The sequence below is a fragment of the Paramormyrops kingsleyae genome, chromosome 14, assembly GCF_048594095.1.
Source record: "Paramormyrops kingsleyae isolate MSU_618 chromosome 14, PKINGS_0.4, whole genome shotgun sequence".
In the NCBI taxonomy this organism is placed as follows: Eukaryota; Metazoa; Chordata; class Actinopteri; order Osteoglossiformes; family Mormyridae; genus Paramormyrops; species Paramormyrops kingsleyae.
In genome coordinates, this window is record NC_132810.1 from 21777749 (window position 1) to 21848710 (window position 70962).

Genomic DNA, 70962 nt, shown 5'->3' on the forward strand with positions numbered 1-70962 from the left:
AGTGATGGGGGGGGGGGGGGGGTGTGTGTGAAATGACCCGTGTTTTTTCATTGTGTCTTTTGATTTAAAGTAACACTGTGGGACACTTGTCAACGGTCATTGCTGTCCTAGTGTTGAAAGTGAGCTACAATGAAAGAATGTCCTTTAGTTTAGTCATTAGTCGGTTGGGTCTAATTTCTAAAAATATACACTTAGCTTGGACTGAGAATGTTGACAGACCTTTGTGACAATATGGACTGCAGTTTCATAACCAGTAGCTTGTGCATAACAATTTTCTCTGGCCTAACAAAAGAGCCTTAAAATAATTATTTTTAGTTATTAGCAATTGCATTGAAATAGTTGGGTCTGACAAAAAAATCAATTACTTAATAGAAGGTTTAATGTAATCAGGAATATAGTAGTGTAGATTCACTATCTAGCTAGCTAATAAAGATGCTGAAATGTAACAACAAAAGGTTGCAAACCAAAATGTAAAATGTTAGTGCAATGTTTCCCTCTGTTGTTTCAAACAGCACAGTTCTGTCTTTCCTAGTACAGCCACTGATGGGAATAGGATAGGAAATAACTATGAAGTAGTTATGGGCTGCGAAGGAAAACTTTGGAATGTTTCAACATAATCAAAAGAACAACTTAAGAATTTGAAACTCAGAATGGTGAGGCCAGGTAGCTATAATGGTTCCTAATTGGAAATCAATAAGAAAGCCAGCTGTAGTACAATGTCCTCCACAATAGATTGGAGATATGGATCAACATATTATATTGATAGTAAAATATGAAGATGTAATTAAAACCAAATATCAGTACCCATAAAACCAGCCATATAAACTGTATAACAGGGGTCTCCAACTCCGGTCCTGGAGAGCTACTATCCAGTAGGTTTTCTGTCTCACTTGGCTTCTGATGAGCCACACCTGGTCCTGGTATTTACCTGAGAACTTGGTTCATCAGAAGCCAGGTAGGATAGAAAACATACTGGATAGTAGCTCTCAAGGACCGGAGTTGGAGACCCCTGCTGTATAAATATATGGAACGCAGGACCTAAATTCTTCCATTTTTTAAAACCACAGTATTAATATCCTAAAACTGCATATTGGTTCATAAAGCAGGATTTGCCTCTTAATGTGCTACATCCATTTTCCTTATCCACTTATCCAAGGTCATGGTGAACCTATCCCAGGAAATCGAAGCCACAAGGCAGGGCTCTGGAATTAAAGCCAGTCCATCACTGTGCAAATTAGGATCAACAACCAACAAAATCACGTTGCAAGACTGTGATTTTTATCATTGTCACAAACAGAGGGTCCTGGCTCCATTTCCAACTTTTAACTTTCAGTTGAATCCCTATTGATTTACTGAATATATTAACTGGAGGTTGAACTTGAGCGAACTCTTATGGAAAATATTAGGAGCATGTAAATTACAACCCGCGTTATTTATGTTTCTTACGGAAATAACGTGCTACTCGGCGTGCATTCCTACCACAGTAAACAGGAACAGCATGTTAGCAGACCAAATTGTGGTAGAGATCTAGAAATCCCACTGGCCCGTTCTCAAAATCTTGGGCACGTTTGATGTAGCCCGTGTAACTATTTCCTACTTTTTGGTATAGTGGTAAAACGTCAATTGAAAATGTAGCCTATTTAATTTAAAGGTGCAGAAATACTGCGAAGACGAAAGTATTCAAAAAAAAAAAAAATCTACCGAATGCATTGTGGGCAAATACTGAATAACAATATTCACTACATATCCCAAATGTACCACATAAGTAGCATATGGCTTTGCAAGGTAAATATTTAATAATTTCAGGTGCTAGTCAGATTTGAGACTAATCAGACAAAAATGCAACATCTCCAGGCATTCGATCGTTCTGAAATGTAACGTGAATATCACCAAGCTAAATGTTTTAGGCGCAGCCTTATCTTAATAGCTGCCAAGGTGAGATTTTCGGGGGTAGCCTGTCTTGGATCATTACGGCGGGAAGCGCGCACTCCCCTCGGCGCTGGGATCAATCAAAGGTTGCGCGCATGTTTCAATGCACGGGGGAGCATGGCGTAGCCCTCACACATGTAAACGTAAATGACGCTGTGTATTGCACTGCCTAATGTAACCTCCTTTTCGGAGATAAGCGGGGCATTCGGGAGAATGTGGCAGGCCGGCTGCGTCACGCCTGAAAACTGGGGGAACCTCCTACCATTTAATTCACTGTTACGTTGGCCATTCTTTCTGTTGTGTCGTGTGTTCAAAAAGTTACTCGAGAAGCGCGTTTACTTAAAAGTGCTTTATTGATTGTGATTGCCTTGACTGCTTTTTTAACGCTTGTATTTGTACCTAACTTTCCTTATGGATAAATAAAGTATCTCTATCTATCTATTGCACCAGGTTTGTTTTATTTTTAACAGGATTTCACAATTGTTTACATTTCCTGAAACTATTCATACCTTTCTCAAAACTGTAATTTAAAAACCCCTGATTGGTCTGTCGAAATGGGTTCAAACCCATTGTTCCTTACTAAAGCATTAATTTTAATTTCTTTTGCATTAGGTAAAGCATAATTATCTGGTTTCCCATATTGCTTATTCAGTACAGGATCGCACTCAGCATGAAGTTTATGTCAGGAAGTTTAGGGTACAGGTTAGGGGTCCATTATAAAAATGTAAAAATGTTAAAATGTAAATGTATTAATGTATCCAGTTTGATTATCATCCCTGAACGTATCAATACCCACAATATAGAATGGGCTCATCCATTAATGTTAAGATACAGGCCAAGGTCTGTTAAGTGGGTTATCCTTGAAAACCTACAGCAAAGTGAAGTATTGTACATGATGTCAATAGTACAGAACAGTAATTTATTTTTCTTGAATTTCAAAACAGATTGGTTAATTTGAAATTGGTCTGGCTTCCCCAACACAAACTAGGCATTATGGATTAACAATGTTAACTGTAACTGGTTTAAACATTGTGTCTCTGTGAACAACTCACGCTTGGAGTTCTGACACTTGAGCCCAACACGTGACCTATCATAAGAAAAGCAGAATCAGAGGGGACATTTGATAAGGGGGCATTTTAACTCAGTTAGACCCACATAGTCATACATGTCTGTAATACCCACTGTAAATGCTTTTGACTAAAAAAGTTTTTACAGAAATAATGAATCATTGTGAGTTTCACTAATTTTAAGAAGTCTGTTGGTGCATCTTGTGTGTTTATATGATCACTTAAGACAAACTTAAAAAACACAACACAGATTTTGTATTTTATTTGTATACAAGGCATTTACATGTGATTCAATGAGAAAATGTCCTCTCAATTTAAGATCATATTAAATAATACGACAAAAGAAGCCCTTCCCTTCTAAAATTCATAGGATCAGTTCCCACACAGCAGATGTAGAAATTCAGTCTGGTTCTTCATAGTAGTTTCCAGGCTGTCATTACAACACGATTTTCTAAACACCACCTCCAAATAATCCTCTGTTCTTATGGAAAAATCACTTTGACTTGTTTAAGACCTCTACAGTCTTTTTCCCATAATGGTAGTAACTGTAACCAGATGCCGCAGTTGTCAGTGCAGTTATAAACCTGTAAATGGAACAACAAAGAGAAATAAATCTCAACACCTCTGGATATATAACTCACTGCCTGAGCAATTACTGCTGTCATGCCCGATCGTCCGATCCTCCTGTGTGCCACGCCCCCCTCATTAACCTCGTGTGAAATCCCGATGTCATCAGCTGTTTCTCGTTATTTCCAAATAGTCATGTGTATTTAAGTCCGCGTTCAAGTATGTTTCCCCAGTCCTGTCATTGAAGTTTGTACTGCGTCTTTGTGCCTCACCTGCAAATAAACCCTGTGTTCTGGATTTCCGTCTGCCTGACCCGGATTCCCTGCTCCCTGCTTGCTTGTCGGACACACGGTCATTACAACTGCCCTGCATTGTAACTCCATCTGTGTACCTAGTACAGGGTTCTGGATTCTAAGAACTACTTTTAGCATACAAACACACACTAAGGAAAACTCATGAGACACCGATTCACCTAATCTGGACTGCAGGCTGAAATGCATGCAAATATGGGCAGAAACTCCATATATACAGAAGCTGAGACGGGAATGAAACCCACCACACTGTTATGGGTGAAGTTACAGCACAAGCTACTAGGACAATGCACAGCCCACACTACCTGACGCTTTTAAAATCAACACCTGAGTCAATATACCATTGGAATTTATATTATGAAAACAGAAAAATGCCACTTTAAGCTTCCTTAAAAATACTGATTTAGAAACTACAGAGTACATAAAACACTCAACTCAAGATTTCCTGCATTTCGGATCATCAGAGGACTTGAATATTCAAGTGTGCAATTGTGGACATGCTTACCAGAGGGTCTGAAGAAACACACTGTCCGTGTACTGGAATACCGGGGCAGCCAGTGATGCCGCCACAAGTATAAGCTGGATTGCAGTGTTCACCTTTAAAATCACACAAAAAATCCCTTTAAGAGCTTAATAGTTAAATTCAGGATCAGGACCCATATTCAAAGCAGTGTAAGTACTTATCAACTCCCAATAACGCAATTCAGTCCTACTTTTACACTTAAGAATAAAGGACATTGACAACTTTCCTTCAGACCTAAGTGTCCGCTCATAATTTATTTCAAGAGGTCTCCTAAAATGTTACACAGCATGTGACAGCCAGGAAAAAACAATCACAGTCCATCCAGCATCAAATTTGGTTGATGCTGGATGGTATTTAGTTTTACCGTGGTTCACCATGAAACTGGTAACTTTCATCCCTAGATCACCTACCAAAAGTAGAACAATTGACTTGCCTGCATGTACCTCCTACAGATTTTGGGACCCATATTAAGACTAATTTATATCTCACAATCAGCATTAGAATGTATCTAATAAAGACTTTTAAATTAACTATTATATCAAAAGTGGAACAAGTTGAAAACCCAATGGTATTTTATTGTAGTAAATCAGTGGAAAATGTTATAATGGAACAGAAAAGGCACAGTGCAAAAAATGTGCAAGGTACCTTGCTGATGGACGTTGGTTTAAGCTGAGCTGTAGCATAGCAGGGATTGAAGAATTTGCTGAGCGTCCGCTGTGGGTGAACAGAGAAGAAAGGAGGTGGTTAACCTTCTCATTGGTACAGAAACACCAAAGTCTGTGCTGGAAGCCAAAATGGCACAGAGTTCATGCTTGTATCTACGTAGATATCACCACTACCAGATCTCCAGGTTAAGTGTAATCGGACAGACATGTCACTGCACACATTCAGGCGACCAGTGTACTTGCCGGAGGGGGAATCGTTTTGTAGCGAACATAGAAAACCGCAGCAATCAAGACCACATCTCTGGAGATCACCAACACCGTAAGAGGAGCTGAGAGAGACAAAGCTCACTATTAAAAACACAACTTAGTGAGAGAGACAATGACTCACAGAAATCCAGCACAGGTACTGGGGCAAACATTTGGAGACTCTCCTTATAGTGAAATCCTCAGTATTCAAAACATACTTAAAACTTTACTAAGAACATAAAGACAGTCAAATAATTCAGGATTGGCAGGCCACTATCTAATGACATTACATTTGCTGGCAATGTGATTGCATAAGTGAGTAATGCTGCAAATATTTATTAAAATAAAACATAAGAAAACACACTAGCAAGATTGAGTGTATTGGGGTTTGTTAATGAGGTTAAGATTAGCCACTAGTACAGGGAAAGTTGCAGATAAAGACTTCAACAATTTCACAATTCCAGGGATATGAAATTTGATGCCAAAATGCCAACACTCCAGTCCACTGCAACTATGTCCTGCTGATTTTGCTTACCTGGGATAAGACTGGCATAAGTCAAACTTATATATAGCACACTGATGAGTATTTTATCAGCCAATGGGTCGAGAGCACTCCCCAGAGCTGATTTCTGATTGGCCCAGTTGCGAGCAATGTACCCATCCAGCTGTAAACAGAATCCATTTAAAATATGATCAATTTAATATACAAGTACTTTAATTTACAATTTAAATACATACATAAAAAAATAAGGCCATGAAGACTGATTGGTGGTATGCAAGTGGTTAGATGTAATATTCATTAAATAAGTCTGTTCAGGATCGTAAAAATAGTCACCCTATCCAGGATAATTAGCTGGAAGACGGATCTTAAAATTAACCAAGTGCCAATACTATTTTACATTTTTAATCATTGAATAAATTAAAAATAACCTACCAAATCTGTTGCTCCAGCTAAAACAAAGAGGCCAAGAGAGAGATGAAACCACTGTTCCACAATCAAGTATCCCAGGACTGGGGCCAGAGCAATTCTGGCCATGCACAGGAAATTTGGTATGGTCCATGGATTTTCATACTAAAACAGTTAAACAGTTTCTCATGTTACTATCAAAAATGACCAATCTCAGAATATATTTAGAAAATATCCATTTACTTTTCCTTAATTGGTTATTGAATCATATAATAAAAAAAAAACATTGCTCACCACTGCTAGTTAAGCTAAGCAAGTTCATATTAATGTCCAGTAACAAAGTTACCATACACTGATGTTTAATTTTAAAGAGACGGGACTTAAACGTATTTTTTTTAAAGTTAATATGGAGTTCTGTCCAGGACGCTTACCAGTTCTTTAAAATTTGACAACCCTTCTTTTGATGGCTTTGTAAAGTCACGCTCCTTTGACGTATCCCTTTGTAAAGAGCCTTCATCGCCCTGAGGTTTGGGCTTTGCAGAGTTACTGTACCCCCTGTAACCCTGAAGTACGAATGAACTTCCGGTTATGCTGAAATGGGAGACGCTCTGCATAAGGGGCTTAGGGTTTAACATGGAGATTGCCGAACTGTTTACAGCTGGACTGTAAGGATGTGTCCTTTTCTGTATCTGACAGCTTCCCTGGTTTGTTAGTTGGGCACCCAATGAAAAAGCAGGCATTTGTCGACCACCCCAAGGTTCAGGAAAGGCAGTTCTATAAGTTGATACATGACCATGTAGTTTATCCGACGGAAAATGCCCCAGCCTGGGCCACTCCCCCAAAGAAGAAAGCGTCACTTTCACTCTCTGGAGAAATTTCTTCTCGCTCCAGAGACACTTCTGTGACATTTTATGTCCCCAAGATGTTAATGCATTCCTCCAAACGCACGAGCTCGGAGCAGCCCTCGTCTGACCAGCTGCGATACAACTCTTTGCAAAGCTCAACACTTGCCGTTTCGCACAAGTTACTAAGATATTTCTATAAACCGCCAGGAACATCTCAGATTGAAAAATCACTCAGTAAGCATTCGGAATTAACTAAAAATACAGCCTTCGACTTCCCCAAAACGTCCAGCGATCGGGAACATTTGTCTTATTTTATATCACATTTCTTCTTTCCAAGTCCGAAACACACAGCTCCACTTTACATGTGCCACCGTGCCGTATTCCGGTTTGACAGTAACTTTACGACAGGATAAAAGGCAGGCGTTTCTATTGGTTACAAGGTCCAAGCTTCGAGCCATGTGTAGCTTTTATCTCCGTTAATATTTAACCAGTTTCCACTTCGCCCCGAAGTCCTTTTAAATGCTGGTATGTTTTACGATATGTGGTGGATGAAACGGAATTCGCCATTTTGATGTTGAATATGAAATAGAAACATTTTTTTGTTCCTCTTAAGACAAATGTTTTAGTGAAGTTGTAAAGCAAGCGAAAATATACTGAATCTGATGAAACAGCACACTCAGCATCTGGCAGCGGTCCGATAGCGGGTTCTTGCTTTTGGTGACGTAGCACGGGGCGTTCAGACAGGAAGTCACGTGTGATATGGTTAAATTTTTCTACTAGTGTTATTTGCAACCGATGCTGCTTATTAGCTGATATTTTAATCTAAAAGTGTAAAATGGCATTATTAGGAATAACGCAAGCATCTTTATCAACAGTATCATAAATGATTTTGTTAAACACCCGATCATCCCAGAAAGCACAGGGCAAAGGTCATATTTTAATCAAACCCAGCATTCAGTTTATTTTATAATCTTTTTTTTTAGTCAAAGTAACAATATAATATGTAGCAAACAAATGTAACTTCACAGTAAATTAAAAAAATACATATACATTAAATTCAGGCATGCTATTTTGTATCTTAACCACAGTGTCAACAAAGAGAACCTTTACAATGTCAATAGTATATGTTACATTTTTATAGTTGAAATACCATAAAAACAGAACAATCATTTGAATCATTCTTATTCAAACTGTCTGGAGCTGGTACGTCTTCGGTCCCTTTTTCAGGAGGTAGCCCTGTTCGTTCAGGCCACTGATAAAACCTTCAAAATCAGCTACCTGAAATATAAACAACTTAAATGCACAACCTACTGCAACAGAGTCTGAACTACATCTTGGCTTATTTCATGTCAAATTCACTTGTATGTCAAATATCAAAGAAATGCTTCTGGTTTAGGACACATCTGCACTGAGAGTGTAGTCATTCGGTATATTAATGATATTACATAGTACACATAACAAACCCGAGAGTGCCAGTCTGTGATCCCACCTGTATGTTTAACTCCATGGCTAGTTGCCGCAGCTGCTGGTATTCAAACACTGTTTTGTAAGTGCGCTCGGCGATCCTGTTCAGAGCAGCCACAAATTTCTTCTTCTGGGACCTGTTGCTCATTCCAGATCCCAGCTGAGAACGATCGAAATCGATTCTACCGAATTCATCCGAATAGGTGTCCAGTAAGCTGAGAGATTAGACAGAAAATTAGTGCTATTATCAAAACAGAAAGGCCGTTATGTGACATAAATGTGAATTTAAGTGTAGAGTTATGACTTTAAATAGGCATTACCTAAAACAGTGTCTTTATTTAAAAATACTTATGAATTTGAGCAACACTGATTTTTAATATCTAGAAATGATAGGACAACGGAGGTACTAAATGTCATGGCATCATCGTGTAAAATCTGTGCTATACAAAGTGACAGTTTATGTTAATCCTACCTTGGTCGCAAAAACCCTATATGAGAAGTAATATTAAATTGTGTGTACAGTAAATAAACTTCAATATTAACTATGCATTCAGTTTATCGCTGATTCAGTCCCTACCTGTGCTTCATTATCTCCACAACATCTTCTGCATCACTTTTAGTGGCTACCTCTCGCAGTTCTAGTCTTGCTCTGGCCTACACGACGGGCAGAACAAATGCGTTACATTTAAAAAATATATATATTTAAGCAAATAAGTACAAAATATAAAAATAAAAAGCACAATATGTGTTTCGAGAAACAGTAATAGTGATCAGAAACATGACGTTATGAAGAAAAAAAAGCATCTTTTACATCATATCAAAAGATAACAGCTCTCAGTTTCACTATAGTACAGGGTTATTCAAATCACGGTCCTCGAGGTCTGAGCACTACCCGTCAGTCAGGTGTGAAGCCTCTGACCAATCAGAATCAGTAATTATTAAACTAACTACCTGGGAGAACTGAAAACAAGGCCTGGATTTGGAATCGAAGTCCAGATTTGAAGAACCCTGCTATAGTAGGTATCTGGACACAGCAGCAACCAAACTGTAGTCAAGCTGGTCTCTTCTATCTAGTTTTGTTACTTCTTTACTTAAGAATCCAAGCACCAGTGTCTTTACCCCACATCCTCTACCTCTGTCAGCCGTATGAGCGATTCCAACTGCCGCGTGGTGATGGGTGTGCTGTCTGCAGACTGGTTCTGTCTGCGCAACTCAAGGTAGAAGTCTTGAAGTACCTGCGCAGCTTCCGCAGACAGCTTGGGGTGAACGTAGTGCCTAGCATACCCAATGTACTTCCTCAGGAGCTGGTGAGGGATTAGGTCCAAACTCTCTCTGGGACCAACCTATGATTAAAGTGTTACAGGAAATCAGATAAATATCCATCTGGTTTCCTTGACAAAATTTTCAGTAAAGGATCACTGTGAGCCCAAGGTCTACCCTTCGAGGTAGAAGGCAGGGGGAACCCGGAATGGGGTGCCAGTCCATCACATGCAGGGACACACACAGTAACACATCATGAGCAATTCAGAGACACTGGTTCGCCTAATCACATGTTTGTAGACTGTGTGAGCAACCAGGTGTAGCAGGAAACCTACATGACATGAGGAGAACGTCCCATCTTGTGGAGGTGTGAAGTGACAGAGCGACCTACTACTGCACCATGCCATACTTCCGATAAATATGTCGACTTTAATTAAAATCATACAATTAGCTTCAAGAAATCCCATTCATACCAATCTGGCAAAATTAATGAATAAGCAAACATGCAAAAGTGATTAATCATAGTTATTAATACCCACAAATTGACTGAAATTAAAGCTAATTTAACATATGAAATTCTAAATAAATATACAAATCCCATGTGCTTGAAAGCCTGTGAAAAATCTCTACCTTTAGACTTTCTGATATGGGTTTGTCTCCGACCGCCTCCAGTATGGAAATTTCGGACTCTCGCGTGTCAGTGTGGCTGACTGTGGCACCAGCTCGGACCACAGTTTTCCCCGAGCGCATGGCAATCACGTGGTCCGAGACCATGTGGTCATAGTCCTCATTGGGGGTATCGAGTAGGATGAAGACCAGGTCAAACCTTGACAGAAGGGCACTCCCCATCCTGAGGAAAAGAAAAAATAATAAAATACAGTGTTGCCATCTAAAAATCAGAAAATAGGACATGCTACATCAGACATGATTATGACAATTCAACTTTTACAATCCCAACAAAAATATTTTGATAATTGTTTTAAGGTTGAGATGATTTTAGATTTGATTGCTGGGTTTAACACATCGGAGTGAGCGGGATTCCATTCCACAAGAACATCAGTGTGCATCAAGGGGCTTTTCCTCCAAAGCAGTAAAATCTGTAAATGTGCAGGAAAAGATTCCCTGCTAACATTACTGCAACAATAAAGCATGTGCTCTCACTGAACACTGCTGCAGCCAATCGCAGAGTGGCACCGAGCCCTCAAAGGGGCGGGGCATACTTTAGGTTCTCCGAGACGGTCTTTCCCTTGTTGTAGTGGCCCCCCACCGGGTTGGCCGCCGCGACGATGGAGGTGCGAGCCGGGAGGGAGCACACGATGCCGGCCTTGGCCAGGCTGATACTCTGCTGCTCCATGGCCTCAAGCAAGGCTTGGTGTTGACTGCCCATCTTGTCAAACTCGTCTATGCAGCAGATTCCTGCGTGAGACACGGCCGACAGTTACAGACTGGGAAGCAGGTGTTTTTTTTTTTTTTTTTTTTTTTTAAATACTCCCTCCACCACCACCCCTCTGCGGAGGACTGCTTTATTTATTTTTATTTACTTCCTCAAGAGAAGGAGAGGGAGGGAGAGAGAGAGAAAAAAAGAAAAAAAAAAACAGATAATCTGCTTCAATGTCTGCTGAAGAGAGAAAATAACAACCAACATCTGTACGAATCACAACGAACATCAAACGTTAAATGTTGTTGAACAGCACACACAACCAGCATTACAACACATGCCCAGAAGCAACAGCCGATGAAGACAGCGTGCATCCGTGAGCACCTGTCCGCACACCTGTGTGTGTCAGCGCGCTGGTGTTCATAAGGTTTCTCCATGTAAATGTCTAGTAGTGTGTGTGGGGAGCCACAGCCCCGCCCCCCCAGGACATGAAGTCGACACAGAGGAGACCCGGGCTCCAGACATCCAGAGGCCCCCCAGGGCACGGGAACCCCAGGAGGACCACTGCAGGGACAATTGCAGCCCCCACCCAGAAAAGGGCAGAGGAGCGCTCCGGAGGGGGGCCATCCGGCAGCCACATCACAGGAGCTCCAGGGGGCCGTGGCAGCGAGCACGCAGGCCCCGCCGGCAGCTGGCCACACCAGGGCAGACCGGGCCCCGGGCCCAGAGATCCAAGGGCCCCCCCACCCCCCAGGAGGGGTCCGACAGAGCCGGGAGGGCCAGGCCCCGCCAGGCAACCATCGAGAGTGAGACAGCACACACCAGAGCATCCAGCCCAAGACATCGAGAATCACCAACGCATCTGACGCGGGGGCCTCATCCACCGGCAGGGAGGCGGGGGGGAATAGAGACCGAGATATTATTTCAGGTGGAGTCTAAGACCCAACCTGACACATACGTATAGACAAAGAGGCGCACACATGAACAAATATTCGCCCATTTGCCCAACCTGGAGACACACAGAAATGAACGCTGTACACACACTCACACTCCCCATATATACTCTATACTCCAGGCACCACCGCCCCCAGAGGGCCAATCCGCCACCAGACCCCACAGCAGCCGAGCAGCCCACCAGCCGGACGACCGGACGGCCAGACTGGGAAGCAGGTGCTAACGCATGGAGTAAACTGCCGATTAAGGGGGACAACTGGTGACATTTTACTGAATTTCAGGCAAAAAAAAAAAAATCACATCACATCTTTAAATTCTCATTCTTGCATTAGAATATAGACCAGTTAATACTGATGGTATCTCATGCTGCGTCATATGTTTTAAAATTACTACACACTGAATATTGAACTGAAGCTTGACATAAAAAAAATTAAATCGCAAATCAAATCGCAATTTCTGTCAGAAAAATCGCGATTCGATATTTTCCCCAAATCGTGCAGCCCTGCGCCGTCCTCAATTTCAAATTTGCTCGCCATCTCGTGTTCGGTCAAAACCAAAAACTGACGTAAGACATACGACGTGAATACACAGTGACATCTGACGTCAAACTCACGTTGTGAAATCAAATGTAACATTACACCAGTTTTTCTGTTAAAGTATTGTGAAGAACTCCTAAACTAGCGATTCATTTTCCATCAGCCAGTTTAAATCGTCATACATTCTTTAACCGATTAGCGATTCATCGTTACATGCTTACCTGTAAGTAGTTATAAATGCTTATAGTATAAGCTTGGTCTAATGAAACATAACAGTTTAGATTAACAACCAATAAAAGCCAAATCGACAAAAAGATGGTTATGAGACGGAACTGAAAGACGTTATGGGTTGGTTGGTTAGTAGTTATGCTATAAATACCTTGGTCACTGAGAACTAAAGCCCCAGCTTCCAAAGCATAATCTCCAGAAGCAGAGTCCCGGGATAGAGTAACCGTCAGTCCAGATGTGGTCGTGGTGTTTCCACAAACATAGACGCCGCGAGGGGCGACGTTACACACTGCCTAAAAGAATTAACATATATAAATCAAGCCACTCATCTTTCAGAAGCCTATCCAGTACAAGGTAATGGACAATGACTTCAGTCTTTAACAGTAATTCTTACAACAAAAAAAACACCTTACATGCGTAGGAAAATATGTATATACCCAACACCTATGTATGAAGTCAAATTAACTATTAACTCTTCAGTTTGATCTAAATATTAGGACCTTAAGACACTTTGTGTATGTAACATAATATGCAGTAGCGTTTGACTTTACACAGAGACGCCATTTCATAGCAACACACCTGTAACATCTGGCTCTTTCCCAAACCCGGGTCCCCCACCACAAGAATGTGAGGGTCTCCCCTGATGGGGATTCGGTTTTTGTCATCCATGTACTTCTGACAGCCCCCGAAAAGAGCCAGGACCAGACCTGCCTTCACCAGCTGTGCACAAAGACAAAGCCAGTTCTAGGTGATTGCAGTGAACATTCACACACAGCTTGGGTTTAAACTTAGAAGGAGTGCATGGCATCTTTGAGGGGGGAAAAAAATAAAACAAGTAATTCTACTTACCAGATGTCCATAAATGGTCGGACATAGTGAACTGCAACACAAACATAAAAGAGCAGAAAAAAAAATTGCAATGGAATAAGATGAGGCAGCTCTGATGAGTTTATATTACAATATTTCACATACAATTCATATTTACATAATACACCCATTATCTCTTACACTTAAAAAAAATAAAAACTATCATTTATCAAGGATTCTTACTGGACGATCAGCTTCAGGAGGTCTCCCTGTCCTTGGATCTCCTGGATGGCATACAGGTCCTTGAGGGAAAACTCCACCAAGGCCCCCTGGCTCTCCGGTTCGGCCTCCTCCTTCGACTTCTGCCCCTTGGAGTTGCTGATGGAGTTCGCCTTGAGGAACAGCAGGAACATGCAGCGGTCCTTCTTGTTCCTTCCATAGCCTAAAGGCTCAGTCATTGAGAGAAAACGGCTTTTTAATAGGTAAACTTCCACAAGTGTGTCTGAAAAAGATGGACACTTCCCCCTGGTGGTCTGCAAGAGTAGGACTGCTGTATGTAGATCACACATCCCCTAACTTAAGGATAAAGACTTGTAGCTTATTTAGCTCAAGCCATGTAATTGTCAGGAAATTGGACAGCACCCAATATTCTTTTAAAATATGTACTGAATTTTGAATATAAACGCCTATTAGTTAAAACCTTGTGCCAATATTTCTTATTAACATCTCAATTTCTAAGCAGCATATGGTACGGTAATCAAGCTCACCTTCCTCACTGGAGACTTTAACCACCCCTGTGATGGTGACCGTGTCTCCTGGGACGCTGCTGTCTACGAGGTCCTGGGTGAGTTCACACTCGATGGTCCGAGGGATTCGTCCTGCCTCTCTCTGATCATCGGATATCAACTCCTGAACTCTGAATGAATAACAGACATCAACTTCTTTGGTCAAAACTTACAAACCCTTCACCGTATTTATAAACACTAAAATGTCTGCACTAAATCCATTTACACTGAAACGGCAATAATGCCTGCTGGGCAGTTTATAATGCAGTACAGACTACAGGATCCGCAGTGCTTTATTATGATGCACAGAAAAACTAAAAACCTACTTTATAGTCTGATAATCCACAGTTAGTGTTAGAGGTGAACTTCTGTTGGGTGTAAATGAACGGCTCCTGCATCCCGGCTGTAAACACTGGAGAAAAAACAGAAAACTATACAGAAAATCCCTTTTATAGATCAAGTTTGCACAGATATTAGAGTTTGATCATTAATACAGTGACAACCTACAGCAAATATAAATGATAAATCTGGTGAATAGCAAAGAAACATAATATTTAAGATAGAAGCTGATTGTGAAGAGACAAAAACGTCTTCAGAACGGGGGGGGGGGGTTACCTTGGTGGGGGTAGCGAACTTGCCGTCTGGCAAATGAAAACTCTGTGTGTCGCCACAGTTGTTGCAGACGAAGGCCATCTTGGCGCACAGCGGCTTGATGTTGCTGACTCTCACGACCGTGCCTCTGAGCGCCACGTACTTCCCGTACAGGTTGGCCTTCAGCATCTTCAGGGGCGTGAGCGGCTCGAAATTGTAAACTCTACGAACACATGCAATTTCTCAAAGCTGCATGGAGCAGGAACTAGAACTGCCTCTGGCAAACCTACATTTTTCACCGCCAAAATCAGTCGACATATTTATCATCCCCCCCCTCTCCCACCATTAATTAAAAAGCCAACTTATTTTTTAGCCTTTTGTAGTAATTTATCATCCGGATGCATTTTTCCTTCTATCCTTAGTAGATGCCTTTATCCAAAGCAACGTACAATTCAGAAGGCAGAGTCTGCCAGCCTAAGAAGCTACAGGAGGTTAAGGGTTTTGCTCAAGGGTGAAATCACTCTTCCAGCCACAGGAGTTTGAACCAGCGACCTTCCAATCACGAGCCAGAGTCCTAAGCTGCAGAACCGCACATCACCCCACGCATATGAATGCAGGCGAGCACTAACAATGACGTTTCATTAAATGGACGGGCCTGCTGCACTACCTGGCATTGATGTAGGGTATGTTCACAACGGCGGCTGTACCACTAGGCAGCCCTTCCTGTCCCTGCAGTTCCACTGCATGTCGCTCCAGATCCATCGTCAACACCTAAAAAACCCCAAAACAGAGGATGGAACATGAATCTAACATGAAAATGACTAAATATACATACAGCATCTGCAGCTCGACAATTCAAATCAAATGTATTTTATTGTGTTTGTTTGTGTGTTTATTTCTTTTTTTCCTTCTTCTTTAAAAATGTCTGTAAAGCGCTCTGTGAACCCTGTGGTTAAAACTGCAATACAAATACATTTTAATTGACTGAACAATTAAAGCATTACTCTAACAACACAAAGTTTGCGGGTTAGAATCCCAACGAACAGACACAAATTGTAACCCTTCCTTCTACTGTTGTTCTGGATAAAATGATCAGATAAATGAGTAAAATGTATACATGTCCTTCACTGTTACCAGATTCCCCTATCAAATGAAACATTTGCAGCTGTAAAAATAAAAAACTATGGATCCCATATTAGGGTAAATATTGTCATATTACAATTTTTTGACAGAAAATGCATTCATAGGCTAACTCAGAAGCCATACCTGATGGATGGCCAAACCCAGACAATCCAATAGCTTCTCCGGCATGTCTTTAAACTCAGTCGCTAAGGTAGGCTGAGCCAAAGATAGCTGTTCATCCTGAATGAGGTCTTTATAGTCCACTAAAATGCTGCCTTTCCTTTCAATTTCATCCTGTTGAGATACCAAGCCATGGGGGTCATTACTGCACTCGATGTATAAAAGGGGGACATACGAGTACTGGTAATTCTATTCCAGTTTAGTCATGCTGATCGTTTAAACACAAAATTTAAAACCGTGAATTTGCATACCTTGTCATACAGTTCAATCCGTGACGAGAAGTAACGTTCAAATGCCTGGATTTTCTGCACATACGGAGAACTTTCCATGAAAGCTGGCAAACGTAGAGAAAATTGCAAAGACAATTGTGGAAAAAAATCATTCACCGAAGGATGACAGCGAAAATTTGATGACCATCATTCACATCTTCTGTTGCTACAAAGTGCAGTTCAAAAAAGTGCAAGTATGATTATATCTCTAAGCATGTGAGCCATAAAAAGCTGATCACAACATCCAATCAAGAGTTAATTTAAAGGAAAACACAGAGCAGTGTCACAGGAAGCTCCAACCTTCAGAAAAGTAGAGTCTCCATCCTTTGTAGTGACACTTTTCAATCAGGGTTGTTTGGGACATTTGTGGCTGCTGAGATCCACCGCCTTATAAAGATGAAGAAATTTCTTTATGAAGCTCCTGCAGCATGCAATGGCCCCCATAATGCATTTCCAGGGCTGCTTTGTATGCATATGCATATTCTCATTTTATGTCATTTGTTTTTGACATAAAGATGTAAAAAATACTGAAAATGCATGCAATGTTATTTATTTCGGCCACAAACTATAAAGTAAATAGTAGACTTGGACAGGTATGAGGGTATCACGGTATACCCCGGTATTAGAAACCCCAATGGTCTGTTAAGCTGAAACAGATGATGTATTGAGGTGATGTAGTGTAGTGTACAGCATTCGTCACCAGAGGTCAGTCTACTGGTGACAGATGACGATGATGATGATGGGGTGCCAATAACACATGATTAGTCAAAAAGAAATGTAGGGGTGTCCATTGCATTTGTTTAATAATAGCAGTCATACTGTATAAATGTTGTCATATACCCTAAAAAAGGATTAAATGTATGACGGTATGTAAAAATAGGTACCACCCAAACCTAGTAAACAGCATGAATAACAAACAGGATTAACCTCTTTCAGTTTGGTTTGTTTTTGAGTTGCCGTATCCTCCTCTCCAAGGTCTTCGCTTCCAGCCACCTCCTCCACCTCCTCCTCTCCATCCTCTCCCACCTCCTCCACCTCTCCATCCTCTCCCACCTCCTCCTCTCCAGCTGCCACTGCTGTTCCAGGTTCCTGAGCCTCTCCCACTTCCCTGTGATTGCCCTCCTGTACCCCAGGCCCCCTGGCCTTCACTCATCCTCCTTTATCTTCTTTACCTCCTGTTAAGGTGAAATTTGAGCACAGGAAGAATGTGAAATACAGCACCAGTCAAAAGTCTGGACACACCAACTGAAAATCATTTGTTTTTCAACCAGATAATGACCTTACAGATCTTAAGGATATAAAATACTGTATAATCTTGTAAGAAAGGAAAGAGATGGAGTGCTATGACAGACAACCTGCCCCCACAATCCCCTATAGAGTCCTATACAGCTGGTTTGGAATAAGTTAGATAAAGACTAAGAGCAAGGTAGCCAACTTGTGCCCAGAACTTGTGGAAACGTCCTTCAGGACAGTTGGAGAAGCATTCCAGGTGGCTACATCTGGAAGCTGGTTGAAAGAACAGAAAGAGATTGCAATGATGTCATCAAAGGCAAAGCGGGGTGTTTTGAAGAGTCTAAATTTGAGAAAATTTTGAGATGTTGAACAATTATCTTGGTTGTTGCAATATCTGATATGTATTACTTCATCGCCTTGAAGCCTTTTACTATAAGGTGAATCACATAGCTAAAATAGAGACAGATGCTTCGAAAGCAATTGTGGCCAGACTTTTCACTGGTACTGCACACAACAGAATGTCACTGTCATTGTCTCAGAAAGAGACATTCATACATTGAATAACTCAGCAGGTGCTTCTATCCAACACAACATACTGCTGAGAAAGCACAGCTCACCAGTCCCTAGAGCTTCGGGGTTATGGGTCTTGCTCACAGACACAGCATTCTGACCCAATGAACCGCACACTGCGATTACAGTGTTACTGACACGGATGGGTGTATTACTGGATTAAAGTACTGGTTAAAATAATGTGTAGACTTGATTGTGATTAGGAAAAACATAATTTGGAGACATAAGGGCAGTTAAGCCAGTTTCCCTGATGTATTATTTCCCACAATGTGTCTAGACAGACAGATAAATATATAGAAATTGTTAAACATAGCTAGCTACACTATGCAATTTCACCTCTAAAACTGACATTTACCAAGGCATGTTAAGACCATTTATAAATATCTGTGAAAGGTTTAGCAAGCTGACAGCTTAATGACTACGAATGATGTTGATTATTTCCATTAAACGTCAAAACTACTGACATTCAAGTCGGCCTGTTTGCATGATTACAATCTATTAAACCTAAAAAATAGAAACCGTTAATAAACTTAATAAATTATGTGAAAAACACTCATAACGTACACCATAACTTACACAGCGGGCTATTACTCTGCCATATCAGGTAGTTTTTGCAGATAAATTGATCGGAAAGTCTTAATCAAGTTCAATACCGATAAAATAAATCTTGAGATGTTGTTAACCGTACACTAAATATTTTTCAACACGTATAAAGGAATTGACAATAATCTAATACGTAACATAATTCGCCTTTTTTTTTTTGCATGTAACTTACTACTCCGGACGTTTCCATCGCTCGCGGAGAACTTGTTTTATACTGGCCGCCTTTGGTACTTGTTCGATTGTCTGATGATGAAGATTCAAGGTCTGGGGAAAAAAAAACACTGCCCCCAACTGGACGGAGGACAGATTTACAACCCTTAAATAATATTACTGTAGCCTATAGTACCTATACTGGACTACAGGTTGGAAGTTAGATGGATAACATAAATGTGTAATATGCTATATGTATTGAATATAGATAATAAATTATCCAAAGATGTCGCTTTCCATCTGAAACGATGAAGGTTTTCGAATTTCATACGTCTGTTTATAAAAACATTAAAGAAACATAAGAAATGAATAAATCCTTTGTGGTATCCCTAAAATGATCCACCTTATGGTGTCGGAACTGGTGCATGTCGTACAGTACGGGCAAAACCGTGCTCTCGAGCAAAGAAGAAGGATATCTAAGGTGTCGGGGAATAAACGGCGTTAATTTGATATTTTAATTGGATGAACGCAGCAGATTATCCAGATTTTCAGTGTACATAACAAAACCGTGCTGAGAACCGGAAACATTGTCTACGGCCCGGAAAACCTTTAACGGGATTTCTCACGTTTTCCGTCTCCCCGAAATCAACTAGGCATTACGGCGCAGCAGGTGAAGCCGGCGGTCCTTGTGGCTCAGACGCGTTTATATATCATTATATAAGAAATGGATAACGCCGGTAAGGAAGAGGAAGCTCTTCGGCTTATGGCTGAAGCAGATAAGAAAATGAAGTCATCTACTTCATTTCTGGGAGGGATGTTTGGGTAAGATTTATTTCATTAGTGACATGCCAGCGGGCACAAAAAACGTAAACCTTTGGTCTGCAAGGGAAAACCAGCCATGTAGGTGCAAGGCGGATGTGCTCGGATATCTAGCTGGTTTAAGGGTGCATTTATGGGTTGTATTTTATATATATAAATTAAAGCTGCAGTATATACAATGTGATGTGTTTGGTAGCTGGATTCGAGTAGGCGGGATGCATCAATGATCTCACGCACTGATCTTGTCCTTCCTTCCCAGTGGATCGATTACCCTCGGAAATAGTGGATGGCTCCGTTCATCATGAGGGAAATAAAACCAAACGTCACGTTTAAGACATGAGTCTTTATTAGACTGGGTGGTATTTGGAAATAGAACGCGTTTTTCACGCATTCACCACTGCTGACGGAGCATTCTTTCTCGGCCATGTTTGTGTCATATAAGCGGTAATTCCCGTGGGAAATGTGGACAGCTGATTTTTCCATTTACTGTGATTGAAATACACCTTCAAAAACAAAATCATATGAGCCTATAATACTTACATTAATTTGAGTTCGGCACAGTCGTGCATGTAAACTCTTGCATTTTCCTAGAACATGGTATATTTGCTTCAGTTTATGATTATATGTAGCTAATTAGGGGTCCAAACAGGCTATGCTATAATCTTATTGCATTTGCTAGGATTTTTACTGTTTTTGTTAGGATTTTCCTCATTATTATTATTATTATTATTATTATTATTATTATTATTCGGGGTCCAAAGCATGTAACGCTTCTTTTCATAATCCTAATTTGGTGAGCGTTTCTACTGTAAAGGCAATATGTTCAGATAAAAATCCTGTCACAGCAGTATTTACTATAATGTCTGACTTTTTAATACATTGGCCTCCAGTGACAGTCGCTACTACATTTTCCATCAGTACTTATATACTGTTCTTGTGTCATGGATGACACTGAGACCCTTAGGACTCCTCAGTCACATTTATCTTCTTAGTATTCTTCTTCTTCTGCACTAAAATGATATGTGGAGCAGCAGCAGCCTCAGTAGAGATTTATGAAAGGGGGTGGGGTGGGGTCGGGCTAAGCTTTTATTAGGGGGTCTGATGGAAATGGCCCACATTATCTAAACTAAGTAGCAGAGGTGGAGGTTTCAGGTCCAGAGAGTACAAATCGAGACCAAGATTTTGTTTCAACCAACCAGTTGAGTACTCTGTGACTGTGACCCTTTATGCTCAACTGGTTGGATGAAACAAAATCTTGGTCTCGATTTGTACTCTCTGGACCTGAAATCTCCACTTCTGCTAAGTAGTGTACATCTATTTGGAAGAGGGGGGAACATTTTAGGGGGACTACAGCCCAACTAAAATAGGCCTAATGACGCCCCTGTGGAACAGAGACCGTAATTTGGTTGAGTGTTGCAAAATTCCCCCCCACCCTCATCCCACTGCTCAGGCAAACAAAATCACTGCCATTGGCCTGATGGTGGCGCGATAGTACTATTTATTTATTAAAAGCTGTATCTTTGGAACTGTGGGTCTTAGAAACAAAACTTTTTTCGAGACATTCCTTGGCTCATTGCAAAAATACTGCCATGGGACTATGAAGCTCCGCCTGCTTAGATTTTTAGCTAATTTGCATATTGTGAAAAATTTACTTTCTTGAACTTGTCCTAGATCATTCTTCCCATTCACACAAAATATGAACTGCAGCATGTAGACAAAAAGTTGTCTGTAGGATTTTGATCAAGCAAATTGTCCCGATGTCCAATGCACTTCTTGTTCTCAACAGAACATCCAGTTCTGACCAAGCTTACTACCTGTAGTTGGTAAAACATTCTGAAGCCACTCCCCAAATTTAGCAAAAATCACCCAATAGGCGGCACTATAACTCAAAATTTATAACTCAGAAACCACTGGACACATAAAAATGAAATTTTGTTTACTTGTATATGGCCAGATGTCTCAACTAATCATTTAATAAAAGTTCATCTACTCATCATCTACTTTGGCTGACGACAGTCAGGCAAATTTCAGCAGGCTTTCAGCAGTGGTGGCTCTGAGGCTAAGGATCTGTGCCAGCAATCCGAAGGTTGTTGGTTTGAATCCTGTGAATGCCAGGAGTGATTCTACTCTTTTGGGCCCTTGAGCAAGGCCCTTAACCTGCAATTGCTTCATCCTGGGTATGACGTTAATCTTCATCTAGCCCTCCAACCTACAGGGAAAAACTTGGGGGTTGGTGGCAGGACTGGCACTCCAGCCACTGGAAAAAACATTCGGCCCAGTGTGGTGCTGAGGTTTCACCTGCCGCACAGCTGCACTCAGGTTCTCGTCCCTGAGGTGGTTTGTCGTGTGGTGGGTGTGGCAACGCGCTGTAATCGGCGAACGCTCCTTACCTCTATAATTGCCCTTGTATATAACAGAAATTTGGTGTCATGATGCAACATTCCCTCCACTGTCCAGAGCTGTAAAGACACACTAGTCAGCCTAATGGTGGCACTATAGTACTGTATAGTACATTTTGGGCCACATTTTCTGAACTGTGGATTATAGAAAGTACTTTTTTCCCACAATTCTTGACTTTGACTTGGCTAATAAAATCAGCAACCTTTGCCCCGTACATCTTTAGCTAATTTGCTAAATGTGAAAAATCTGTTTTTTCAAACTTGTCCTAGGCTATTCATCCAATTCTAACAAAATTTGAACTGCAGCATCTTGAGACCATGTACACAAAAAGTTGTCCTTAGGATTTTGATTGGGATATTTGTTCCGATGCTACAGACCACTTAATTTCTTGGGTATGGCCTTTTCGCAATTAATAGCCAATTTCTCATCAAGGGAACATCTAATTCTCACCAAATTTGCAATCTTTGGTTCAGAGTCTATCATTCTGAGTTGACTTTCCAAATTTCATAAAAATCGCCCAATAGGGGACGCTACAACTCAAAATAACATAAACATAAAAGGATGACATTTTATGCACATGTTCGTGGTCAGATGTCCCAACAAATCGCATAATAAAAGTTCATTTATTGATCAAATATGGTTGACAACAGCCAATCAAATTTCAACAGGCTATATAATTACCCTTGTATATGACTGAGAATCATGACATTTGGTGTAATGGGGCTCTGTTCCTTCCTCTATTCAGACCAGAAAAAAGACATAGCTTGGGCTCGTGGTGGTGCTGTAGTGCCCGTAGTTCATAGGCCCATTTACAGTAATGTAGATATTATGTGGCCAAACATACACAAAATGCTTCCACGTGTAATACACATTCATGTAAAGACATTGTAATGGAACATTTTGATGTTAAATGTGGCCAAAGCATCTATGCAGGCCATAATGCTTGGACCCTGTTAATCGCCACCTGGAGCTATATATATATTATTAATATTATTATTATTATTATTAATTTGTGGCATGATGTGTAAATCGTTAAAGATTCATAGCTCCTCCCTGTGCAACCTTCCAGTAACTTGTCAGGTGGGTATGACCGTATTATACTAATTGACGCTGTTACTTTCTCATTTCATTTTGCTTTATTTTTTCCACCCGTTTTCTCCATTAAAAACACTGCCTGACTCGGTACTCTTCACACTCACCGACTGATTGCCTTCATGGCTGTTTCAGGGCTGTCCCTCCGTGTTGCCTTTCAGGGGGAGTCACAAGGTGGAGGAAGCCTGCGACATGTACGCCAGAGCCGCCAATATGTTTAAGATGGTCAAGAACTGGAGCGGTAGGTTCTAACTAAGCATATTATTTTAAGGATTTTTCTGTCTCCAGCTGCCAAGGCAGCTGTTAGTAATTAGAAACCATCCACCATAAAGTCAGTGTAAAACGCCAGCATATATATGGTGACACTTGCCGCTGTTTCTTTGGCAGTAGTTTTGTTATTCTCCTGCTGCTGTTTTGTTGTCTCTGTTGGGTTCTTGTCGCACCAAGTGGAGAGGAATATGAAAAAAGGAAAAGCTACTTTACATGAAATTATTTATTTTAAACTTACATTCTTCATCCTGCACCTTAGAATTCAAGTAAAATCACTTAGGCTGTGTTTTTACCTTTTTTTTTACAGTTATTTCTGAAGTATTTGCTTGGGTTTGTATTTGAGCACAAGCACTAGGGGTTTTTTCCACTAATGGTATCTAGTGTCATCGTTGTCCAGCTGCAGGAAATGCGTTCCGCCAAGTGGCCAAGATCCACATGCAGCTGCAGAATAAGCACGACTCCGCCAGCAGCTTCATCGATGCAGGCACCGCTTACAAGAAGGTCGACCCACAAGGTGAGACGGGATGGACTGTCGTCGCATGCAGATTTTGGTCCATTAAAAATATAGGTTGGATGCTGATGCCTGGTGCACAGTTGCTGATGTGTGATGCACAGATGCAGGTCTGATGTCCAAGTTATAAATGTCATTTAAAGAGAAGGGACTCTGGTGTAAAGTGGATAGACTTTGTTGATGGTCACTGTACAATCACACCTTTGTTTAGCAGTTTTACTCCATTTTACATACAATGAGAATGTTATATTTTATAATTATGCATTGTTATGGACTGGTTAATTATTATGCTTAAATGACATAAGATTTTAAGTTGTTTGCATATTATTAGTAAAGTTAATGCCTAGTTTAACTATATTACTCTGTAAAAAAACCTGAGTTGATGGGAATATGGTAATATTCAATAGTTTATTGTTTTTTTAATTTGTAAAGAAGACAACTTTCTGCGAATAGTGTAAATGAAGGTTCAGATTATTTTCAGTGGATTAAAATATATGTTCTTTTTCTGTGATAGGAAAAAAAGCAATGCAGTGATCCTGACTTCAGTGCTTTCGTTGTGGCAGCGTATCCCTTAATGAAGGGTTAACAGTGATGTTACCGTGTCAATACCCTGTGATTGGAGACCTATGTGTTGTTCCTGGCATATAGAATTGATTGTTTGAGTCTAAATTTACAAATTTCCTCCTCCTTAATGCACCAAGAGGCCATCAACTGTTTAAGTGCATCCATTGATATATATACAGACATGGTAAGCTCTCCTTTGGGTGCATAGCATGATGATCAAAGCTAAAGAATGACAAATATATGTCAAAGCCAAACCCTGTATTCTGCTGTCTATGTTAGTCTGCATATGCAAGAAGATAGTACACAGTATGCACTGAAACATGTTTGTTAGCATGTTTATGATTTTTCTGTTAGGGAAGGTTTACTATTGCTGCCAGACATCATATCACTATCGCCGAGATATATGAGTCTGAAATGGTGGACGTCGAAAAGGTGAGGAATGTTTTAAAATGTTGCGCATCTCATAAAATGAAATGGTCAGCTGTATTTTGTGTGTGTGTGTGTGTGTGTGTGTGTGTGTGTGTGTGTGTTTTATTAGGAACTCTGAGTTCTCGCAATTTTATAACTAGCTGCCACTTAGTCTAATGAATTGCATTTGATGCAGGAGAAGCTGAGGCAAAAGAATAATTTCTATTAAAAATAATTGTACATTTTTGCTGGTTTAATTTCTGCATTTGGCAAAACATTATTAGTTGTTAAAGAGTATATTGGTTGCAGTGAGGAGTTTGTGAAATTATATGGTGTGAGTGGTGCTTCCCTTAAGTCCAGCAGTGAAGTTTTAGGTTAGAAATCTCAGTCCATGACTGCTTTCTCCTGTATGTTCATGGGGAGCCTCTCCCAAGTTTTTGGACTGTGGCTGAAAACCACTCAGATGTAGGAGTAACTTGCAAATGAAGAGATGTGGCTTGTTAGCATATCTATGCTTGGTTGGCTGACATCAGAATATTTGGATGCTTAAAATGACAAAATAGAACATACAAAAATCCTGTTATACAGAAAAAATCTACAACCAAGTCTCTGGACTTTGTGGGACAGTAAGAAAGTAACATATATCTTAATTGTTTTTTTTTTTTGTATTGTAGAAGAGTAAAGAATGTTGTTGGCATTGTTATCTGTTTGCTTTATGTGCTCCTGGTGTTTTAATTGAGTTGGTTAAAGGGCCATGAAGATACATTGTCTATTAAGCTATTGCAATTACACAACATTGATAGTCAAATAGCTTTTAGTTTAATTAATCTAATTATTTATTCATGAGGGGATAGCATGTAATTTATTTCTGTACGTATTTGTGGGATTGATTTCAGGGTAAATGCAGATGTGAGATTCAAGAAGGATTTATGAATTTTCTTTATAGAACTGCTAGCCATGACAAAGTGGAAGAGTACATCCTAATTGGGAAATAGATTAGTTCCTTAATCCTTATCTTAATAGTTTCAGAACTAAAGGAGAGGTTACTACGCAGTATTACTCGTTCATGCACCACAGGCATATGCATTACTACGTTCACGCTGCTACAAGCATGACATTTTTTATGTTTCTAGGTCTTAGCATTGTGTCCTAATCTTTAATATTCTTGGTGTGGCTCTTAGAAGAAGGTTTATGGGTTACGGTTTTAATTGAAATTGAACCAGAGTTCTTTATCATTGTATGTCTGCTCTCAGGCAATCGCACACTATGAACAAGCAGCTGACTACTACAAGGGAGAAGATTCCAAAAGGTGCCTGTTTACCATGCAGACGTAACATCGTTATGTTGGCCGTCATTAGATTTAATGATCTGAAACCTAAATATAATTTGGTCATACTTCAGTTTGCATCATTGTAATATACCTCGGGGAGATAAATTCTGTTGCTATCGTGTGTTAATGTCCATCTTCTGCTATAATTGGATTTCGTAATTAACTGTACATTTTCCCCCTCCTTGTTAAAGCTCAGCCAACAAATGTCTGGTGAAAGTGGGCTTTTACAGTGCCCAGTTGGAGCAGTACCAGAAGGCCATAGAAATATACGAACAGGTCAGTGTTGTTTCTGCATTACCCAGCTGTTCCAGATTGGACTGAGGATTTCTGCATCGAGGCTAAGAACATCGTTTCCTTGTAGGTCGGAACTAATTGCATGGATGACCCACTGATGAAGCACAATGCAAAAGAACATTTCTTTAAGGCTGCCCTGTGCCATTTCATTGTGGATGAATTAAATGCAAAGGTTAGTATAAGTTCAATCCAGTATTTAAATTCAGTTTATTTTTATATAGTGCCTTTCACAACATAGTTATCCCAAGGCACTTAACAAGAATGTGTGGCAATATAGTCATGCACTGCATGACGCCGTTTCGGTCAGCGACGGACCACATATATGATGGTGAGCCCAAAAGATTATAATGGAGCTGGACAATTCCTGTCACCTAGTGACATCCTAGCCATAGTAACACTGCAGTGCAATGCATTTCACGCATGTTAATGATGATGCTGGGGTAAACAAACCTACTGCACTGCCAGTCGCAATTAAGTACAGCACATACAATTATGTACAGTACATAATACCTGATAATGATAATAACTATATTACTAGTTTATGGATTTACTGTACTGTAGTTTTTAAATCATTATTTAGGCTGTAGTATAAGGTGTGTAGAAGGCTATACCATCTGGGTTTGTGTAAGTATACTCTATGATGTTTGCACAATGACGAAATCGCCAAACGAAACACTTCTCAGAACGTATCTGTGTCGTTAAGTGACGCATTGATACACATAATTAATTCATGGATACTAAATTGTTCATGATATAGAGATAAAAAAAAAAACCTCATTAGCTATTAAATCCAGGGTAGAAGTGCATTGAGTCTATTGCGATACCGTATCCAGAAGAAAGGCTGAAATGCATTACAATTGTAATCTACTTTATAAATGACATTGTTTGTGTGTTTTGGTATGCAAGGATTAGGAAACACTGCCCGGGGAAATGGATTTAGCATTTCAGTACCAGTTGTCAATTTCATATGTGTGTGTTGACAGTTTTCCCCTTGATTCATAATAATTAGATTCATTATTTTGAGGTAGGAGAAATATCACCAGAGTAATTTTGATTTGTTTATTTGCGGCTAAAATCCCCACGGTCGCCTCGTTACTTTGAAATTAACACTTTGTGTCCTGCAGCTCGCCCTGGAGAAGTATGAGGGAATGTTCCCAGCGTTTTCTGATTCAAGAGAATGCAAGCTTCTGAAGGTCTGTAAGTTTTGATTCAAAAAGTTGCTGTAGGATTTATAGCCACCCGTCAATAATTTTCCCCCTCCCAGTGGTCCGAATGGGGAATGTACAGATATTGAAAGCATTTTATTTCAAAGTGGAACATCAATGAAGGATTTGTAAAGATCTCTAGTCTTTCTTTCAACTCTGTACGATTAGCTAAATAATTACATCATTTAAATTATCAGGCAACAGTTTTTCAGTAACCTTTCTATAGTAAATCACCCACTTGGGAAATGTTTTTTTTTTTTTTTGGTTATTTTAGTGTAATTATTATCTATAGAAAGAGGAATGATGTGGTTTATCTCCTCCTAACATTATGGTAATGTTTCAAAAACACTTTGGAGTAAACTTTGGAACATTTAAGGATATACTTTAGTACATGAAACAGGAGAACTCCACGGAAAACCACTTTGTCCAAATAAGAACCTACGAAGCCAGTAAGTACAGGGAAGCACTCTGGTGCCACTTTTTTCTGTAGCAATATAATTAAAGTGACACATTTCTGTCGTTCTGCATAAGGAGGGTCATTTGGAACCATGGCTTCTGTTCCAGGAGAGGGAACAATCCTTGAATACTGAAACAGCCTGTTTAATTTATGTACAGTAGTTTTTAGCTAGTCTTGTTAGAAAGACCGATCAAGCCGAGAGAATGAGAGTATTGCCTTTTTGGGGAAAATGTAACATAAAATTATATAATTAAAACTGAGTAATAATAATTGACTGTATCAGCTCTAATCACGGCTTCAAATATATTTTTCACAGAAACTTCTGGAAGCCCATGAGGAACAGAACAGCGAGGCTTTCACTGAAGCTGTACGTTTGCACCCCTTCTGTAAACTCGTAAAATATAAGAAAGTTTTCCCATCCAACTGTGGATGCAGAGAATAATATTCGGTCACTAGTTTTGGATACTACAAGTCTCTCCTCTCATCGCCATAGATTTATGTTAAAAAAAACGTTGGGTCAATAGTAGAGTCATGAATGAACATGTCCTTCATGTTGTGGTGACTTTCCAGGATGTCTTCCAGTGTGGAAGTATATTATGCTAAAAGACACTTTCTGCTTGAGACAGTACCTACTTCCCTGGGAACTGGAGTCTCTAGTCAGCTCTATGGTGTGTCAGTGTGTGTCCTACTTTGGACTTTCGTCCTATCCCAGGTGTCTCCTGCCCAGTGCTTCGTCAGATGTGCTCCAGGCTTCTGCTGATCCCATATTAGATAAATGCTTATGAAGATGTATGGATATTTTGAGTGGTTGACAATAATAGAGACTCCTAAATGTATTGCATTGTGTGGTGAGCATTATAACGTGTGACTTTGAGTCTGCCAAATGATATTATTTCTTATTTAGGTGAAGGAGTTTGACTCCATCTCCCGTATTGACCAGTGGCTGACTACTATGCTGCTGCGCATCAAGAAGACCATCCAGGAGGATGTTGGAGATATGAAGTGAAGGACATTGCCAATCACCTAACTATCAGTGACGTTGCTTTACCTGTACATGTGTTTTCAGAACAATAGGTCATTAGGATTGTCTAGACCCATTTCTGAGCTGTTCAAATCCTTCATTAACAGTGTCATGCCAGACCAGGGGTACATCCAAAATTAGTCCGTACTGAATATCATTAGAAACCTACTACTTGACCATTAATGTAGTACATACTGTATTTATGCATGAGAATAGTATGCATGCACTTGGACAAACTGCACCATCATGTATATTACCTGGCCTAGACATTTACCAATGACGTAGCTTGACCCCCTCAAAAGTTAAAAACATTAAAAACTATCAATGAAAAAAATATATAATCAAAGCCACTTATGTAATTGGGTATTGCTTTCAACTTAGATTTGTACAAAGATGGCTTTTCCTTCACTATCTTGTGAGAAATTTCTGAGCAAGCAAAGTTCTTTGTCTCTGGTTGCAGCTCCCGTGGCCTTGTGGGATAGCGTAACGTTCATCAGTTGCATACTTCGGAATTTCGCGGAATGTAGTATGTCATCCAGGTATTGTTCGCCTACTATCTCATCCATACTGAGGATGTGGACATACTGCTCACTTTGTGTACTATATTTTGCATTCTAATTAGCAAACAAGTATGCCAGAGTTTGGAGAAAACAGGTTCTCTTCAAACTGCCTACTCTTGAGCTAAAATGTCCTCCATGATTTTTATTTTTTATTTTTAATTAAAAAGGGTGCAATAATCTACTAATCTCAAAATTACCCTGCATTTCTAATACATTTTGCTAAGAAGTTAAATCTATTTGGAAGCCATTTCATTGGGGTTTCTAAATTACATCGTTAAAAATAAAATGAGTGCAAGTTTCTCAAAAACAATAATTTATGTAATGCCTCTGAGTCGCCTGTTACAATTAACTACATTTTACATCTAACCGGTGTATTGAATCCTGGAAGCAATGCAATCAACTTCATGTGAAAGAAACAAGCCATTTTTCAACACAAGAGTACAGAATATGTCAGTTTAATTACTATTGATATGAAGATCGATTTCTCTCTTTTGTGGGTTTCGCCGTACACGTCAGTTGAAAAATATAATATCTTAAGGGCTTTTAGCAAGGTAGCTTTGGTTTATCTTGGTTACATTGTCTTTATTTTCATAGTAACCAGGCTTGTGAACATTCCGGGATGCTGATCAATAAAGACTTATTTGTTTTTATTATACATAATATATAGAAAATAATGAATATAAGTACAGTCATGTTGCTTAAGTGGAAATGAACAGTATTTTGTAAATGTGAAAAAGCTTATTTTTTTGTCGAGCTAAAGTTTAAATTTTATTTTGATATTAATAGGTATAACACATGCACTCTACAGTAATGTAATGCGTTTTTGCATATCACACAAATATGCATTTTAAAATTAGCATATAATACAATATGAATTTGAATCTATACTCGTTTGTCATTTTAAATCTGCACACTGGGTTGATGTAGTTTTTGTATTATTTCCATGATTTTATAGGGAAAATGTGCTCAGGTCTGTTTAATGGTAGTGTTGACCACTGTTACCCTATGGTGGCACTGTCTACATATTGTTGTTGTGCCGATGACATAGTGTTGGCATGCAGTGTGAAATGCTCTGAATTTATATTTCAAACCTGACTTCCAGTGTCTGCTCTTCCGTATCAGTCTCTACGTTTGTACCAAACTGTGCTGTTGTAAACTCATAGTAAGCCTCTGAAGTTTATTGTTATAAATACTGAAATTCCAGAATTGTGGAAAAAGAATTCTGCCAATTATCATTGATATCAAATGTGTTTCCTTAAGCAATGTAATCAAACGGGAGGTTTTTTCATTTGTATGTAAATTTACTCGCAGCCAAATTTTTTATGAACGTACTACAGCCTGCCCCTCTCATCCGGTTCCAGCCTGAAGGCCTTTTCTCTTGACATAAATGCCGAGGATGCAGTTTCTCCTGGGGAGGGTGGATCTCATCACCGGGGATTCTCACCAGGGTGTAGGTTACGTGGAGGTCAGGTCACGAGAACGGGGGCAGTTGCTGACACAGATGCGGTACTCTGGAAAAAGAACCTGGTTTCTGGTGCTTTCTAGAACTGTGCTGAATTTACAGCTAGGCGGAATTTATAGTACATTTACAAGAATGTTGGGAGAAAGGTGTTTGTAGTATGGGAAAGACTTGCATCTAAGCTATCATTTAGCATTAGCGCATTGTGGGATTGGAACACAGTTGGTGTGGATTGATGGCGCATTTGTTAAGATTTCTGTGATATGTATTGAACTTCTTGTGTTTATAACAAGGATGTTGGACATCAACATTTCCAGATTCTGATCCTAACATACCCACTCTTATTTAGTACTGTGTTTAAGGAATTTCACTTTGCTGTGGAAAAAGATCCCTATTAAACATCTTCCCAAATCATCCAGTGAACACGCTGTGGTAGTAGGGAAGACTGGGGAGATGTAGAACCACTGAACATCATGACAAATGGAACCGACCACTCAGGGCTGTCAGCTGATATTGGTGTCACTACAGAAACATAGATGTGTCAAAAACATTCACATTGTTATCTAACCGTTCAGCAGTTCATCTGAAATTCTGAAGGAACCTTCATGTTTCGAGTAGGTGCTGGTGATGCATCGTTCTGTCCTAGATTTAACTGTGTTAGACTGCACTTGTATGCCACAAATTTTATCTGTAACTGTGATATTAATAGCTGTGATGCATTAAAATAAATGATATTTACGAAGATACGTATTTGATGTGCCTGTGATTCAGAACACACCAAAGCAACAATGCATGTCTCTGCGACAGCTTCCGCAGCCTGTTGTATGGCTGCGACTGAATGTTGGACAGAGATCATGGCTGAGGGCACAGGTGGGGTGGAATTGCAACATGTGTGGTACATAAATATCGATTCCTTTCTGCATCCACGTTTACACTAACGTGCATTGTTGTTCATACTGATGAGCATTGTTTACATTTGGAAATCGCTAAAGATATCTGCAATGGGTCACAAATACATTTTAATGACTAAAAATACCCCTGTAACAATAGGGAGTGTTCTGCAGCATCTGGCTTTATGTACTGTGTAAATTGGATAATAACAGGAAAACATGCAGAGAAGAATCGGGAAAACATTATTGCAGCAAACGTATAATGACATAATAGCATAAGATATCTGAATACAGAAGAAGGTGGATGTTATGCGTAAAATAGTGTTAAACAAGCCCGAATCGAAAAACCAAAATAAGGTAGATTGTTGCTGGCTATTTTTATTGCTAAAGAGCTAAAGAGCTTGAGAAGGACTAGCAATTAGTGTTTTCACATATGCATTACTCCCAATCAATAGCATGGACTGCGGATCCTTACACAGTGAGCAATCAGTTAGGAGGGAAGATGAACTGAGATATTAGCAGTCTGGAAAATATAATCATTGGCCATAATTTTCCTTAATCAATTCTAGGGTCCTGGAGCCTGTCCTGAGAGGTTTATACCAGGTACAAACACCGCTGTGTAATTATCAGAAATAAATTAGTCACCCTAATCTGTCAATTTCATATGCCTGGTCAAACGTATTTACTGCTACAGCTGCAACTCTCAGGTGGACTGGGTTTTTTTTTGGAATGGAACCTCCACCCATGAAAGTCAACCAGAAGATGAATAATAAAGCCCTGACTATATGAACAGCCAGGAGAAGGTTCCATACGGCCTATTGTTTTGTAGACTAGCAGCAAGCTCAGAAAATGGGAGCAAGTCCTGCGTCTGACAGACACTGGCACTGAGCTCCCGTCTCCCCTGCAAGGTGCTTCAAGAGGTCTATTGATTTCGCCCTCAGGTTGCCAGGCTGCCCTCCATGGCGTAAACAAATGTACATAGCTGAGATGCCGTACAAAGGAACTCCCTGTTTTCAGGCAACTACTGGTGGGGGGCGTGGAGGGGGGTTAAGGAATGCAGGTTCCATGGGTTTATTTGCAATGCAGATGCCCTGGCCTCTTGGCATTAGGCGTCAGGTGTTTGGTAACCTCCCCCTCCCCCCCCCCCAAATCCTGCAGTTAAGCTTTTGGCTGAAGCAACGCAGGTGAAACACCTTGCAGTGGTGAGCGGGGTGCAAATACAGCAGCAGAATCCGAGCTGCCCTATTTGCGTCCGTGTGTCTGTGGAGTCACATGACGCACATCAACACTTAAGTGATGATTGCCAAGATGCAGGTTTCCAAAACCTTTTATCTTACTGGGCATTTCTGTAGAAGCTGGAAAACAATGAGCTCCTCCAGCAATTTCACTGCGCAATATTGCTAAGATAAAATAATACATGATTTTCTTTTTTTATTATTTAGAAACAACAGACTGTCTTTCAATTGTATTCCCTGCACATTTTACTGGAAAGTAATCCAGCTGTTTCTGGTAATTATATGTTTCAACAAATCATTGATTATTTTGATTGATTGCACTGAATGTGTCTTTGATCACAAAGCTGAAATATTAGCTGCGTTTTTTTTATCCAGGACTGAAGCTGTTTCTGTTCCATTAAAAAAATTTTAATCGTAGATCACCAATGCCAGCAGACGTAACAGGAGCTGTTGGTTTCCACGTCATCTGCCGGTTTGGCAGGCGGGCATCCGCCGGGCACAATAGCATGTTTATGAAGCGGAGCGTGATGGAAAGGGGAAGCGTGCACCGCGATCGCAGACCTTGTTCATTCACGTCCGCAGAGCGGAGCTGATTACACACAGGGAATGGGCCTGTACCGAACCCATCCATCCATCTTAAAACCTTTTATGCGGTACCAGGTGGGGGGGGGGGGGGGGGAGGGGGTTGCAAGACCTAATTCCAGACAGCATGGGGCACAAGGCAGGGGAACTCCCTGGATGAGGTACCAGGTTACACACAGTATGGGCATTCAAGGTGGCAGTTCCCCTAAATGCATGTTGCAATGCAAATTACCGTGAAAGACTCATTGTCTCACATAGGGTATTGAGAGCCAGACCAATAGAATGAACAGACTATAACATTTATGTCCATCCATCCATCTATCAACCATAACCGCTTATCTAGTAAACAAGATAACGTATAAATAAAATATATCATAAAAAATAATCACTTATACTGTACAAAGGTTCCTTACCATCCCTAATCACCACAGCATGGCTGGTTTTTCTGTATAATGAATACATTCACTTGATACTTTTTTATTACTGGACCATACTAATGCATTTTTCATGCATTTGTGTCATTGTTATCATACAGCTAAATTTTGAAAATCTGATGAACATCAACAGTTTCTACAGCCTGGTCTTTAGTGAATATTAAATATAATGTCCAAGTATGTATATGCGTCCGTATATCTGTGCATGTATAATGAGTGCACTACAATGTATGTATTATTAATGTACTGTGACACAAATGTAAAACAGAAAGTGGGTTAAAGGATCCATCCACTGTTTAACTGCTCTTCTTGGTCAGAGTCAGGGCAGCATGGATACTGTCCAGGCAGCACAGGGTACTGGGCTGGGGAACAGCCTGGATGGGATGCCAGTCCATCACAGGACACATACACACATGCACTATGGGAAAATGAGAGACACCAGTTAGCCTAAAACAGTGGTGGTTCCAGCTTGTATGGCACCCTTGGTGAACGTCCCCCCCCCCCCCCCCCCCCCAGTGCCCCTCACAAACAAAAATTGCAAAAAATGAATGATCCAAGTAAATAAGAACACATGTAAGACTGATTTGACTAATTGCACTAGCATTGTCCAAAGTTAGCGATGTGCTGTTTGCTATATTCCCCCTCTCCCCCTACCTTGGAGTTCCAGTTGGGCGACCTGAGCTGCCTGGCTCACAAACTCGAATCAGGGCGCCCACTCCGATAAGGTTAACTGACCCACACGGTGACGTGACATCACTGACGTGACGTGCAAATGAGCGATGGAAAACCGATTGTGTATATGGCAAAATCTATTTTTTTTGTGCAGGTGCCTTGTAGCCCCCGGCAACATGCCGCTGTGGGGGAATGGCCATGTCATCCGTACCTCAACCCGCCAGTGTCCTAAAAATATGTCTCTGGACTGTGGGATGAAATCCAGAATACCAAGAGCAAACCTGTCTAACTCAGAGTGGAGAAGAGATTTGAACCACCAACCCGAAAGGTGTGAGAAAATAGTGCAAAAGATGAAAGGATGATGGATGACCTTATTAAATATGCTTAAAGTTTTACTTTACAATAATTCAAGCTGCAAGTATCTTTATAGAGCACCTGCATTAGACAAAAATAAATGCTTTAATTAACCGGGAAATGCATGATGGCCAAACATGATATTTTGATTGGTAACTACAATATTAAATAAAGTAAAAAAGCTATTTGAAAGCTTTCACAGTAGGAACTGACAAGGGAACTCATTTAAAGGGAATAATTAAAACCATTTATTGGCTTGCACAGTGAGTGACTACACCAAGGGATGGAAGTATATTAACTTACTAATGCATGCCTTGCTCTCTCTTTCTTTCAACAGAATGAACATACCAAGCAGCCTCAGTGGAAACAGCACAGTACAGTAACAGTGCTAGTCTCTGCTTGGGTTGATTGTGTGAGTGTGTAGGGAGGGGGGAGGAGAAAAAAGGGAAACAGGCAGCCTATTGTTTACAGCATATCATCATCTTAAACATAATTTAAAGAAATGGGCAGTGAGGGCAGGGGGATTCATAATGAAACATCTTTATGAGATGTAATTTGCATGATGTGTAGGCTAAGAACATTAGAGTTGGAAAGAGAGAAATTTGGGGGGGGGGGGAATGAAAAGGTTGCAGTCTCTTGCTGCACTGGGGCGTACGCAGATTGCTATACACTACAGGACCGCCTCGTGCACCCCCCCCCCAGCCGCTGCTCGCATTCCTTCTGCAGGACTGCATTCCATGAGGTGCATCAAAATTCTGCGCCTGAAGTCCACCACCCACTTCCTGCATTATGAGCCGCACATACGCCTGCCGGGCGTCTACTGTAGGTCTCTGGCAGCGACAGGTTAGCGTTACCCTGCTTTTAACTGATTTGACAATCTGGTTATTCATTAACGACACAATGCTGGACTTCCCGTAAAGAACACAATAAAATCTTACAATAATCTAAAGGTAGCTTTTCCTTTCCATTTATATCACCATCTGCTGTCATCAAATGAAAAAGCTGTTCTGATAAGAATTTTACAGGAAGAAAGCAAGATTTTGTTTTGCTAACATATTTCAGCCTAGTCATTTATGCATGATTGATTATGCTGACAGATTGTAACAAGCATTGAATGTCTCTAGATACCTCATAACAAGTGGTATGAAGTGTTTGGATCCATTGTGCTGAATGATTGTGGCCTTCTTTTTCATTAATCCAGCAGCATGAGACCCAGTATCCAGCCCCCTCTCCCACCCAGTCCAAATTTTTGTTCTCTCCCACCACCTACACGTCTTGGCAACCAGTTACAAAACCCTTGATTACTATGCAGGTGAAGGACTGGAACAAAAACGTGAACCGGCTCATGGATGCTGGAGAACTGAGTTGAGAAGCAATGCTTTAATCTGATGGCAAGTCATTGTGTTTATAAATGCAAGGCAAACGTGTTACATTCTACATGACTAAGCTATGAAAAGACTGATAAGTGCCAAAACCGCCACAATATCATTTACTGACTTAATACTACGATTGTTGTTGTTTATCAACCTGTTTTATCCAAGGGAATAGCAAATCTCCTCTTGGCATCTATAAAGGATATCTACCTAGCAAGCAATTTAATTTGTTATTACATGTAAAAGATTTTAGCAGTTGGGTATTTCTGTCGCCCTGTAAGAGACGGCATCCCAGGCTATCAAAGACCAATGTGTTTCTAGGGTAAAGTTCTCAATTCACCACAACCCCACACTGGATAAGCACTTATGGAAAATGGATGTATGGATGAATGACTTCTTATTGAACCAGTTTCAGCCACGATGCCCAAAAACCATTATTTTATTTACCAGCCCATGAACATTTGAAGGCATCATTAGCAGCAAGAAAGAATCCAGCACAACAGGACAGAGATTATCTGTGGAGTGACGTACGGAACTGCACCGACTTCTGATGCACCACACTTGCATTATAGTAAGGTGGATTGCACAATGCAATCACATTCTGTTTCACCATGAGGAGTAATACCTTCATATATGCAAATTTTGTAGTTGCGCATAAGCAGCTACTTAAAGATACAACATAAAAAATTTAAGGAGCTCTTCTGTTACTGCTGAGAGAAGTGACTGTGGGAAGAAATATTCTAAAAAGGTAAGACCATAGCTTGCACTGAGAAAGGGGTAAGCGTCTCTGCAGTTTTTATAAACTAAGGAACCACTGTCAAGTTGGGAGACTGTCAGTATTGCCCTAACCACCTGACCTGCTCATCCTAAACCAAGACACTGACTAGGCCTATGAAAATGGGCTTGTTGAAGAGCAGACACAGTACGTCAGAAGGTACTAAAACCCCCAATCCTGACAAACACACGTGTAAAACATGATTTTGTACGTGGGAGCTTAAATTTGATTAGAAATATTATCTCATTTTTTATATTTTCTTTACTCGTTAACACAATATGTTGCATGCATAAGTTTACATTTTATAATACTGCAAGGGACACGATGCACTTCCCTAGAAAACTACATTCATTTAAAAATATTTGATACCAAGTAAGCTAATCTAAAGTATCACGGCAAAATAACACTTGATCCCATAATTATTCCCTCCCTAGTTCTTAGGAACGATTTACAGAACGTCTTAAACCTCATGTTTTAAGCATGAGCACACATCTTCTTCCATTTCATTGAAGCCTTCTCAAAATTGCAGGTCCATTGAAAGCTGAACACTTGCTTTTGTTTGAATGCATCCTTCAAGCATCCTCTTTTTTTCGATTCATAGCACCGGAGAACATCGCGTCCCACTCTATTATTTATTTATTTATTATTTAAATAGACTACTTGACTGGCGTCGGTGGAGCCCAATAGGCATCGTTAATTTCGGTGACGTCAGCGGAGAGGCGGGACTAACACGACTAGGTTTGGTGTGCAGGCCGTAGTAAGCGCCAGTGTAGTCAGCGGCTACACGGTGAGCGGTGTGAATGATGTCGCTGGCTTTGTAACACTCAATGAAGTACCTTCCAAACCACGTAAGTACTAAAAATACACCAGAAGACAAGTTGCTTAACGGGAATTAAGAGAAACACTGCAGAATACCGGGGCTTCCTATTCTACGCACCAGAATTTATTCCGAATTTATCCCAATATAATCTGGACTGAACAAAACAAATACCGGCCATCGGTGTCCACGTAAAGGAGATAATTTCGCGTCGCGGCGTTATTTTCCAAGGCTTTGGTGCGAGGAAGCTTAGCACTAGCTATGCAATGGATATTATTCGAAAGAGGCCTTTAAACAGCGGGGAAACCGGGCTTGCACGCTAAGCTCGTTGGTCGTAATAAGACCATAGAGTATCCTGGTAGCTAGCAAAAGCCCCTTTCTTTTTAAGATCCACTTTGTGGTTACCGTGCGTTTGGCTGCTGTATTTGCTACCAGGCTCGCTTTGTTTGGTTTTTGTTTCTCATTCAATATATTCAGCTAGTAGTTTTATCTGTACATCAGATAATTTTTTGGCTCTTTATTTGTTTAGAGTCCGATTCAGTGTTTGGTGTATCTACTAACTTGCAGAGCCGCTGTGCAAAGTGTATTTAGCAAGCCAGACAGCCACATTCATTCAGCCCATCCGTAAAAACTAGCTACACCAAGCAGGCTTGCCTTTGCCCGGCCAGATCTGGAAAACTTGGGGTGCTGTGCTACCCTTATATCTAACCAGCCATCTAACGACGTTACACAGCCAGCCAGATAGCTCCAAGTCCCCATTGCAATCGAGATGCAGATGCCTGCCAATGCATCCGTGTCCAGGGATCATAAACCTTAATATCTCGATTGCATTTTTTGCATAAAGCTACCTAATGTTTGGCAGAGTTGCTTTTGTTTGTTTTTTAAAGCCGGGCTCTCGCTAGCAGCCGATATAGGGGGGATTTGCAATGCAAACAAACCGTCGTTTTCTTGGACTCGCACTCGAATGTTATTTTTAGAAACTGGCATTTTTTTTTTAAATGTTGTGTCAACGTGCGACGTTGTGACTGTTATATAGGGAATATGCACTGAGCGATGCTCCGTTGGACTGGACTCTAAGTATGTGCATGGATTGTGTCTAAAAAAGAGGATTTTTTTTTTATCAGGGAGAATAATTTGCATTAATATTCCCAAGCGTTTCAGGTAGCGTCCCCTCGTTTTTGTGCCGAACGGTTCCCCTGGCGATCCCCCTTTTTTTACACTAATGAACATACGGCGATCAAATCCCGTCCACTTAACGCGTTATGGGAGGCCGAGGCGCAAAGCGCAGGACTTAGAGGAGTCGTCTTATCTGAGCGAGTCCGCACAAAGTTTCAGTCCCAATTTGGGATCGCCGAGCCCCCCGGAGACCCCCAGCTCGCCGCACAGCGTCTCCTGCATCGGCAAGTACCTGCTGCTGGAGCCGCTGGATGGGGACCGCGCGTTCAGGGCCGCGCATCTGCACAGCGGAGAGGAGCTGGTGTGCAAGGTGAGCCCCAGAGCCGCTGCTTCGTCAGCCCTCATGCATCACTGAAAAGCACCGGCGGCTTGTGTTATCATCGTGTAACATATCGCCGGATGTCCTGAAAGTGGGTTGGGACCTCCATTCAGTCCTAATTGATGGTCCCAGCTATTAAAGTTCTTCCTAAGTGCTACATGCGTATTATGGCTCATGTAGCCAATGGGGGATGTGCAATGAATGATTTTTGCATTTTAAGTGTCGGGCAGTCCTATATTGGATTCTCAATAATAATAATAGAGAAATTAGGCAATGCATTAATTTCTTGATTCTTTGACATTCTTTATCGACCATAAGATACTCACTTTATTCTTGTTCATGTGCGTGTCCGGGGAATAATTAGATATATATCGAATAATAAGATATGAATGTTAATTCAAGAAGTTGAACATTTCAACGCTGCTAATGATGTTAATGTATTTGGAATGAGAGTAACAATGTTGCTTAGCTCATTCAATGGTGTATATTTTTCTCCTTTAATTTCCTAAAGGAATGTTACTTTTGCCGCTTATCCAATTTACTCCAGTTACTCGTAAAACCCAGGATGTTTCCCGGACCATGTGATCTACAAGCTGTATTTCGCAGGTTTTCCTCAAGGTGTCCCTGTAGGCACCAAATCTTAAATAATTTGGTAATCCATATTAGCATATGACTAATTGGAAATGCCCCCCTTGCGTTTTTAGGTTCACCAAAAATGCGAATTGTTTCCGTATTTCAATTGTGGCAGTCATATGGTAGTCATTTAATTTGCGTGTATATTTACCAGTAATGGTCAATGAATTAGCCTCATAAAGTACCATGAAAATGATTATCTGATGCCTAACGCATCTATGTCTCACAACATCGAGCAATTAAAATTCATAATTTTGAAAGAGCACCCTATGTACAAATAGGATGTATTTTATGGAATAAAAACAACCAGGAAGCTCTGAACACAGTCTGAACACTTGCCTGTTGGAGGATGTAGTCCTGTTTATGTAGACATTCTAATTTGACTAGCAACTCATGATAAACAGATTTACTCTGAGGAGCAGTCGAGATGCATTGAGGTAATATCCAAACCACAGTCTTTGTCAAATTTGTGGTGACAGTTCAGGAATATATTTAAAGACAGGGCCGCGGCTGCAATATTTTGCTGATTTGTTTGTGGTTAAAAATCCTGAGGGGTTTCAAGGAATTTGGTGCATCCCCTTCCCCCCCCAAAAACTAGCCTATTGTTTAGCCTTTTTATAAGCTGTCTTATAAGCTCATTAATACAATGATTGTTTTAATACATTTTTTATTGATTGCTGCTGGTCATGAGCTGGCTGTATTTGTATGTTTTGGTGGACTTTGGATTCTCAGATCATCTTATGCTTTTCATTTGCAAGAGAATTATTTTTCTTCAAACCATTCCTGCCTTACTGGAACATTAATTTCAGTTTCTGTAATATTGTGACATACAGTGAAATGTCCATCCTCTTGCTTTCATGCCCTGAATAAAATGAATGTCTTGCAAGCCATGGTCATTTAGCAGTCTTTCTTTTTTTTGACAAACCCTTTATGCATATTTAAATTCATGTCATGTGCATTGGAAGATTTTCCTGTGCTTTCTGCCACAGTGAGGTATTTCACGCCATCTGCTAGTTTGTCTCCAAAATCCCATTATTGATTGTCCCTGCAAAACAAATTTGAAAACCTTACTGCCACACGATTCCATTATGTTTTGGTCCCTTTGATCAGTTCTTTGATTTTATATAGTACAGCCTTCTCTATAGGCACTTTTTCATGGCAGGAACCTTTTTCTGGAAGAAGGAATTTGTCTCATTTCCACGGCAGGAACTTGGCCTGATTAGTAGTTCCATGGAGAGAGTTCTTAAACCTGTTTTTGTGCCTACTCCACAAAAGGAACTTTTTTTCTCAGCCAAGAACTACTGGGTGGGGCTTATAGAGAGAAACCTTGATGATTAGTTGACCACATGCCCCGGCGCTAACTTGGAAATTATGTGGAAGTGTGGCAAAAAGAGATGGAAGTAGTAGAGTGAAAGTTGAGCTGTTGGAATTTATTTTTGTATCTAAAGTACATTAAATGCATAGATTTTTTTTTTTTGCTCATCTCCATATTTCTGCATTGGAAAATTCAATTGATATTTCACATGCGGTCTGTCGTCAGCGGTGAAACTTGCCAGTGATTATTAGCAGAATAACGTTGCATCGTTTTTATTCTGTGGAAAACAAAAGATCAATCTACAGGCTAGTTTTTATAATGAATTATAAATATGTTTATGGGTCGTATAAATAAAATGTGGTTTGTCCTGTCTTTTTAGGCCACACGATTGGTCCCTCCAGCAATAAAATGACTTGTTCATCCTCTTATTTTGGCTTGGTGATGTAGTTTATGAAATTATGTGTAAAGTATAACAGCCTCCCATGCTTACTTAGCATAATGGTCACAGTTCCTGTTATGTGATGGGAAAGTGACATATGAAAATGGCCAGGAGCTGCAAAAATTTGCGGTCAAGTTGGCCCAGGATCTCGGAACCGGGGAATAGATTCCTGAACTGCAGTAGGAAAGCGTCTAATATGAAATTGCCATGTTTTTGCAGGTGTGCGGTGCGTGATGTGAGTTTCTCTAGACCCAGTTTGGTGAATTAGCGACTCTACCCTGTGCGCGCGCGTGTGTGTGTGTGTGTGTGTGTGTGTGTGTGAGAGAGAGAGCCACCATGGGCTGCAGCCCCATCCATGTTGTTCCCCAGCTTTGTATGCCATTGTTTCCCAACCCGGTCCTCAGGGACCTCCACAGTCCATGTTTTTGCTGCCTCCCAGCTCCCAACCTGTATCAGGTATTCGGTGTTCTTGAGGGTCCAAAAATGGGAGCTGGGAGGGAGCAAAATGTGAACCGTCTGGGGGTCCCCTAGGACCAGGTGGAAAAACACTGTTGCCTGCTGTGCTTCCCAGTGTGGAATCTGTCCCCCATCCTTTATTGGATAAACGTTTGGAAGACCAATGGGCAGATGAGTCAAGCTCACAAGTCTGACACATTGGTAGTGACTGAATGATCAACAGACAATTGCTGCAATTGAATAACTGTAAAGGCACAGTTTGACATAAGGGTTCATTGGTTTGACAAACCTGCCCCCCTTGCTGAAGGGGAACTGAAAAGCAGGCCTCACTGTCAGAGTACAAACCCTGGTTCAGTTTTGTTTCCCAAGGTACAAACATTAATGTATCCCCAATGGCACAAAGGTGTTCCTCACGGTCCATTGCTGTATCTTAAAGGTATATTTACCTACAGCTAGGGTACAATTACCAGACCAATGACAAGTAATTGTATCCTCAAAGGTCTAAATTGGTCCTTTTTTCCTGAGTGTGCAGGATTCAAGAAGAAAAATCTGGACTTTATTCATCACAAATGACTTTTATGAATTTGTCATTTAATGTTAGTGTTTTCAAACGCAAATATGGAATTGCGCTGTAATTCCACACATTTAAGTGTGATTTATTTTATTGGTTTCTTCTTTCCAGGTGTTCGATATCGCTCGATATCGAGAATCTCTGGCTGCGTACTTCTGTCTCTCGGCGCACAAAAACCTCAACCAGATCATGGAGATAATCCTGGGTGACACCCTGGCTTACGTGTTCTTCGAGAAGAGCCACGGCGACATGCACTCGTTCGTGCGGACTTGCAAGCGGCTGCGTGAGGACGAGGCGGCGCGCCTCTTCTATCAGATAGTGTCGGCCGTCGCTCACTGCCACGACAACGGCCTTGTGCTCAGAGACCTCAAGCTGAGAAAATTCGTCTTCACTAACGAAGACAGGTCAGCCTCCTTTTTCCATCTGTATACGTGCATTTGTTTCACCCTTAAGTACAGCAGTCGATAACCATATCGCTTGGCGACCGTTATGTTTAGTTTGTTTAGTGTTATGAGCAATTTGTTTTGATGTGTCTGAAGAATCTGTGATTGTTGGATTTTGTAATAAGCATAATTGGCAGGTAGCTGTTCTTGACATGTACTTGATGTTGGTTATTACTGCGTAGCTATTATAGCTGATGTCTGTGTTGTGCCTATAGCAGAGAAAGATCATCAAATCAGTCATTGGTTAAAGTAACCAAATTTAGCAACCACAACTCAATCTTAAAATACGTTACATTGGTTCTCTTCCAACTGCTAGTAAATTGAATTATACCAGGTTTTAAACTCCTGGAATTGCTTTGAAATTGTTGCCTGGCAACCAAGAGAGAGGCTGCACCATGATGAGCAGTAGATGCTCTTTATATTGCGGGATGCAGAACTGCTAACCTGCAGTGTTTGGGATTCTGTTGCAGTATAGCGTGGTGAACACTGATCACCCAGCTGATGTATGATATGGATTTGGGGAGGGCGCTCAGGTGTGTTCTCCTTAAAGCTGCTTTTAGTCATTAATCTAAATGTTGTTTACACCCCAGTTGGTTTTTCCTGTTTGTTTTATGGCATTAAATGTCTGATAGGATTGAGAATTGGAGTTTCTGTATCAGATATTCAGATATTCACCTGTACAGTGAGGGGGGGGGAGGGGGTGCACAAATGAGTGTTGTGATGTTGCAGCTAAGGGTGTGAGGGTTAGCAACTATGACTTCTTACATGAAGTGTCATCATTTTCATCTAGGAGCCTCATTAAGTTGGAGAGCTTGGAGGATGCGTACATCCTGAAGGGAGACGACGACTTCCTGTCAGACAAGCATGGCTGCCCAGCCTACGTCAGCCCGGAGATCCTGAACATGAGCGGCAGGTACTCCGGCAAGGCGGCGGATGTGTGGAGCCTGGGGGTCATGCTCTACACCATCCTGGTGGGCCGCTACCCATTTCACGACATCGAGCCCAGCTCCCTGTTCAGCAAGATCCGGCGGGGAAAGTTTAGCATCCCCGACACGCTGACGCCGAGGGCCAAGTGCCTCATCCGCAGCATGCTGAGGCGGGAGCCAGTCGAGAGACTCACGTCCCGGGAGATCTTGGACCACCCGTGGTTTTCCGGAGAATTCCACGGGCCTGGATTGGGGTGTGGGACGGGAGAGAAGGACGTGTCAGATCAGGTCGTTCCTGACGTGAATATGGAGGAGGAGAAATTCTTCAATTGAAGGGGGTCATCCCTCCAGAAGTCCCCAGGTCGGAAATCGGGAAGTTAAGTGAAGGACGTCGTAATTCCATCCAGGTGGGAGCTGGGTTGATCCCAGCAAGGAGCAGGGGGTCGTCTCATGTGGATCGTCAAGGAGCTGCTCGTCACAAGAAGTACATATGCAATGTGGGTGGTGGGGGCGGGGAGGGAGGGGGGTCAGGGGGAGGGGGTTATCCTGTGCTTTTGGATCTCAAGTAGGTTTTTAAACATCTGTTCAAAGAAAGTTAAAAATGGTCGTCTAGTAGATCCTAACTTTTTTTTTTTTTTTCTTTTTTTTTTTCCTCATCTTACAGAGCCAAGGATAATAAAAACAAGCTGCTCGTACGTCAAATTGCAGGGTCACTTTTTCCTTTTATATTTTTATATATTTATATTTTGAGCCTCAAGACGTAACTCATTAACCATTGAATTTTAGTCAGGATCCATCCCCACCTTCAAGTTTTAAAGTGTGCTCTTGGGTAAATTTAAAAATAGCAGGTACAATACAACTTTATTATTTTTGTAGCTTTCAGCCTCTGCCTTTCATTCATGGCATCTTCTAGTACATCGTGACAAATTCTCAAAATGGAGAATTGTAGTTTGCTGGCTTTTTTTTTTTTTGAGTATCTCTGGTTGTGATGAATTTTTAGTTTCTTAATGTAGGTTTTTTTTTTTCTCCTTAACAACTGACATGCACTTCATATTATTGGTGTGATGAACTGTGCTTTTAATACTCATTGGCTGGTATTTAAGTTAAGCTTGTTTGTTTTTCCCTGTGAACAAGGCAGTGGCTGTCTTGTTTAAATGTAAATTATTAATTAGACGTTTCTATATAACATGCATGTGTGACACGCATAAGCAGACAAGGTAACACTAAAGCTTAGATGAAACATTTTGAGTTTTCTGTTAGTGCCTCAGTATCTTGCACACCTTTCATACGAAGATGACACAATTGTGCAATTTTGGTACTTTGGTGTAATTATAGATGAGAAGCTGTGTCAGAATTGATCCGTAAATTCTTTCGCAGCTTGGAAAAATAATAGTCGCTGTTAGGAAGTGTCATCCATACCATGCATCTAAACGAAGACATTTAAAATGTGTTCTTAAAGGTGTCGGTGGAATGCATTATGTATCGAGTCCATGTATTAACCTGCGGGTTAGAGAATGGCATTTTATTGGTAAATGTTTTTGTGGCTTTTTTTTGTTTTTGTTTTGTTTTGTTTTTAAAACTTTTGGTATGATTTAGTTTTAAGCCATATAACTACACTCCATCCAGTACCTCAAAAGATATTCATGTAAGATCTGGAGTTATCCAGGGTAGGTACCTAAGAGTGTTTTACAGTATTTCAATGTTACTTGAATAGGTGTTTATTTTTATTTTATTTTTTTTAATTACTATTTTTGTTTAAGAATCTGTGGCATGTGCGTACCATTTCTTGGCATTTCTCTTGCAGATGCTATGTCATGCCTGGCGATAAAAGCTTTGTTAATGAAATTGATAGATTTGCTATTTAATAGATTGCATTCTCTTATTTTAACAAAGATATAGAGGAGTTATTTTGAAGCTATGGGACTGGTGCTGATGCTAAAGGAATAATATATTTGTGTATTGAAAGGGGAATGTTTTCAGAAATGTGCATGGTGGAATATCACTGCCTCTGTTTTGATTGTAATCTATATGGATGAATGATTTGTTCAAGAGATTCTTAGTAAATTGTGAAATGCATTTAAAAATTCTTGTCTCCCCCAATTATGTATTTATATATGCCTTGACATTTGGTGCTGTGTAATTTTTAGATAATCCCTCATCTTAAATAGTTCACAGATGTTAAAGAAGTTGCGGTAAGGTGATATAAACTGCGAATAAAGTTGCTATATGATTTTAATACTCTCTTCTCTTGTGCTTTTCATAGGTTTGCTCATAATTTGCACAACCTGCCCTGTTTATAAATGCAGGACAGATGTGTCAAAAGTCATTTTTGGGGTGGTATCTTTGGGTATTGAGCACTAACATGCCAGACAAGTATAGTGCAATATTGGTACATAATTAACTCTCAGGCCCTTGGATCACTATTTGATTCCCGATTGTTTCTGAAAATGGACGAGTTCTGGAGATGTCAGGTTTCACACATCTCATCATTTGATGTATTGCTCAGACGAACTTAATTTGCTTTGGTCCTCCCAACAAATGTTTTTCTTTAAAATAATCAAAATCACAATGGAATACACAATGTTTATATATTCAAGTGGCAGTCTGTTGTGTAACATTCTACTCAATTTGAATTCATAACGATGCATATAAGGTAGAAATGGCAAGAGAATTGAGTGAAAACAAATATATATACTAGAAGGTGAGTGTTAGATGATGTTTCCAAAATCCATTGTTTACAAAACGGCAAATGTCTGTGCAGTTACACAACCATATTACACTTGAATTTAATTAAGGAAAAATCTCTCAGCAAGCTACATTAGTCTCTCGGGAAACAATGTTGCCTTGTTCCCTTGGATGTTAGCAAGGACAAACTATTTAAAATTTGCAATTATTCAGTTAGCTCATATATGAAAATTTATGCTCAGCTTTTCTGTGCTGTTTGACTTTTCAGGACCCTTCTTTCACATACTGTATTTATATTCGTTCTTCCTCTTACTCTGGGGGGCAGGGAGGCCTGTTAATGGGAGGTCATACAGTATTCTGTTAGTGGGAGGTCTGTACCATGTTTAATCGGCCATAATGTTTCTTTAGCCCAAACAACGCATGGATACTTTGAATATCGACAGCTGCCTGTGGTATCACCCTGCAAGTGAAAACGAAGTAGGACAATCATAAATATCCCTGTGTGAACAGCAGAGGGGGGCGTAACTCCTTGATTGTAGGTATGATGCTAAAGTTTGAGCCACTGTCTCTTTAAGAGTGACAATGGACAATAGAGTCTATGGCGAATACAAAATCCTGTCCATCCATTTTTATAGTCTACTATAAATCTATATAGCATTTTCTAATCAGGACTATTGTCTTGCTTGATGTAGTTAGAAAGGTATGATGTAATGGCAGTTTATGTACAGTCTTTGGGTTGGCTCTCATCCGGAGCAAGGCATGATGGGAAGGGCATGTCATGTGCCATACCCTCCCCAGAGGCAGGAAGCCATAATAATGACATCATAAGACTGACACAAGCGTAAACAGCAACATAAAGTGTCATCTGTATTCACCATGGAAGGGTCTGTTATAGTCTGCAACTTTGTAGGAAGGTTACAAAATGTGAGTAATTCTGGGAGATAAATGTAGCAGACATGCTTGACATAGCTCACGCCTGGGCACCTAGAGGATGACAGCTTATTGATAATGTTAATGTCACATTCATCAAATCCCGGGAGAGGCACATGTGCTCTGCACATAGGGGGTACTGACACCCCCCACCCCCGCAGAGGAGGGGGTGATCGTAATAAGCCAGTGATGATTAGCGGAGGTGAGCCCCGGGCTTGCTGATGAGTGCGTGGCTGCAGGAAAGCTGAGAACATGGCATCCCATAATATCACACAACTGCCAGAACTGCTGAAACCTGTCTGTACAACACGATCAAGAGGAACTGAAACTGTCAACCGAGCTGTCAATAAAGACACCACCATGAAGAAGCCACCTCCTCTCCCGCCCCAGGGTAACAGAAATCATTTCTTATAGCAATGCTAGCCGTAATTAAAGGCAGCCATATCTGGCCAGCAGATCTCTGCAAAGCATGCTGGGACATTTTCATCTACATGAACACATGCATGGATGCCACAGGTCCAGTGTATTACCCCCCGGGAGCTCAGGCGTTTTCTTTGTTTAACTACACTCTACTTCTGGAAATTGACAATACATGCTATTTGCACTTGAAATGCCTTGAAAATGTCTTGTTAGATGTACGTCTCTGGGGCCTCCTCACATATACATATAGAAAAATTAATTATAAACCTTAGTCATCACTTCCTCTGGGGCATATCGGACACTGTGTAACCGAATAAATGTTTATATTAAGCGATATTTAAATTTGGGTTAGTGGAACCAACTCAACAGTAAATACCAGCAGAAAAGAATTAATTTAGTAATAAATATATTACGCTTCAGGGCTCTGTGGGTAGCATTCTGTTACCTCTAGGGATCTGGGTTTGATTCATAAGCTTAGCATTGGAGTGTGATTGCAAGGTGTCCATTAAAGGCATGACGTAATGTGGACTGGCTGGTGTTTGTCCTATGACAGACTCGTACCCAAATCAGTATCCCCTTCCACGTGTCTTGTGCTTCCTATGAGAGGTGCCAGGATTATCTCCATCTTGTATTTACTCTCAGAAAAAAGGGTACCAATTTGTACCTTTGGTTGTCACTGTGGCTGTACTCTCAAGGGTCTGCAAATTGTATTCTAGCTGTAGGGAAATGTACCTTTTAGTCTAATTTAAGGTACATAAATGGGCTCTGAGGAACATCCCCAAGGTACAAATGACATTAATGTACCCCCAATGATACAAAAATGTTCCTCAGAGTCCATTTCTGTATCTTAAAAGGTACATTTACATACTAAGGGTACAATTGGCAGACCCTTGAGGGTACAGCCCCAGTGACAAGCAAAGGTAGAAATTGGTACTTTTTTTTCCTGACAGTGTTGGATAAGTGATTTGGGGAGACGGTAGTATCGGTAGTACTCTTCAAAATACCATCCACAATATGTTCTTTAGACAATCTTTGTCACATTAAGTACAATCCTGTATCATAAAATATAAAGTGTCATCAACGAGGAGAAGTCTGTTGTTTCCTTAAATACAATAATCAGACACTGAAATATTTATCTTTGAAAATAATGAAATCATATACATGATTCCTTAAAGAAAAATGCATGAAAAATGTTCGTATCACAGTGTGTTATTTATTTAAATAAATATATCTGTTTATATCTATCTTCTAGCGGCTTGTCCAGAACTTGGTCACAGGGGGTCTGGAGCCTATCCCAGGCAGCATACGGCAAAAGACATCCTCTGATTATTAGGTGCCATCAAGTTGACGTAAATATGTATACAGTATGCACTCTAACGGAGAAAAATAAGCTCAGTTATTCTGCTGGCATTTCTACAATAAAATCATTAATGTTACCGAGAAAGATCCCTCGAGCTAGATCCTAATCAATCAGTTTAATTATTCTCAGGAGGGGCCAAAATATCCACATAATACTTGATATTACATTTTTTTTAATTGAAGGAAAATCAAAGAAAGCCAGTGATCCTATTACATAGACATCATCCATTTAAAGGTTTTCATTTTCTTTCAATTAAAGCTTATGCCATTATTTCTTTTTCTCATAAATAAAACGGTATTCTATTCATGTCGTTAACGCATGAGTTTTAGCCCTGAATCCCTTGCATTAATTTCCTTTTATATCGTAATATAAATATTTTTGCGTAAAATAACTTATTACCAGCAGATGGCGCTCATTATTTAGGAATAGCCCGACGGATTCACGTTGGGGCCGGGGAAACTTGATAGTAATGCGCGGTTTGTTTTTTGGCCTGCCCCGAACGTCGCCATGTGCGCTGCTATTCCCATGATGCTCATAGTGCTCTTAGAAGGATCGCATTATGCTGCTGGACGGATTTGCATCTGGACCGCTGTTGTGCAGTGCTCCAGTGAAGCAGGTGACTGAATCCTCAAAAGGATTAAATTCATCACGGGGAGTATTTTATTCATTCAGTGGGATAATAGGATTATTAAGTCGTGCGCTTGGGTCAACCTGAGACAGCTGGAATTGAAACTGTACAATTTTTATTAAGAAAAAGTACAGGATATGTTCTGGATTATTGTTGTTGTTGTTGTTATTGTTATTATTATTAAGAAGAAGAAGAAGAAAAAGAAGGCCACAAAGGACAGTGAGGCAGTAATAAACAAAAAATAAACAAACAGTATTATCTTCAGATAACATCTAATAACTTGCAGTGTTAATATTCTCTTAAACATGTAAAATACCAAAAATTCAGAAAAGCAAACATAAATGAGACTTCATTTACCAAATAAATAGTACCAAAAATGATGAAGATAATCAATAAACACAATATGAGTATTGTTCCTCATGGAATGTAGCCCTTAGACATTGTTGCCTTTAATTCCTTTGAAAAACACAAACACATACAGAGAGCCAATTCTCAGGCCTGTGGCATTATAAACACTCTTACTATCTCTTTCATTCAAACACACAATCAGATGCTACATAGCTTGCGGTAATTTAACAGCGGATCCCATTAGAATGCACTCGGAATTCTATCCACAGTCGGGAACTGTAGCTCTCTCTTTGAAAGTTCTTTGAAACACATTTTCTACCAACTGCCAGGTCAAGGTGGATGTTGAGTGAAGGGTACGACCACTGTAACATCTCCTGTTTATGGAAAGTGAGCCATAATGAAGAAGGTGTACCACGTCTGGGTGGTATTTTGGTTCTTCCAAGCTGGGTGCCTTTATTGTACTCTGTCAGGAAGTCTCCCTCCCTGCGCTTCAGGAAATGAGACGTCAGGTCTTATGCTATGTAGCAGACCTGATCTTATTACTCATTTATAGGCAACTGTGAAGGATGAAACTTTTAGGGCTAATAAAAGAGGGCAGCCACCTCTCTGCTGTAAAACCCAGGCAGGGAATGGAGTCGCACTGGAATAAAATGGTGAAAGTAAGTGTGGCTCGTTGCACAGGTATACGGTTAAGCTGCTAGACTGCGAACAGAATCCAGCTGCTGATTTAACAGCTGTCGGGTGAGCAACGCGAGCACAGCATTGTAGGACACAAACAAAAAATGCCTTCCAGTTACTTGCAATAGAATAATTAAAGACTACATATATAAAAGATACAGTATATCGTAACTGAGCATGGGGATTATTTATGTGATTGATTTTATATCTGGCTTTCATGAGTCACAGAGATTTTCTCTAATGTGGGAAATTATCAAGTTGGAGTACAAACTTGTCGTTGTTGTTTTACCTCACTGTCCGTTAATCCATCTCCCGTAATGACTTTTCCAGTACAAGGTTATGCCGAGCCTGGAGGCCTTTCCAGAAGACGCCAGGAACCCAGTAGGTGAGCAGCCAGGGCGGAATGTCAGTCCAGCTCAAGAAACACCAGCGGCATCACTAGGGCTGTATTAGCGGGGCTTTGGCACCCCTATGAAATAAATGTGCACTAATTAGTTTAAATAGCATGTTCACATTCGTTTTCATTAAAATTAGACCCCACAGTATGGCTTACACCCCCCCCCCTCTTTCATGAATCTCAGGTGATGCTCCTGGGAATCACATCCACACATAATCAGCCACATTTTGTACTGCAGGTGGACACCGGTGTACCTGGTGGAGACCGAGGCAAGCAGACACACTGAGGTGTGGGCAGCATTCGAACCTGCAACCCCAGGGAGGGAAGAAAGCATTGATACCCAGTGGGCCTCCCCTATGCTATGCGCCATTACAAGATAACAATAGTTATCAGTGTTGTGGATCTGGCTCAGTGGTCAGCACCTTGGCCTCAGATGTCTAGTGTCAGTGGTTTGTTTACTGTGTGTGTGTGTGTGTGTGTGAGAGAGAGTGTTTGTGTGTATTTTTGTGTATTTGTGTGAGTGTGTATGTGTGTGTGTGAGCGAGCGGGTTTACCTATCCTTATGGGGACATAATGTCCCCATAACGTGATAAATATCTGGAAAACTCTATTTTATAAAAATCGGTGACTGCTATGAAAAAACTAAAAATGCAAAAACTCTTGTATTTTGTTAGGTTACTTATGGTTATGGTTAGGGCAGGGTAGGGGTTAAGGTTGTCATAGTTAGCGTTAGCATTTTTCCCATTGAAATGAATGAGCGGTCCCCATAAGGATATGTTTACCCTACATGTGCGTTTGTGTGTGCGTGTATGTGTGAGCGTTTGTGTGTATTTTTGTGAGTGTGTGTATGTGTGTGTGCGAGTGTGTGTTTGTGTGTGGTTGTGTGTATGTTTGTATGTGTGTATGTTTGTGTGAGTGTGTGTTTGTCTTTGTGTATGTGTGTATATTTGTATGTGTGTATTTGTGTGAGTGTGTGTTTGTCTGTGTGTATGTTTGTGTGTGTATTTGTGTGAGTGTGTGTGTGTTTGTCTGTGTGTATGTTTGTGTGTATTTGTGTGAGTGCGTATGTTTGTGTGTGTATTTGTGTGTGTGTGTGTATGTTTGTGTGTGTATTTGTGTGTGTGTGTGTGTATGTTTGTGTGTGTATTTGTGTGAGTGTGTGTGCCAGTATGTCCTGTATCTCCAGGCTTGCTGTGATCCTGTGACGGTGTGTATTTTCTGAGTTCTGTCACTTTGTCAACCGCAACAGTAGTTCTTTATTCATGCCTTTGTGATAACAGATATGTAAGAAATACACAAATAAATACCCTTTACGAGTTTCCACATATCACTTTGTGGTTAAGGAACTGAAACTGTGACCAATACATTCTATTTTTAACTAAGGGTAACTGTGGTTAAGGTCAAGTTTAAAATATTTACACTGAAATTCTTCAATTAAAAAAAAAAAAATGGATAATACTTTTTAATAGGTTATATTCTCCTGACAACATAAAAACATATCTGATCATCAACTAAAATTTGTGTTAAGGATATTAAGGATAAAATTAATAATAAGCTTCACCACATTATACTGACATTATAATTTTTTTGTAGTTTTCCCCACGGATCAATAAAGTTTTTTATCTTAATGATGCATCTGCAGCATAAAGACTTCAGAACCAGCAAGTCATCAGAATGCAAATCACAATGTTTCGGACCTCGGAGACCTTATTTTAGCAAAGGCAAAAGAAACCATTTATTACATGCAATTAAAATAACTTACATAATTAGATAATAACCAATTTGACACAATTTTGAAGATGAAAAGCTATAATTAAAAGACAAATAAGAAACATTTTGGACATTTATTTAGTAGCGTAAATAATGAAATAAAAATTAACAAATAATATATAAAACATGCAATGTTGCTGTGATTAACCTGAGAAACTAATCAGAGGCGCAACAGGCGGATTTTTAATTTGGACTTAAAAATAACAACAGGCGGGGCACATCTAAGATTGTCGGGTGAGTTTATCCCAGTTTGGGGTTTTGAATGACGTCAGTTAGTTACCTCTAGCTGACGGGTCAACCGCGACCTAAGAGGCTTCCCAGGTTGATACTGTTCTTGCATGTCAGATATTATCAGTAACGCATCCATTTTCAGCTTTTTCTCAGGGATCGATATTCAGTCTGTCACATTATCTTCAGGTACCGAAGTCACAGCACCAATTCGCCCATCCCCTTGGCTTATCAGCTTATTTCCTCTGAGTAACTGCTGTTAGGTCCATCTGTTAATGTGTTTGTCCCGTAGAGTTTCCGTTACCGTTTCCTGGCGCTATCCTTATTATTTTTACACTTCTCCTACTTAGGCTATGTTTACACCATGGGAATATGTAGCCTATACAGTAGCATGAATGTTGCGACAAGCGGTAACCATATTATAACGATACTTGTTAAACCACGTTTGCGAAAAGGTTTTCTAACGTACGCAACACCGGAATGGTACTTTTTAAGCACATTTGTCATATTTTGTACGTTTATGGTTATATTAATCACACTAGTAAGGTTATTTTAGTTGAGGTGGGTTTCGAAAGTCTGGGTGCACTTTGTAAACCTTTCTTCAGGTTATCAATGACTTTGCAGGTCAGTTTTCATCACCTGTATTAATTATAAGCATGAGAAAGATTTCTTGCCCAGACAAGCCCAAGACTGCGAACCTGAGATCCAACGCAAAATTATTTTTGATTTAATACCATACCGTGCTATGTTTATTATTATTATTATTAGGAATTTTAGTTTTTGATTTAAGCTGACCAATTTAAAATGAATTAAATCAATTGCTGCAGAGAGCGCGCTATAGGAGGAATTAATTAACCTTCTGCACCATTTCCACTGCAGCTTGAGGTTTTACCCCATTTTTTCCCCGCGTCCTTATCACCGTCAGCAAAGCTTCCTCCAAAGTGGCCGACTCTCTTTTCGCCCACGTCAAATGAGCTGATTAAGAATAACACACACAAAGCAGGCAGATGGCACGTTGCCATTACAGGCTCACGCTTATAAGTGTCGGAAACGCTTATTAAAGCATGCAGCCATTCAATTTTACTTCCAAATTCCACTCTCCTCGTTTGTCAATTAAATAAGTATTTATGTTATATATAGAGAGTCTTTGTGGAATTTTTTGGCGGTCATAGATATCATTTACTTTTTCTGCTTGCGTCAGTTAAGACAAGAATGAAAAAAGATCAAGGCTAAAATGACCTGTGATGGACGGGCATCCCAGCATATACCCCTGCCTACCTGCACTCCCTGTGGTGGCCTGCAGACTCACCTTGACCCTGTATACTGCATGAACAGTAGGAAAGATGGATGGTTGATGGATGGCTACAGACGACACCTATATTATTTAACAATGAACACTGCAGAAACATCTACCTGCAAGACGTCACCTACAGCAAAAATGCAATTAAATGCCGGAGGATCAACGAAATGTAGGTTCAAAGGCTATTTGCAAATGTGGTGTGGAGACAAGGGGAAGGAGGTTGTATGTAAAGTATGCACTGGAGATTCTAGAATTCTCCAAGAATTACATCCTCCTCTTAGATGCTTCTACAACAAAGACCTTTTACCAAACGGGATACAACAGTGCTGACTTGAAAGGGATGTATCTTGCAGAAAATCACAAAAGAGAATGTGAGTAACATTGTGAAACGTGCTATTTCCATACTGGCTGACAGCTGTGAATGAAGTGGTCGTGGAGCTACTATCATATGGATGCTAAGGGGGACTGAAAGCTTTGCTTCTATAATTTTGATTGAATATGTACTGTCATTAAATTCAACGTGTCGTGATCTTCAGTACCAGAAATGACAGGCAAATATCTAAATAGTAATACAATAAACATTGCCATTGGCTTCCATTTTTGGTTCGTATCATACCCAAGCTGCATTTTTGTGTGTGGAGTTTACATTCCACAAACATGGCATTAACTACCGACAGTACAAAGACATGCAGTTTAAGACGATGAGTCAGGGTCCAGATTGCAGTTGCAGTGAGACTAAGGGAGTGAAAGCATGCAGTTGTGAGTGCACAAGTGCCCTGTCAGTGCCTGGGGTCCGGACAAGAGTCTCGCGCACCATGTGTTCCACATTGTGTGAGGCAGAGTGCCGATCTGCCCGTCTCTAAGCTTTTAACTTAGCTCATCCTGACTCTTAGCAGGCAAGAAGCCGCCCCTTATCCCGTGACTATGTGAGCCAGCCGTTCTCTGGCCGTGATAATAGCATTGTTATGTGATAACAGCAAGCAGTGGGACTTTTCTCAGTATCTTCATAATCAGCCATTTCCAGTGTAAATGTGAGGCAGTACCGATCAGCCAGACACTCAGGGCATTGAAGATTCACACAGTCCAATTTCATTATAAGTCGCCCAACATCTCATTGAGAAATTACCAGCCTGTTTGAGTGATTCAGGAGTAATTTGTGTTATGATCGTGGCAATAAAGTTTGCCTTTAATACTGCCGTTAAACCAAGCATAATCATCAGTACGTTTTCATGGTTCCTTGTTTAACATGGGGCTGCAGAGTACAAGAATCGACAAGCTCCTATGCATTATTAGGAAGAAAAAAGTACATTTTAAATATTTAAATATATCACTGACAAGATGCATAGCTTAATGGCTGCATGGGAAAAAAAATCATTCCCCCTAAAAGCTCAGGACTCCCAGGTAACTAAACGTACCAAGGGCTTTGTTCCCTGAGTATGCTATTCAGCTCAGAACATCAAGAAGAGAGTAATTACTGTTTGTTACAATTAACTGAAAAATAGGACAGGCAGAGGCCCACAGAGAATAAAATTATCTGGTCTTCCACTGCCTGTCCACTGTCTGCTCCAGTGTCCTCCAATGTTTTGGGTGACGTAACTTCAGCACTCTTCCCCCACACTAATATCACTATAAGTCCCAAAAGCATAGACACAGAACTAATGCATATGTTGCGTGGATCACAAAGTCAGTTAAATTCGTCCTCCATACCTGAGCTCGTCTGCTGAAGGGGATTGTGGGTCGGAACAGGGGACAGTAGGCTAACAATCTGTGACCCTTAACCGAATCTTTATGCTGCTTCGCTTACACTCCTCGACTGTCGTGTAAACCTAGGTGTGGCTGATGGGTAATTCTGCCACCGTCTTCCCTGCTATCGTGGCCCCCGTCATCCGCTTGACACAGGCATTCATATTCAGCTGTATCTGCGGATGAGATCCTGTAAAGGAAGCATACGGATTAGAGACTCCTGGCTCCGTGCGGACGGGAGACGGCCAACCATGCACGGCCACCCTTCCGCACGCAGACCACGTCCCGCCGTCTTGCATAAGTCGGCTCCCTCCGCCACATCTGGAGTGTAGCGATAATGGCGAAGCGCTCCGCTATTTCCGTCACGACGATAACCTTGCCGCATTAGCGAGAAAGCGGGGAGACTCGTTTCTGATCGCCCGTAGTGGGTGTAGCCGGACTCAGAGAAATACTGAATCGGTGATTTGCTATTGCTGGAGTTGCAAAGGAAAAAATAATTGACCGTGTGAAGTAAAACGGAATGAACTGCATTGGGCGCGACTTCTGTGTCATAGGGTTGGCTGATTTTGTCTAGAGTCAATTCACACTATTGGAAGGTTACTTTTACTGAATTTCTAATAATGCAGGGCATAGATGTTTATAAAATACTGTATTTATTGCCAGATGCTTTTATCCAACATGACATGTATTTGAGAAAAGGCAGTCCCAGGAGTGATTGGGGGTTAAGGGCCTCGCTCATGGGCCCAATGGTTGCACACAATGTTATCCATTGGATTTAAGCGTGGGCATAGTGTCCTAGCCTGCTAACACACACACACACACACACACACACACACACACACACACACACACACACACACACACACAGAGACAGAGACACCTGTAATCATATATGGGGACATTTGATCCCCACAAGGTAAGGTATATCTGGACCACACATACAGTACACACCCCACAGAATATATATAAAATATAAATCAAAATATAAAATATCCAGCTGCTTTTTTCTGAACTAGTAAACCTCCATTTATATATGATTATTTATTTATTTCTAAGAGTCTGTGATTGCATGCAGCATTTATCAGCAGGGATACTATTACGAAACATAAAAAATGCTATTAGCTATGTCCTGTGCTCTAGCAAAGCACCGCACATGATAGCATTATTTAACCACACAAGAAAGTAGGCAATTAACGTATGCGGCCAGTCCGCGAAGCTTTGAAGGCGGTACAATGACTTATTGACATTTATGGAAAACTACAAAAAGATGACAGATCACACGAGATGATATACAAGATAGTAATACTACACAATGATTATCCGCATCATTATTTTGTCGCATCCGGTGAATAATGTGACAAGTATATTTGCAAGTCACTGCTGGTAAATTTTATGTCCCTATCTGTTTATGTCATATGTGTGTGTGTGTGTGTATTTTGGTACATATTAAATGAATACAAAATTAGTACGGAAGAAGGTTTTGAACAAACTAATAGCAATTAACTGTATCACCGTGATAGACCCCATCCTGATTCCTTTTCTTTTTTCTTACTCATAACACTTAATTGTATTTGATCCCCAAACACATTTAGCACAATACAAAAGACAACCCGTACAAACACAAAGCACAAGTTTTAAATGGCCATTTGCTTCACTGATGGAAAAATAATTCACCAACATCCATATCACCTGTGTGCCAATGCAATTGCCCAATTAGTCACTCAATCAAACAATGAACAAAATCTAAATAATAACGGGTTAAAGGAAAGTAGATTCCCCCCAAGCTTGACTGCTGCCAGCCCGGTTGAATCTACCCATGTCTTAGATAGAACCATTCCAGCAATGGATGGAGTTGGATACGGGGTTGCAAGAAGCAGCAGCACGCCAGGCCTCGATCAAAAGAATTTACTGAAGGCCTGAGAATGAAAGTAATTGTACCCTTTTCCCAACTGATATTTCAAAGCATCCTCTAAAATGCTTGGACTCCAGCAGACCACCGTGAGAGCCATCATCAGCAAATGGAAAAAAACCCGGGACAGTAACAAATCTGCTCAGGAGTGGCTGGTCTAGCAGAAGTACTCCAAGGCCACATGAAAACTCAACAGGGAGGTCATAGCAGACCCCAAATGAACCCCAAAGGAACTGCCGGCATTTCTTAGGTCAGTTAATGATTCTGCATGAACTGTTGGGAAGACGTGGATCCTGCTACCTCAGCTAACACCGTTATCCACACAAAGAAAATCATGCCCACAGTTAAACAGGGTGGAGGAAGTGCAATGGTGTGGCCATGCTTTGCTACATTTGTTTTTTCCCTTCAATCAATCAAACAATCGTTAAAAACTGAGTGCTGTTTACTCGTGTTGCCCCTTGTATTATGCTAAATATCTTTGGGGTCAGACACAATTAGGTATTATGGAAAAGCAAAAGAGGAAGACAGCGACTTTGTCACAGCACTGTATATGGGCTGTAACGCCCCACAATAAGCAACAGTGGCTCAACAGATACATTAAACTTTAATTAGTAAATAGAGCCGAGGTCCATCAGCTCCATTCCAATAGCTTTGGTGTATGGAAGATCCACAGTAGAGTAAAGCAATTTAGGATTTGCCTGGACACACAGCTTGCTCTCTCTGGGGCTTTCTAATGCTAATTGTGCTGACCTCTGTTCCTGTGTCTTCATTCCATGTCCCTTATCAGCATAGCTCAATGAATCCTTGGGTGCTCCAGTTATGGCTAAGGGGAGATGAGCATCTTGGTGAGACCTCCACAGCATTTATGTATTTTCACCTCAAAGTCACTTTGAAATACACCTTTTTTGGTAAATTGTCTTTTTTTTATTAATATGCTGAATTGTGTAAGCTACAAATTAATTTTGAGTATTTTTACTGAAGAACAAGGATCATAAGTACACCACTTAAATGTGAAAATACAAATATATTAAATTAAATAAACATACTTGATTGAATTACTCTATTTAGCTATAGCGATATTCAACCACCTATCCCTCTTCCATACACTCTTATCCAACACAGGATAACAATGAATCTGGACTCTTTCCCAGGAAGTCATATTATTCTAACAATCGACCAAAAATAACGATAGCACTATTTTCAGCAACATTTACATGTTTTGTGTGTTTTCATGTGGGGGTGGTGCTTGGCCCCAGGTTAGCTTGCTGTGCTCGTGTGCAGAAGGTCACCAGTGGTCAGCAGAGTGATGTCACCGTAGAGCCCTTGAGCGAGGCTCTTAACCCTCAGTCGCTCCTGGGACGGTCTGACTCTGCTTTCTCAATTATCGCTTTGGAGAAAAGTGTTCACAAATGTATTTTGCGAATTATTAATTCAAAAATGTCCTCAATTTGTTGAATGTTAGACTACTTTATCATGTACTTACTTAACCAGAGTGGCACTATTGGCTTGATTTGAGCCATCGCGCTTGAGCTATATTTTGTCTCCTGAATGCTTCCATAGTGTTATAAGCACTTAGTAAGTGTGTTGGCTGCACAAGAGCGTATTCATTGCCGAGAAACTCCAGCTGTAAGTGTATATGTATGACAGACATGTGCCATCATTTCTGAGACAGCAGACAGGTGTAATTTTAGGTTGAATATAAAAGCACTTATTGATAACACATTGAAATAGCAAAATGATTTATTATAGGATTTCATGAAGCAGAATACAGAAGACAGGCATTGAAATTGTGGTGTAATTCAGATGTCTGGGTGGCACCTTTATTTAAAAATTTTTGTGGAAAATATATCCTTTGCTTTTTGTTTGTTGCTAAGTCCAGCAGTCAGAAATCATCTGGTGCACTTAACATGCGAGTCGCTAAAATAAAGAGTTTCCCCTACTGTTAACCAGAGGAAATGTGTCGCTCTGCAGGTTAGGAGATTGTCTGTGATTGGAAGGTCACCGGTTCAAATTGTGTGGTCAGTAGAGTGATGTTACCATTAGGTCCTTGAGCCAGGCCCTTAACCAACATTACTCCCAGGATGGGTTTTGGGTAATAGCACCTGCTAAACTATATAAAAATGTAAAATCGGAAGCTAACTGATACATCCTTGTTTCATGTATTGCGTGTTGACCGCCGCAGCCCTTTTATGAGCTTTAGAAAAACATAATTTTTTTATAACTGGCCTTTAGGTACAATGAGTAGGAGGTAAGGACCACATTCTAAAAATAGGGCACACAGAAGCATCAAAGGCAGGGACTGTGTGAGCCGCTCCATGGCCTCCCTGCTAACATTCGGGGAATCGTTCACCTGTTCTTTGCTTGTCTCCTAATGAATGGAAATGAAACGCTCACCGCGTGTCACTTCCTCTTCGTCTGTACTCTGCCTAGCTCCTCGCCGGCAGTGTTTGCAGGATAAACACACCCATTCAAATGCCAGTTTGAAAATGTTTGCATGTAAATACACAGCAGCTACTAGATTTTGTTTTATTTTTTTTTGCTGTTAACGTCGTTTAGATTTTATTTAGTCATTCACGCATCTGTGTCATTGGCGACCCAGCAAACTATTGTACATTTTGGATGTGATATAATGTAGTTATTCAACTCATTTCTTTAAACATTTTTATAATTTAGCATTGAAACTTCAGTTCTTTTCATGTGCTGCTGTTAGTTGTGGTGAAAATAATTAATTTTCAGCAATGATAAAATTACTTTTCCTCTGCAATTATTATTACATTATTTTTTATCTAGTGTCAGTAAAACATTACTCATATGTGTAAACTAAATGCCTCGCAATGGATTTTTTGTTTGCTTATTTGTTTGTTTTTTGCCATCACAAATATACTGGGTTGACTTTACAGTGTTTTACATGCTGTACCTTCAAACAAAACAGGGTAATGCATTCATCAACACAAATCCCTGGCTAAGCAGAAAAACTGTCATTCACACTGGTTACCACAATCCATACATGTTGATATTTAAAAACAACAACATCATTATTTAGGCCCAAAATAAAGTGGCAAGCCTTTAATATACGTAATATAACATTAATGTGTTAACTAGATGCATTTGTTAACTTTAAGTATGTGTGTCTGCAAATGAATAAAGTTTGAGTTTATACACTTTTGAATATGGTCAATACCAACTACTGTTGAAGTTGCTTAAACAGCAGCAATAAAAGGGAAGAAACAAATAAACTTGGAACTGTTGAATGAATGAAATTAAATATTTGCTTTGTCAAGATGAACAACTTTACATTGTATATTAATTCTGATTATGTTAAACTCATTTACTATTCACACCCAATTATGTTGTGTAAATGTAATTTAATTAGCTGTGTTTTCTCAAAGTTAACCCAATCTGTGTGCTATATTCACTACGAAATAATATATTGCCTACCAAAACGTTCTGAGGAAAACCACTCCCTATATCTACAGCACCTTTAGTGAAGTCAAAATTATGGATATTTCAATAGTATAGATATTTCAGTTGCATGGAACCTAAAATTTTTCTGGTTAATTAAATGTGGATCAGTTACATTTGCATATTTGCTATTTAGGCATTTCTTTGCCGCAGAAACAAACAACTTGATCTTCTAACCCCGTAATGTCGTATGCCAAAAACAGACAACCCCAACCTAAACAACTGTGCACAGTATCTGAAAATGCAGCGTTAGGGTTATGTCCAATTTTTATGTTTCTTTAATCCATGGTGGCATAATATTTAGTGACCCCACACCCTTTTGCGATTAAATTAACATAATTAGACTTGGAAATATTATAGCCAAAGTTATTTAATGTAGAAAAAATGCGTCAAAACAATTTAGGCAGAACCGAGTTCACTTTGTCTTGGGGTTCACTCTGAAATCAATTTATATGTAGTATTTAGTACATACGGCTATTTATTCACTGCTATGAAAGAAACTAGTGTAAAAAGCAACACTGATGCAAGACAATATTAATGCTGAATCAACTCAAGATTCTTTAAAAAGGTACAATGATTCCACCTTAATTTAATAAACGTAACAATGTTACACCAAAATCAAATTATAAGATGGGATGTCTTGAATTAGCTGTCAGTATTGCATGGCTCATGCAGTAAAAAATCGGATGTGAGTTGGATATAAGTTTAAACGGTAGGCACAAAATCCGAAACCATGACTGTCAGAGGTGATATACTCTTACACTGTGCCAGGGGTAGTCACTTTAATTCAATAAAAACACCGGCCAAAATATCCTGCATATTATAAATCATTGTTCAGGTTTTGTATAAGGAAGTAATGCGTATCCGGGCTTCTGCGTGTAATTGCGTTATCGGATAGTGCGCTCCCACTGCGGGCATAACTCTTGGAGATTATAATTTATAAATTACGGTGTTATTTCTATCCGTGAAATCCGACAGCACGATTGCAGTTCCCCGGCTTGGAGAATGCGGGGCGCTATACGGCCCGACAAATTGGGAGGCGTAAAAGAGGGGAGGAGCAAAATCAGGACTAAAACGGCTTCATAGAGTGTGTGATTAGACAGTCGCTTGTACTTGAATAGCAGGCGTTTGCTGTCGGCAGTATGGATCTCCGTACCATCTGCCGGTCCCTATTCACTTTATCGCTGTGATCGAGTAGTTGTACGCATCCTCTGACGGCCCCTGGTTTGTATTAGGGAGGTACTTTAGAAATATCCAAGCTCTGTACTTTTTCTTTGGTATATAATGAAACGTCGTTGACTGTGAAGCGGAGAAGCGCTCCGGGTTTTTAAGCGAACAAGGACGGACACAGGGGCTTGAGGCTCGCGGCGACCGGTGAGGTAAGAGGACCGGGGGACCGTAACGGCGCTGACATGCATGCAGCCGCTGCGGCTACTTTTGTGGCTTTTTGGGGGGCTTTATGGATTGCCTTTCTGGTACGCGATGGTGACAGGAATAGAGAGGCGACTGAGCAGTGACTGCGTGTTGTCATCCCTTGAGCAGCATATGGTGTGTGCGCGATTAGCCGCTCTGCGCATGCGCTCGGACTGGGGGAGTGGGAGCGGAGTAAGCTCTCTAAATTTCAGCCGAACAATTTCTTGTTTCTTGACTAACAGAGTAATACGTAAAGCTGGGGGCTATAATAAGTTAGCATTAGGGAGAGGCGAGTGTCTGATCGCAGTGTCATCGTTTATGAATGTTATTACTGTTAAGCTTTTCCTGAAAACGCCGAATGCATAACACTGGTTTGCTCCGCTGTCGCTAGTCGCACTAACGTCCCTCATCTGATCTAATTGAAGTTCAGTAAGTGCATAGCCAGAAGGATAATGGGACACCGTTAAACATTTAAAGGAAGTTCGATTGTGCAAACTGTGCATCATATTAAGAAGAGGCTGCCTCATCAGTCGCAACACACCGGTTCTCAACATCTGTTACAACATCTCATCATATTAACCATATAGTAGCCTTTTTTTACTGAACTGTACAGAGAAATTAAAATGTTTTGATATTTTGTTAACCAGTCATTTCAAAACTGGTTCTTTGTAACCCCCCCTTCTCGAATTGACAAGCGAAAATGTTACACCCAGTTTCAGCAGTCATTAATTGCAGTTTATTTGTTTTTGTTCTTACCTTGACTTTATACACAGGACGATTAAATGTCACTGTTTGTTTTCCCGTCTCTGCTGTGTTGCATTAATCATAAACTGTTCCTTGTCTGCTAGTGTTTGTCAGTGCGATACGAGTCCATTTATTTTAATTGAACATTTAAATGGTGTTTAATTCTGATTTACGAAGCCCACTATGCATTTTAATTTAAAGTATATATTACGGAGGGCATTTTTATTTTGTTTAAACTTTAGAATGTCTTTTATTTGTTTGTTTATTTGTATGTGATGACCGTGTATTTTATCAGAACTGTTTTGTTTGGTTATTGATTATATTTTATCACAAACTGTCTTGTGTCTGTGGTACTTTGAAGTTAACTTGCGCACTCATGAAATGGGTCAGTTTTTTGTAAATGTTGTTTCTTGGACCTTTCAAACAAACAGAAACACCACAAGTCTTAACGGCCATTTCTATGATAATTTTTTCTTTCTTCTCAGTGGTTTATTCCCTTTTCTGTCATGAATTTATAGGCACAAGCTCAATATTGGTTTGAGCTGAGAGTAGTAGTGCTGGTGAGCAGCCAAACCTTGAGGACAGAGTAGAGTTACTGTTTGTCTGCAAATCTTTAATGCTGTACTTCAAGCTGTAAATCTAATATCAATGTTAAAAGGTATCCTTTGTGAAATACAGGAGCTATTTTTGCACATTATTCATATTGTGTTTGCATATACTGTTAGCCAGGTCCGAAGAGAATGCACTAAGCATTAAACCACTGCGCTGACTAAAGTTTACACATCATAATGGCAACAATTTTACGTAGCGCTTGCTAGTACTGGGTAGGACTCATTACTGCTGCAGGAACCCCTTCAAGGATAAACGAGTTGTGCGTTAGGCGGCAGCTTTTGGTTCCATACTGAGCTGTTATTTTTGCACTATTGGCCTTCCTGTTAGCTTTAATGAGTCTGGCCGTTTTCCTCTGACCTCTCTCATTAACAAGGTGTTTTCAGCCGCAGAGCTGTCGCTGACTGAATGTGTTTTATTTATTTATTTTTTATTATCGCACCATACTCTGTAAACTATACGTACTGTTGCGTGTGAAAATCCCGGGGGGGGGGATGGGGGGTGCTTTTTCTGAGATGCTGGAACTGCCACATCTGGCCCCAACAGTCACGCCATGTTCAAAATTGCTTGGACTGCGTATCTTGGCCATCTTAGCCACACGGTACCTGAAGCTCCTGACCCAGCCTGTGTGCTTTATGTATTTAGTGGCAGCCACATGATTCACTATTTGAAGGAGCCGGATGTTCTGTATTAAGAAGCAGGTGTACCTAATAAACTGTCCGCTGAGTGTATATTGTGGTTATATATTGGCTGAAAGGAGATGGCTTTCCAGCCAAATAATTAAATGTCTGCTTTTCTTTTTTCTATAAAGGTACTTAACTGGATCTGTTAATGTGACACATGCAACCACATAAATTTTTCTTATCCTGTAGTTTCGTAAAATGATTTGTTTTATGATTCTGGTAAATAATGTAATTGTTGTAATTTATTATGATACATGATTATTACCCATGATGATGCTGCTAACGCATGATGTAGGGAATTTTAAATGGCAGATTTTAATATTTAGAGCATTAATCTGTATGAATCTATATGTTAAAATTGGTAATAACATGCTTTGGAAATATGTGGCCACTAACCACTATTACGCCCTAGCAGAGTGGTATGGGAACTAATGTGGTACAATTGTGGGGATTTGTGTGAATTTTTCTGGGGGGGGGGTAGTAATGGCTATTCTAGGCTAGAATTTATGGGTTTTTTAATTGAAATGGCAGTGATCAGCAGTGTTTCTTAGGTGGATGAATGGCGTGATGATGCACAGTTTCAGAATGGATTGCTGTTGGATGTGCTGTAAAATTGCCATTACAGCATTGCTACCTGGAACATCTTCTACCCAGCTGCTCAAATCTCCTGTACTTGTACCAGGAATTTTGCTGTTGACCTATAGTGTAGTTTGTGAAACAAACGTTTGAGGAAAAACCTATTAGCTTAATTTATAATACTTTTACACGTGTATCGCAGTGCACTTTCGACTTACGAGCTTGCTAATATGGTGAATTTGTGGCTGAGCTGCTGAATTATTTTCGTTTTTACACGGTGGTCTTAAAAATTCATTATCAGCAGCTTCCCCAGGAGCCTTTGTCTGTGCAGGATGCAGGTGATTAGGAAATTTATCAGAAAAAATTGCGTGAATTATTATATCAGAAAGCAAATTGTGCTAGTTTTTTTTTTTTCTTTTTTTTTTTCCTTTGTGGCAGTGCTCACCTTAATTTTCTAAAATTTAAAAAGGGGGGGAAAGAAACACTTAAACCTATTTGAAAGTGAAACTGTAAGAATCTGAGGTTAATGAGAAAGATCCATGTCTCAGATCACATGTATAATTAATGCTGGTGTCTTTTCAGAGTTCTGATCCTGGGCATTATTTGGTGAACCTTAATCTTGTTTTCTCCCCACGGTACCTGAGGGGTGACGTGTAGATGCTCTAACTTAAATGTAATACACATTGGATTCAGCCTTATTTTCTTGGGTAATTATCTTGGCAGGAATTTCCTTCAAAGTGCTAGTTTTGCGTATTTGGGTGTTTATTCTGTACAAAGAGCTTGGACAAAGATCCTATCTGCATCTCACTTGATGGTTGTTAAGTGTCTGCACAACACTTAGTAAAGAGAAGCCACATTAAAGGAACCACACTGATGTATTGATAAAAAGAAAAATTACAGCCTTTTCCCACAGAGGTGCAAAAAAATAATTACTTTTGCACATAGGCCGTTTATTATCTACAATTCGTATATGACTTTGCTCTTCTGAAGTGGTGTGTTTTGTGTTTTTTTTTTTTTCCCCTCAAATCTAATTTTGGCCTCCTAGGCAATTTCCCCCCCAACATCCAAGCTTCATATAGCCTGTCACCCGAGAGATGCTACATTTTGCATATAACAGTTTACCCCCCCCTCCCCACCCAAAATGACATTTGCATGTAAAGATCACACACTTAAAATAATGAAACTGGTGTTCTTGCATTGTGTGCAGTATTTACGCCCCAGTTTAGAGTATCATTTAAATACTCGCTATGAATTGATGTCATCCTGGTAGGAATTCTGTCAGCTTTACTGCTATCAGCGCTATGGTCCCTGGTGGCTGACGGCCCTATAAATATTGCCATGTATCTCTTCGTAAATAGGCCTTCATATGCACAAAACGGCCATTTGTTTGGCGTGTTAATGACCTTCAATGCGAACCCGTAAAACTTTTCTGACATCACTAGTGGGCAAAGCCCAGGGATGCTTATAACTACAGTATAACTGCTGTTAACTGCTTTTAGGGAAAAGAACACATCACTAACTGGACAGCTGCTTTCTCTTTCAATGCAAAAATCCTTCCTGCACATACTGTAAACGCCTTTAAACTTTAATTTCACTATTTTAATTTCTCGTTCTGGCTTCTTAATCTCCAGTCGGAGTACTTTTATTTTGACTATTTTGAACCACACAAACTTTGTTAAATTAATATATTGATGATTCAACTGGTAAGCAAAGGGTTAATTGGTTAAAAACAAGCTTGTATTTGGATTTTTTTCCCTACATGTTGGTGTAAAACTACTGCCAAACAGTGAGATATTTTGCTACTAAAAATACAATCGTATGCAGCATGATGGCTTTCCATTGGATTAGTTGTTTAGAAAATGTATTTGCACAAAAATACTGTCATTGCAGATTTAAACAAAACTTATTTAGTAACTAATTTACTGCTAAGGGGGCTAATTTATGTTAATTTTAGTGTTGTACAAAAATAGATTGTAAAATATAGCTGCAAGCTGCAGTTTTGTGCCTGTACCTTTAATAAAAGCTGCATGTAAAGAGGATTTTTGAAATTTTGCTTGATTTAAGAGATGCAGCACATTAGATTTCAGGGGTTCTACTTGTTGCTGGTACTTGAGCCCCATAAGAAGAGCAATTTGGAGAAATTAGCATGCTGATTTGGTTCAGAGTGTCATCTCCAATACCTGGTTTATTGCTGTAGTTAAGCTATTTATAAAATCCAAATGATTTTTAGTTAACTACATTCTTTTAGATCAGACTATTTTAATCCCAATTCCTCATGTCGTATTTCTTAAATTTTATGTCCATCTCAGTGACAATGTTAAGTACTAGTTTAACTTAAGTGTTCTCTGAATGGTTTAATGAAAGTTGTCCAGCTGGGGTTAATGTCCATTCTCTCTGAAATTGTACAGGGAGGTTTTAATCATTCAGCACAACATCCTAAATTCCATATCCTTTTTAAAAAAAAAAAAAAAAAAAAACCCGTATCTGTGTGCAGTGGCCATATTGTTGCAAGGTACCAGTGTCCTATGCATGACTTGTGCGCGGCAGATGTCCAAGAAGAATTAGTTGCGGTGTGTTTTGTTGATCACAGCCCAGGTTTGGGAGAAGATGATTTACAATGACCTCTGGGTAGCTGCCAGGGTCTGGTGGGTTTTGTAAGGCGACGCTTCCTCTAATAAATGTCGCTGTTTAAAAAGAGTTGCAGGACGAATTTGTGGGGTTTAAACAGACGTGTATTTTAGCTGTTGTACGATTAGCTTTACCTGCATAATGCATCCATAACACAAGTAAATTTAGTAAGTATGGATTAGTATATATTAATCATAAAATTTATAAAAAATGACCTATAAAACAAATGTTATCTAACACACAAAGCTAATCAGGGTTCAGCTTAAAAAAAAAAAAGTACTGTATTTGTAAATTTGAGCATATTTTATTTAGTGTGAAAATCCTAATGAAACTAGTAGTTTGTCCTAAAAATTCACCAGTTGCCCGTCTTGCTACAACTAGATTCATTAATAGGATGCTGTGAGTTTTACTCAATTTCTAAATATGAGGGACAAGTACTATTATCTCGAAGCAGGATGCTTTAAGTGAGGTTTCTCATTGGCTGCTTTTCCCCCTCCCCTAAATGGGTTGGGACACTGTGGCGGGGGGCAGAAAGCTGTCAGCCCCTGTGGTCTGCAGGCTGATTTCACCGTTGGGCCCTTGAACAGAAAACCCCCTGTTTTGCTCTGGGGACTGTCTGATCCTGCTTCCTCAACTGTACGTTACTTTGGATGAAAGCGTCTACTCGATAAATAAAATGTATCTTTATCTGTATATATATATATTAAAAACTGATGGTGGGGGTGTTTTTGGAGGAGGGAGGGGAACTGGGGAGAAGATCCTTTGCTTGTACATCACCGTGAGTAGAGTTTGTTTTGTGAACGTCTCCGCTCTCGGTGGTTAACCAGCTGCTCGTCTAATAGAGCGCAAAGCTGGTAATTTCGGTGGCGTTTGCCTAGCCGTCATAACACGAGTGTGCCAGTACATTTCCCCATTCACCCACCTCGGTTCCCCAGTTCTGTTTGCTCTCCCCAAGCGTTCGAGCTCTTCCCTCAATCTCCTTCTCTGTGGACTTCGACCTCCGATGTTATTACAAGACGTTGTGTAGTTAGTGCCATATGTCTAAAGCACTTTGAAATGCAGCCTGTGGTAGCCAGGGCTCAGCGCTGTGACGCTGTTTTCCGATGGAGAGTTTGTCATAACGTATCGGAGTCGTGATAAAGCGGCTCTGTATTATATCCACAATAGTCGTATTCTCGCTGACGCATGAAAGAGAAGGCTTCCATTATAATCACTGCGACCATTCACATTTGCCTGCGTTTATTTATTTCAGTCAGAGTGTCCATTGTAGCCGTATAATAGGGTGTGATTGGCAGTTCTGCTTAAAACTCTGGGTACCAGTATATCATTAGCATAGTGATCATTTTCGGTGTTGGACTCTGGACTCTACCCACTCCATACACTTGAAGGCCCAATCAATGAAATGCGGTATCACTGATCATGATTTAAAGTCTGTCATAACAGACTCTACAATTTTATATG

General features: G+C 40.3%; 5 protein-coding genes across 9 annotated transcripts in view; 3 read left to right on the top strand and 2 right to left on the bottom strand.

The window, feature by feature from the left end:
• Positions 1–3243: 3243 nt before the first annotated feature.
• crls1 (cardiolipin synthase 1) lies at positions 3244–7777 on the bottom strand. The gene is made up of 7 exons (XM_023839249.2): positions 6647–7777; positions 6243–6380; positions 5844–5973; positions 5306–5391; positions 5043–5111; positions 4380–4471; positions 3244–3580 (listed from the first exon to the last, which is right to left on the bottom strand). The coding sequence occupies exons 1-7, from the start codon at positions 7271–7273 to the stop codon at positions 3490–3492; spliced, it is 1233 nt and encodes a 410-aa protein (XP_023695017.2). The 5' UTR covers positions 7274–7777; the 3' UTR covers positions 3244–3489.
• A 218-nt stretch (positions 7778–7995) lies between these two features.
• On the bottom strand, positions 7996–20341 carry mcm8 (minichromosome maintenance 8 homologous recombination repair factor). Of its 2 annotated transcripts, XM_023839246.2 has the most exons (20): positions 20247–20341; positions 19213–19331; positions 17562–17809; positions 16935–17021; positions 16617–16699; positions 16330–16479; positions 15731–15834; positions 15088–15286; positions 14799–14884; positions 14455–14603; positions 13931–14129; positions 13730–13760; positions 13460–13600; positions 13032–13173; positions 11005–11200; positions 10415–10634; positions 9658–9867; positions 9102–9178; positions 8550–8739; positions 7996–8338 (listed from the first exon to the last, which is right to left on the bottom strand). In XM_023839246.2, the coding sequence occupies exons 3-20, from the start codon at positions 17785–17787 to the stop codon at positions 8246–8248; spliced, it is 2583 nt and encodes an 860-aa protein (XP_023695014.2). In that variant the 5' UTR covers positions 17788–17809; positions 19213–19331; positions 20247–20341; the 3' UTR covers positions 7996–8245. The 2 variants fall into 2 exon arrangements, with proteins under 2 accessions (XP_023695014.2, XP_023695015.2); XM_023839247.2 differs by lacking the exons at positions 19213–19331; positions 20247–20341 and adding an exon at positions 19014–19206.
• napba (N-ethylmaleimide-sensitive factor attachment protein, beta a) lies at positions 19586–32322 on the top strand. Of its 3 annotated transcripts, XM_023839250.2 has the most exons (11): positions 19588–20012; positions 23663–23742; positions 24169–24285; positions 24984–25030; positions 25201–25278; positions 26508–26563; positions 26776–26860; positions 26946–27050; positions 28003–28071; positions 28857–28907; positions 29445–32322. In XM_023839250.2, the coding sequence occupies exons 1-11, from the start codon at positions 19915–19917 to the stop codon at positions 29544–29546; spliced, it is 888 nt and encodes a 295-aa protein (XP_023695018.1). In that variant the 5' UTR covers positions 19588–19914; the 3' UTR covers positions 29547–32322. The 3 variants fall into 3 exon arrangements, with proteins under 3 accessions (XP_023695019.1, XP_023695018.1, XP_023695020.2); XM_023839251.2 differs by lacking the exon at positions 29445–32322 and having other exon boundaries at positions 19586–20012; positions 28003–28075; XM_023839252.2 differs by lacking the exon at positions 24984–25030 and having other exon boundaries at positions 19955–20012.
• Positions 32323–38646: 6324 nt separating this feature from the next.
• On the top strand, positions 38647–45490 carry LOC111857905 (tribbles homolog 2-like). Of its 2 annotated transcripts, none has more exons than XM_023839138.2 (3): positions 38647–40198; positions 43733–44025; positions 44855–45490. In XM_023839138.2, exons 1-3 carry the CDS (start codon positions 39935–39937, stop codon positions 45321–45323), a joined length of 1026 nt encoding a protein of 341 aa, XP_023694906.1. In that variant the 5' UTR covers positions 38647–39934; the 3' UTR covers positions 45324–45490. The 2 variants fall into 2 exon arrangements, with proteins under 2 accessions (XP_023694906.1, XP_023694908.1); XM_023839140.2 differs by having other exon boundaries at positions 38656–38743.
• Positions 45491–63943: 18453 nt separating this feature from the next.
• Positions 63944–70962, top strand: part of LOC111857877 (kelch-like protein 29) — a 115654-nt gene continuing 108635 nt past the window's right edge. The window contains exon 1 of the mRNA XM_023839094.2: positions 63944–64227. The gene's annotated coding sequence lies outside the window, so the exon portion shown is untranslated. The remainder of the gene's footprint in view (positions 64228–70962) is intronic.

Bases quoted from the DNA above. Each gene is read 5' to 3' on its own strand.
- crls1 (XM_023839249.2), bottom strand. From the start codon at position 7,273: ATGTTCCTGGCGGTTTATAGAAATATCTTAGTAACTTGTGCGAAACGG. The intron at 5,392-5,843 runs GTAAGCAAAATC...TGTCTCTCTCAG, and splicing joins TTATGCCAGTCTTATCCCAG to CTCCTCTTACGGTGTTGGTG. The intron at 3,581-4,379 runs GTAAGCATGTCC...TTCCATTTACAG, and splicing joins GTGTTTCTTCAGACCCTCTG to GTTTATAACTGCACTGACAA.
- napba (XM_023839250.2), top strand. From the start codon at position 19,915: ATGGATAACGCCGGTAAGGAAGAGGAAGCTCTTCGGCTTATGGCTGAA. The intron at 24,286-24,983 runs GTGAGACGGGAT...TAATGCACCAAG, and splicing joins CAAGAAGGTCGACCCACAAG to AGGCCATCAACTGTTTAAGT. The intron at 26,564-26,775 runs GTGCCTGTTTAC...TCCTTGTTAAAG, and splicing joins AAGGGAGAAGATTCCAAAAG to CTCAGCCAACAAATGTCTGG.
- mcm8 (XM_023839246.2), bottom strand. From the start codon at position 17,787: ATGAGTGAAGGCCAGGGGGCCTGGGGTACAGGAGGGCAATCACAGGGA. The intron at 15,835-16,329 runs GTATGGCTTCTG...GGGGTTTTTTAG, and splicing joins TGGGTTTGGCCATCCATCAG to GTGTTGACGATGGATCTGGA. The intron at 8,339-8,549 runs GTGGGATCACAG...TTTATATTTCAG, and splicing joins CCATGGAGTTAAACATACAG to GTAGCTGATTTTGAAGGTTT.
- LOC111857905 (XM_023839138.2), top strand. From the start codon at position 39,935: ATGAACATACGGCGATCAAATCCCGTCCACTTAACGCGTTATGGGAGG. The intron at 40,199-43,732 runs GTGAGCCCCAGA...TCTTCTTTCCAG, and splicing joins GAGAGGAGCTGGTGTGCAAG to GTGTTCGATATCGCTCGATA. The intron at 44,026-44,854 runs GTCAGCCTCCTT...ATTTTCATCTAG, and splicing joins GTCTTCACTAACGAAGACAG to GAGCCTCATTAAGTTGGAGA.